General features: G+C 35.9%; 2 protein-coding genes across 5 annotated transcripts; one reads left to right on the top strand and one right to left on the bottom strand.

The window, feature by feature from the left end:
- Positions 1-13804: 13804 nt before the first annotated feature.
- LOC105152070 (protein apterous) lies at positions 13805-60269 on the bottom strand. 3 transcript variants are annotated; one of them, XM_011066119.2, is made up of 6 exons: positions 60000-60269; positions 45577-45868; positions 44890-45295; positions 22858-23384; positions 19772-19989; positions 13805-16211 (listed from the first exon to the last, which is right to left on the bottom strand). In XM_011066119.2, the coding sequence occupies exons 1-6, from the start codon at positions 60045-60047 to the stop codon at positions 15996-15998; spliced, it is 1707 nt and encodes a 568-aa protein (XP_011064421.2). In that variant the 5' UTR covers positions 60048-60269; the 3' UTR covers positions 13805-15995. The 3 variants fall into 3 exon arrangements, with proteins under 3 accessions (XP_011064421.2, XP_011064423.2, XP_011064422.2); XM_011066121.2 differs by having other exon boundaries at positions 44890-45292; XM_011066120.2 differs by having other exon boundaries at positions 45577-45865.
- Positions 60270-60277: 8 nt separating this feature from the next.
- LOC105152069 (uncharacterized) lies at positions 60278-63192 on the top strand. 2 transcript variants are annotated; one of them, XR_015547890.1, is made up of 4 exons: positions 60278-60381; positions 60620-60727; positions 60798-61067; positions 61899-63192. XR_015547890.1 is itself a non-coding variant. In XM_011066118.2 (3 exons), the coding sequence occupies exons 1-3, from the start codon at positions 60652-60654 to the stop codon at positions 61908-61910; spliced, it is 342 nt and encodes a 113-aa protein (XP_011064420.1). In that variant the 5' UTR covers positions 60620-60651; the 3' UTR covers positions 61911-63192. The 2 variants fall into 2 exon arrangements, 1 of the variants encoding a protein (XP_011064420.1); XM_011066118.2 differs by lacking the exon at positions 60278-60381 and having other exon boundaries at positions 60814-61067.
- The last annotated feature ends 8897 nt before the right edge of the window (positions 63193-72089 follow it).

The following is a 72089-nucleotide window of genomic DNA, read 5'->3' as shown; positions in this document are numbered from 1 at the left end:
TTTCCGTTTCAAGAGGAAAGTATATTCTATGCAACACGATACAGAATGGGAAATGCTTCCTACGTCTTGTAAGTCCTTGGAAGGGCGGGTATCTCATTCACGCGACTAATCACACGCAACGCATTCTCTCGAGAGGGCGTGAAGGGGTACTGGGCTACTGATGATCACCTTGGGGGCGACGCGGCGCGGCGCCGTGCTGGGTGGTCCGACACGAAAGCGCACTTCTCCGGCTTCCTGAATGGAACGCGCGGCTCGTTGTCGCGCGCGGCGTCGTTCACACATCCCCCTTCTATCCCTCTCGTCGTCGGATTTCAGATGTAGGCGCGACCAGGGAGTGATGTCGCGCAAGCACCGAGGAAGCGCGAAGGTCCGGTGACGACCTAATGAGGAACAACCGGGCGCGGTCCCGTGCCATCTGGTTACCAGCTTCCTCGGGAGACCGACTCCCTGCTCACGGGAAATTGATGTGACCCGAGAATTAATGATACTTGCTCGCTTCCAGGAAGAAGAAAACACGGGGCTTCGATCGAGGCGGGTCTAAAACCACTGTCTCTTTGTGAAGACGCAAGGTTGAGTTTCGGTATCGACGAGCACCGCCGCGTCTCATCCTCATTCATCCATAGATTTCAGGATGAAATAAATCCCCGATCACACGTGGTAGAAAAACAATTGGTAACAATTATACAAGTTTTATATGTAGAATTTATATAGTTAAATAAACTGTTTATGGTGCAATTTGTATTATGATAATAGTAACTATATAGAATAATTTACCCAACTATGTACATTAATTTTATTTACAAAATTTTTATAATTGTTATTTTTGTAGACAGATGCCACTATTTTTTTTCTCTAAGTATTTTCTATATTTTATAAATCATTTTATAGTTACACACACACACACACACACACACACACACACACACACACACACACACAATACTATAAAATAGTGCACATTAATTTTATATAAATTATTTATAAATTGTTATCTATACAGTTATTACATTCAAAGAAAAATGTTTTGTATTTGTAACTATTATTATACATTACTATATAATTATGATTATTACAGCTACAATAATACACTAAAATATATATTATATATTACTATAATTATGATTATTACTGCTATAATAGTAACTATGTACATAGTTAATGTACATAGTTGCTATAATTATAGTTATGATAATCATAAAATAGTTGAAATTACCATAAAAATGATTCAAGTGACTATAATTTTATGATTATAATTTGAGACAACCATAAAAAATTATGGTTATATAATTATATTATAGTTATTTTAGTTTGCTATGTATATAGTAACTATATACATAATTACTACATATATAGGTGACTATAATTTTATAGTTATATTTTGGGACAACCATATATTTTATGATTGTCTCAAAATATAACTGTAAAATTATAGTCACTTGAATCACTTTTATGGTAATTTCAACTATTTTGTGATTATAATAACTATAATTATAGCTATTATGGTAATTTCTCTCTCAACTATTTTATGATTATAATAACTATAATTATAGTTATTTTAGATTGTCAACTATATACATTTGTTGTTTGATATGCATAGTTACTATTATTATTATTATTATAGCAGAAATAATCATAGCAATATGTAATTATAGCAATATGTAATTATAGTTACAAATACCAAACATTTTTCTCTCAGTACTTTCTCTGTACTTATGTCTTTTTCTTATAGAGTGTCTACTATAACTATAAACTATTTTAATGTTACAATTTTTATATTTAATTAATTGCTGTACAACTATAAAATAGTTTTGAAATATGCATACACGTATATTAATTCTACCTCTGAAATTTTTATAGTGTCACATTTATAGTTACTACCGCTATATTTTTTTCTGAGTACAGAATTTGTACTTTTTCTAAAACTATAAATAATTTTACAGTTGCAAAATTACTGTAAAATAGTTTCCTCAACTGTGTGCGTGCTTTTTGTGTATATGTTAATTCTACATATAAAATTTGTGTAGTATCTTTACTTCATTTGTGTGTAATCTTTATATTATAGTATTGTAGTGTAGTCTTTGTATCTTTTTCTCTGATTTTGAGTATAGAATTTACTACTTTTTCGCACACATCCTTTGGCATATGGAAATGACATTCAAATTTCGATTATCTGGACTCCATAAATCTATACACGTCGTAAATATGTGTAATTTGAATGAGAATTTACGTAATCTGTACTCCACATTATTTCACGACACAAATAATCACAAATAATCATGTGATATAGAAACAATAATATTTATTACTAATAATATTAAACTCCAATAAGTAAAACTTTCACAGAAATTTTAATGGTATCGATAAATATTTGAAGATGAAAATGACTAGAAATTAAATCAGAAATTAAACAAATTAATAATCAAGAAGAGAAGACAAACTCGTGTTTCAACAACCATTCACAATAATTTTCTCCTCGAAGGACGTCGCGTGAGTCGATCGACTAGCAAATCGCGTTACGAACGCGCTCGTACGTATTGCATATATGCTCGCGTGTAATAAGTTTCATTATGATTTACGCACCTCGCGTCCTCGGAACTAATCTGTATTTGTTTATTCATCGGAACAACGAGGGAAGACCACGAAGCGTACCCCTTCTCTCTCTCTCGCTCTCTCTCTCTCGCTCTCTCTCTCTCTCTCTTTCTCTTTCTCGTCCTCTCTCTGGGATCGTCGTCGGTGATTTAGGGTTTCGGGTTTCGATGCACTTCGCCGGTCCGCACTGTTTACCATTTGCCTGGATTTATTGCCTCCCCGAAGGAGATAGCGGGCAAATGAGCGAGAGGGCAATCGAATTTTGCCCTCCAATCCCATAGAAATCTATTTCCTTCTCCCTCCCCCTTAGTTAAAAAATTTCCAAATTTTTCAATTCAAACATATTAATTTCCTTATATTTCGCACAGGTTTTACATCCAATATACAATGATTTTTTGGCAATATTTAAAATGAAACTGGAAAAATCATTTATTGAAAACTGTGAAATCATTTATTCTTAATTTAAGAATTTTTCATTTAAGAGTAAAATATTTTTCTTCCAACAATAAATATTATTGTTTCTATATCACTCACATTTTATAACGGATTGAAGAATAATAGCACTGTGGATGTTCTGGAAATTTTTTCTATCTGTATCTCTATATATTTCGTACTATATTTAAGAACAATTTAGCTATTTAGCTTTATCGATTATCTTTAAAGCTCGAGATTGTGATGCTCCGAAGAGCTTTATTAATAAAAATCGTAATTACTTAAATGAAACTGTGGGCAAAGATTAATTGACTCCAAAAACTTCAAAAAAAAAAAATAAATATTTGTTTCATTAATGTGTTATTGTGTGTGTGTGTGTGTGTGTGTGTGTGTGTGTGTGTGTGTGTGTGAATTAACAAAATTATTTTTAATTGAAATAAATACTGATGATACAACATCATTTTTTTTCAATGTATATTTTGTATATCCTTGTGTAAGTTTGTCAAGATGTGTTAAACCATTGGATTGGAAAGCTCCCAGTGTTATAAAGCGTCTAACAGTAAAAAGCAGGATTTATAGTAAATTAATTATCTGTATTTTATAAAGTCCTGTTTACTCGTATTTCCTGATTCCATCGTATTTCTTTCTATGATAGAAAGCTCAACAATGCACGTCTCTTATGGAATGCGTATCGTCGATTTTTCTATTAGACACAAAAAATGTCGCTCATGACGTAACTGCCCGCGACTCTTCGAGGTCGCCACCAACGTTGCGGTCATTGTTTATTCTTAACGAGGCAGCTTATTAGCTAATTATATCGAGATACGTTATTGCGACGCGCCGTCGCGGCGCCGACATTGTTCCTTCTTCCTAAGATCGCCGCGAGATTGACGGCAGATGTTCGTTAACGATGAGTAATATCAGAAAATTCCCGCCCTCTTCGTTATTAAAATTTGACTGTAAAGCCCACATATCAAACTGCATTCAAATCGCGTTGCTCATTTTCGGCACCGTATCCGACAAATCAATTAGAAACGAGAGATACGCCCGAACTCCAGCAACATTCCTCCAACAAATCCCAACAGAAAGGGATCGCCCTCAACGATCCCTACTGAACTGGGAGAGAGAAAGGGGTAAAAATTCTAATTAATTGACAGCCGATCCCGCGCAAGACTCATACGTCGTTAATTGGCAGCTTATGAACGAACTCATGGGCTCGTTAGCGTGCGCGAGCATCACACGTGGCTAGGCGTGTGCGCACGTGGTGTCTATTCATGACGTGCTGATGCGTTATTTCGGCATCAACGGAGAAAGTACAGGTACCGGAGCGCGACAAAAGCGGCGGGTAACGGCGACACAGGTGCAGCAGCCACCGCGATCGATCGCAGATGACGGCCCGTTGAACCGTCACAGCTTTAATGACATAATCCCGCCTACCCCGCCTCGTTGAACGTAACTGGTTACTCAGAGATTGATTTAATCCTCGCAAAAAATCCTCCTACGCGATGAGTATTTTGAACCGAAAATAATTAAAATTTAAGAGAATTTAACATCTTCGTTAATTTTCTTTTTCTTGGTAGCCATGTTTGTTATAACCCGATGTCACACTGTATCTACTAAAACCCAAGGTAATGAAGGGCAAAAATTATCATTATTTTTGACTGTGACAACCGTAACATTTTTTCTGTGCTGTACGCCAATACATTGGTAATGTAACATTGATAAATTCTTCACTTATACACTGAGAGAAAAATTTTTAGTATTTTTAGTTACATTTACATGTTATGATTATTATTGTTATATTGTTAGTAATAATAAGTATAATAACTGTATGTATCAACAAATTGTTAGAATTTTGTCAATAAATATATATAGTTAACAATCGAAAATAATTATGATTATAGTTATTGTTACCACAGAAATAGTTGCAGTTATTCTCAACTATAATTTAACTCAACTATAATTTAACTATTATTTACAGCTATATTTTATAATTAATAACTAGAGAATAGTTTATTAAATTATGTATATTAATTAATTCTACATATAAAAATAATATACTTGAATTACAATTATCACTTTTATAATTGCTATGTCTTTTTCTCTGAATGTACCAAAAGGTTTTAATCTAGACTATCTTGTTGCATCAGATGTCACGAAGATTTAAATTGGTGTTAAACGCAGAAAGCGTTGATCGCTGATGCTAAACTCGAGCTTGGAGTTGTAATTACCATCTCGCCGTTTGGCATAAATTCTATCAGTTTTGTCTCTCGATCTTAGGACCGCGTGGTAGAGGAGACGTCGACTGGTTCAGATAACCACGTGGGCGATCGCGATGACAAATACGCAGGGGAGTGCAACAACCATGCGTGTCTTCCCGCGGTCCCGCCTACCGACTTTGCTCGGCAACGATGCGTACTGTTACATATATCGCGAGCGACGATGGTACATCGCTATTCAAAAGTCCTTTTTGCTCACGTCGTCACGCGATTAGAACCGACGCACTTCTACGCGTCCGTTAATCACGCGCGATATTCATCGGGCGCGATCGATTGCCTGTTCGGCCATCGATTTACCAAACTATTACGTAGCCGATTTGCATGTAATGATCGATACGCCGCTTGTTTGTCAAGATACCAATTGCGCGTGTGACTTTCATGCGCATGCCAGTCGAGATCAATATCGCGATAATAGCTCGCAACTTATACTACGGAATGCGTTCACGTGTACAAACTCACTTTATAATAGTCGAAATGTGGACCGTGGTAGACAATTCTTCGTAGACTGTTTGTACTTTCCGTAATTAATGGAACGCCATTAATTTCACCTTGGTACAAACGTAGAGAATTCATCGAGTCTATCGCGAGAATTATCGCCGAAGATTTGGACGGTCTTGTCGCCGGAAAAAAAGAGTGTCCCGAACGAATTTTGTTCACGCTTGTACCAGAGTGACATCTCGCAGCTATTACGCTGACTCGTGGCGGCAGGTGCAACATTGCTCACTGTCCCCGCGCCGATATATTCAAATGCTCGGCCGCGGCGTCCGCGCCGTTCAGTTTGCCATCTTGCGACCCGATGAGGGGAAGCCTCTCGGTCTGCCATCTCTCTTCGGTCTAAGTGCCCTCCTCTTCGTCCTCACCGCTCTCTTAAGCGTGCAAACTCATAGTCTATACGTGTGACTCTCGCGCCTCGCCTTTTTTTCTTCCAACCTTCCTCTTCCTTTTCGCCCTGGTCGTCTCTCTTTTCGGCATGCTCGTGAGTCGCTAATTAGCGCGGACTTTGCGCATCGCGTGGATCCATGGAATCCGCGCGGTTATTTGTCACTCGGAGGAAGTTTCCCCCTCTCCCCCCTTCTCTCTCTCTCTCTTACCCTGCATCACCCCATCTCGTATTCCAGAATTCTCCACGCGCGGCCCTCTAAAGGCAACCCCATCCGTTCGCCGTTAGAATCGGGTAGCTGCTGCTTTCTTTTTCCTCTACGGTTCTTAGTGATGGCTCCTTCATCTTGCTTCGTCCACAGTTGTTGCTTGGCGCGGTTACCGCACGTTCTTAATGCTCTTACTTGCGTCTGTTAGCTAGATATGTTTGTGAATTTTTCTTCATATTATGTCATTTTGCTGTATATTGTAAAAAATTGCAATGTTTATATAATTCTCACTGTGTTGATGTTAATATTAACACTAGCACAATATATAGATATCCCATAATGTTAAATCCACACCGAGATTTTTTAGATCGTAACAATGTTTGTTAAAATGCAGGAATTATATTGCGAGAAAATAAGTACGATGAAATCATGTAGTATAAGGAGTGTCTTACAAATTTATGAAAATTGGTTAAAAATTAAAAAACTTTAGGATTTAGACTTTCGGAATTTTAATTTCTAATTGATCGTCTTAAAGATCTCGGAATGTTTTTTAAATTTTGAAATCTTTATGAAAGTAAATTTATCTATACTGAATTCAATTCCTTTCCAATATAGAAATCGCTTTCAATTCTGTTAGTTTAAATTTGTTATACGCGGGTTTCGTCATTTCAGATGATTAAAAATTCTAAAAAATAAAAAAAATTCACAAAAAAGGATCTTACAGATAAAGATTAACAAATGAAGTTATCAAATACCAGAGAAAAAAGCTTTTAAATAAGATATCAGTATCAAATAAATTACATCTTGGAAATCAAATAGATCCGAACAAATCAGCAGAATCAATAAAATTTAGAACTTGCCCTAAGTTTATTCGATGTTTTAGCAGATTTATCAAAGTTTTAGTAATTTTAAACACTCAGATATTATTGAACTATAGCTTTCATGATACACCCTATTCAGGTTTATCCAACGTATTTAGGGGACTACGTGCTGTGCTGTGTGCTACGGGGTATGAATAAATAGCACCGTGTTTCCATCTTTCTCTTTCTCCCCCGATGCTTCTCTTTACTCTTCCGACTCTCTTTCGCTTCGCTGTGCTCCGCTTTGACTGACTAAGGGGCAAAGAGCGAGGGAACAAGCAACGGGTGAGCACGTGGCTTTTGATACTCCGTCACGGCGATCTTCGCGGCCGCGCCTTGAAGTCTGAATTATTGGCTCAGAAGAGCGGCGCCCCTTGTCGAATGGTATCCGGGCGTGACGTCAACAGCACCCAGTGGGTGGCAGAAAAAAAACGGAACCCGCAAATATTCCACAAACTCGTGCACACGAGTGCTCTCGTTCCCTTTCTCCAAGAACGAAAAAGGAGAAAACGAGGGAGATGAACCGCAGAGAGAAGGACGTGTACAAAGATATTAAACTTTCTCGAAAGACGGTTGGATTAAATAATCACAATTTGACTGATTTGATTATCCGATGAATCTACGCTTGTGGTCTTGGAATAATGTCCATTTCGTAAGACATCAATGGATCATGTTGTACATATTTCATTAACAATAGGTTGTTTACTTTCGAATCAACAAATTGTGCTGCATATTTTAGGATAAAATTAGAGCTTCCATCAAGAAAAGCATTGTGAAAAAGTCTAACATCAGATCTCTTAAGTAATTCAATAAGATAGATCGAGGCGAATCAATTCTAGTTGATAATCGGAATTCTGGTTGATACAATATTTCTGGTAAAATCTAAAATTTTTATTTTTATCGAAATAATTACATCAATCAGAATTATAACTTTTTTAACTGGAATTCTAGTAGATTTAACCAGAAAAATCTAATTTGTCCATTTTCCATAATTACTATTTAATCCAACCAGATCATTTTGCTCAGTGCATATTTTGTTTATGTATTACTTTATTACACGAAACTCTACTTTATTACATGAAACTCTACTTTATTACATGAAAGTGAAGATTGTGAAGAATGAGAATGTAATTAAGAAATTACATTAAAACAAATTGCAACAAATTTTACATTTTAACTTCTTTATCAATAAAGAAAAATTTGCCTCGGTCTACAGCGAGAGGCAATCACGTGTTTCATTTTGGTAGTTAGGGTCATCACCCACAAAATAACATGAGATGAATAAGCATAGCATAAGACTGCTAACCCAATGAACCTCTTATGCAAATCAATATGGCGTCTTTTTGTCGGATGATCATTGGTCTAGCGGTCTTGTGCTATGCTTATGCAGTTTATGTCATTTTGTGTGTGATGGTAAGCTCAAGTCTTGGTAAAAACTCATTTTCTGCGCATACTGCAAACTCTCTGACAAGGAGTCTACTTTACAAGAAATCACACAAACGTGTCGTGTCGACGTACGTTTGGAGTCTCTCGTGATATTCAAGCACGGAAGTACTAAAAAAGGGGTTGGCGAAAGGGTGGCCGTGCGAGATGTCATCGCTCAGGAAAGGACTCGTGATAACCGAACGGGCTGCAAGTGCTATGATGAGCCTGACTGAAAGTGAAGCCGAGGCGAGGTGTATCCGCGCGTGGCGGAAGAGCTGCGAGGTATTAAAAAATCAGGAAGCGGAGTCTAATGAGAACGACCGCACCAGGAAATAATGTCACGTGGCGGAGGCGTATTAACGACACTCTTTTTTACACTTTCTCGGTTGCGGAAAGAACGGTTCGCAGAATCTCTCATCGCGATAAGGGAGCTAAAACAAGCTAAAGTGAAATGAAGATGGAAGAGGACAGATAGGAAAAGTTAAACGTGACATGCAACTGGGATGAGCAAAATGTATTTTAGATTACGGAAAGTTCTTGAAAGTATATTAATAAGTGTAAAGTGTACAAGAAGTGTAATTAAGAGTAATAAATGATGCTTTTAAAGATTTGTCGCAGCTGGTTCTAAATTCTGCAATTGGAGCACTAAAGAAGTAATCCCAAAGCGTTATCGCCAACTCACTATCTCTATTGCTTGCATAATTCCCACCGCTATTTGCGGTCATTATAATTAATTATATCGTTGGCGTCAGCAATCGGAATTATTCATTCTGAATGAAGTCTTAATTAATTCGATTGTGTTTCCACGTTTTTTAATTGTCACCAGTCCGAGCGCATAATTCAAAAAGGTATGAAAATAAAATGTATGAAAAATGCGCAAAAATAATTACTATATATATTTTTATTTATTTATTTTATTATCGGTTATTATTTATTTATTAACACTGCAGATTCAGTGGATATAAACATCTTTATAGATTTCTCATAGGATTCTATCGATTAATATCGATTCCGAGAAGTTCTCAACATCCATCCGATATTCATCCGAATATCAGTTTCACGGGCGCACGAGTCTGAGATTGAGACGGGCGCCGGAATCGTGAGCTATTTTCGATCTCCTATCAAAATCAATGGGGGAACAAACTCGCGCGTGTTCCAGTCACATTCGAAGATCGTTCATTCTAAAAACCGATGAGGCGTGACGGAGGCGGCCGATGGATTCCTAGATCTCCATGGCCGATGCCGAGAGGCTCGTTTACTGTCTTCTGTCCTCTGACCGGTTCCAGGATCGAGATACCGATAACACGGATGATCGATGCAGGACTACGCGAACAGAAAATCGTCGATGACAGTGCGACGGTGTTGAACATCGACGTCTCATTTACTTACTTCATCGAATGCAACGGACGGCCCTTCGTGGCATCAATCGTGTTCTTGTGAATTCTTCGCAGGATAAGAGACTGTCGAAGAGAACACCGTGTAGAGGAAATCTTCCTAAAGACTGCTCTTTTCGAAAAACAACGACAATAAAACAATGTACGAATACATAGTAGATTTTTTTTGACAAAATTGCAGACGTTTCTTTAATTAAAAAGACATTAAAGTTTAACGGAAGAAAATTAAGCGAATGAATGAATAAGAACACATTAATAAATAATGGATGATAAGAAAGAGTAATAAATAGTGAAAAATACGTATAATTTCTCCCTCAAAATTTCTATACGGAAAGAGCAATTTTGCTAAAGTATCTAAAAATTTAGTTAAATATGTGTAGATTCAAAAATAATTTTGTTGAAGAATCGAAATAATTTTATAGGAATATATACATATAATTTGTTTTTAAATACAAATTAGAACATTTTTTTCAAAAATATGAGGAAGTCTACATTTTCTTTAGAATTCTTTACACATTTACGGTAGCATCAAATTATTAAATTGCTTGTCAATTTAAATCACGATTACTAGAGTAATTTTAATTGCGTTTATAGTTCGAGAAAATAATTCGGCGCGTAGTTCTAAAAGACTATAATATGATATATATGCAAGTACACATATAGTGTATATTAATAATTCAAGATTGAATTATTTAAAAACAATGAAGATCCAGCTTCGACCATAATAGACATTTTTCTAGTATTGATTGTGTTTCTTACATATGCGATCTAAAGATTCTTAATATTGTATACATACTTCATATTTCTGTATTTTTAATATATAGTATATACATAAAAAGAACAATTTTGCTAGAATATCTAAAAATTTAAAAGAAATTTAGTTGAATTATCAAAATAACTATGTTTGTCTCTCAGCATAATCAGTAATGCTGTATAAAGTTTTGCATTATAGCAATCAATTTAAGCGTCTTAAGTAATTATTTTGATGGTCCAACAAAATTACCCATGTGGAAATTCTTTCTAAGCTGTAATCGGGGTCAAGTTAACTTTCTTTACATTATTTGAAGCCCAAGTTAGGATGTCCACCTTGGCTCAATTTTGGATTGTCACACTTTTTTATCTAGGCCCTACATTAGTCTTCAAACTTGGCCCAGGTTTAAAGGCCAATGTGAAGCCTACATTAAAAAGACTGACAATCCAAAATTGAGCCAAGAGTGTAAAAATTTTAACCTGGGCATATTTTATAAAACTGTAAGTAGAGCTGATATATCCGTGAGGAAACTTATACCCATCGTATTTAATATTGTAAGAAATAAGTAAGAAAAATATATCAGAGCGTTCCGGGAATCGAACATTCAGATTCGAACCGAGGCCTAGTCTTCTGTAAATTAATAGACTTCCGTCCTGCCACTGAGCTACACAGCCTTGACACTAATAGCTTTTCTAATTGTGCCTGTTTCCTCTAAATTTCTTACAATATTAGCCCTATATGGGCATTATGAGGCATTCAAAATAAAGATTTATCAAACTCAAGCCTATTTAAGGGATAGTTATAGGATATCCTATAAATTAAACTATTATCAAAGAAAATTTGAGATCAAATTGAGCCTTATATGGGTTGCAACTGGGCAAGCCTAAGTATAACACTACCTTGGAGAAAAAGTGGAATCCAAACTAGGCCCTGTTCGGGCCGTGACTAGGGAATTTAAGTTAAACTATCCTAACTATATCCTAAATGGGCATGAGTTTGACAAACTTTTACTTTGGATGCCTCAGTAATGCCCATATAGGGCCAGTATGAAAGTACGGAATTCCCGGATAAATTTCCACACGGGTACTTTTAAATTGGTATCTAGTTAAATTTTTAAATAATTCAACAAAATTGTTTCTTCCGTATATTATAATATTTAACCAAAAATAACTATAGACGAGCAGTTTTATTTTTCGAAAGTAACGGAACCTACATTAATTGCGAAGGGTGTCCGTCTCTCTCAGTCGTCGCAGATGACGCCATAGTGCCGTTCCTTTTATCTGTCGTCGTCCTTTTTTGGAATAGAAATTCAACGAATAATCGTGCGCTGAAATCGCATCGGCGCGCTCGCTATGCGTCCTGAATGCAACACGATGCATATTGCATGGCCGAAGGAAAGCTGTTCGCCGCAGTCACAATCCTGTGTGAACGCGGAGTTCTCTTAGAAATCAGAACGCGGGGCGATGTTCGTGAAACAACATTTATATAGACCTTTTTTTATAGCTCCCGACGAGTAGACAGGAAATCGTAGCTCGAACTTATACAAGTAAAATCTCCGCGTGTGGCAAATAAATAAATCACGTGCCTGATCGAGACCTTTTGTTTTCTCTCTTGACTATCAGGTTTAATGTATCATAAATTATAACTGTTATACCGTAATTGATATTAAATTTATCTATTACTTCTACCATTTATCCCTATAAAAATCATTGAAAAAGCATATACTTGCTCTTATTGTATTTTTATTTTATTGTTACCGAAGCTGACTCAGATTCTTGCTTCTTTTATATTAAATCTGTCAACTCATGTTTCTCGTGTCACAATTCTTTTGTAGAACAAAAACGAGAGATGCCATAATAGACCGGCAAGTAGGATGTTTATGATGTCCTATAACGGACGCTAGTTACCAGTCTTTACTGGAGGAAAAAAATACTATTATGGCCGTACAGAATTCCACTTCTGTGCTCGACGAGTGTAATTTATACACAGTTGCGTAATTCGGTTCGCCATAGAAGATATAATTTCAGCTTTAAGACGCATCGCATTTTCATAGCTCCACATAATCAAACCATTAAATCGTTGACATCACGGCGTAATCCAGAAGAAATCCAATGAATGCTGCATGTCGCCTGTAGTTTGAATGAACAAAGCCCGTAAATAAGACGGAAAATGTAAATAACGAGCGGGAACTCGTGAAAGTATTGAGATTCGATTTGATTTTATATTAATATGTCTGTATTTATTCCCCGATATTCTGTGAAATTGCAAGCAAATGCGACAGATTCACATTCTAAAATTGCAGTGAACAGAATAAAACAGTGTTGCAGGCTTGTGATTTAAATCCTTCTTTTCGACCAATTTAAAAACATGATATTGTTTTGGAACGACTTTATGTATATCCTTTTTTTACGCATAATTTTACGTATAAATGGAGCGTGTTAGAATATTCCGCCATTATTGCCGGTCAGTGAATCCATGCCTACCAGTTGACCAACTGGTAAGACAGGATGGACAATGTGTGCACCGGTTTTTGTTAGGTGAAATTCTGGTTCACCATCGTTGGTTTGCACGCCATCATGCGACTTTCCATTATGTCTCCTTCGTGGAAAGTTTCAGATTCTGTTGTCGAGAGCTAATTCTGTGAACTTCGCGAGTAGAAGAATAATATGCAATTTCCAGGTCCAGTTTTATATCCAAAGGGAAAACGACATTAAACAACATACAGGTTTTCTGCGCAAAAAAGTTACGCGCAGGAACTTAATGCTCTTTTAATTAATCGTTATTAATATTTCTGATAAAATTGCCATTTCGCAAAACTGCCATTTATTATTCAATAAATAGCCATTTTTTTCAACTAATATCCATATCGCAGGAACTTTGAGAACACATTAATCGAAAATGAATTTTTTAAGAAAACTTATTTGCGATGGGAAAATGGAGAGGAAGTGACGTAGGGGGAAATACAAACGCATACAGACACACGACGTATATTGTCAAAATATATTCAATGAAAAAATGATGTTGCAAAAGTTGGACAATTCTTCCGCAATTCGTTACAAGGAGGACTAATATTGTAGTAGGAGCAATAATAACAGTAGTGTTCTGCGTATCTTCATTTACTATTATTTTTACCTCTCGCCTAGAGAAGTACGACCGCTACCGAATGCAATTAATAGGGCCCTACAACCTATAACGATGCCTTAAAAAAACGCGCGAGGAACGTTCTTTATTTACAGTAATAACCAGGTCGAACCATGGAGCTTTTATGGTTGCTTCTTATGGGTTTGTCGCGGTCTGATCTTGAGCAATATTGTACAATTACAATAACGCGCGTTCGCTGCTCGTTCTTTCTTTTATAAATAATTAATATTATCCTCTCGTCAAAATTCAGCGTTTCGCTCGAGCATTCTATATGGAGTATCAATTAATTTCTAAAAGTATTCGGCTGCGTTTATTCAATTTTGATGGTACAAGTATCTGTTTTTAGAGAAAAACGTAAATCTCGATTATTTCGACAGATCAGCATACGGAACGAATAGTTTTATTAAAGTGTTTAAAATTTTTGTTGGATACACAAATCTGAAAATAATTATTCGATCATCAGAAAGTTCAAACTATAAAAAGTTTCGATATTCTAGCAATATATTCTAGCAAATTAATGCCTTACATAATTATTCTGATAGTCCAACAAATTGTTCTCAAATCTGTATCTAGATTTTTTGATCAGCAAAACCATTCTTTCTCTGTAGTAATCAATTTGATTAATCCTAATTCGTATTCGCTTCGAAATTTGCTTAATTTGTATTCACAGGTCCTACATATTTTAAATTAATGTATCTTTGCTTAAATTAAACGTAATTAAATATTTTTTATTCATTTTAAAGGTTTGAGGAATATAAGATTACATGATTTAAAATTATCCCATATAGAGTTTTATAATCAGCCTATGCTGGACTATTACTTATTGATGGCCAGTTCAAGTACTGCCCAGGTATTGGCAAATTACACAGTACTGACTAAGTACTGGACGATAACTTGGGACTAGTCATTTTAGTTAGTCATTTGCCAGTGATGGCCCAGTACTGGTTGACAAAACTTTGGCCGTCATTTGTCAGCTAGTTATTAGACTGTGATGGCTAACAGAATTTTAGCCATCATTTGACAGTGAATTATTTGCCAATAATGATCCAGTACTGGTTGACAGAACCTTAGCCGTCAGTTGACAATCATAGAATGGCTAAGCAAGGGTTTCGTTGTAACTGCTGAAGACCCTATATGGGATGTAAGGTTGTATGAAAAACATTTATTATAAACAATTTTTCGCAACATAGTTAAAAGAAATGTCCGAGTGTGGACTCACGAATATCGATTGTGATTAAAGAATTAAAAAATGAGATTCTCACACAGGAATGACAAGATACGCATACGGTGAAGTTAAAAAATATCAAATAATCAGTAATTCAATAAATCGTTTCGTCGACCAATGTAACAATTAATGTCCTTCAAACGTATAATAAATGAAAGACCGCGCGAGAGTTTCATTCGTTGTCAGATGACAGCAACCGACAACTGTTTGAGAACTCGCGAAACGCAGAATTTTCACAGCACTGGTAATGTTCGCGATTTTTAGTTAGACTTAGGCGAATAAATAAATCTCGTTTACTAATTACATTGCCCTCAACGAACGACTTTAGTGTTTCGCGGCGGAGCGCCGCAATTCGAGCTACAATAAATACAACGATTTTATCAATTAAATGGATTCATGCGTCAGCGCGTCAAATTTTACATATATCATCTTGATTCGAAGCGAGGGCCTCGAGAAGTTCATTTTCGACTTGCGGGAGGATAACAAGAAATAAACTTTTCATATGTTTCGTCCATCGAAAGAGAACTCTCAATTCGACAGAAAAAAATCAGTGCTCTAAAAAAAAAATGCACTCCTCGAGTCTTGCTCCACGAGTGGTCTTCGCTAATCCGTCCGCAAATTTTCGTTCGCGGAAAAGTTATTCCTCTTTGCTTTTTACACGCTCACCGACTATTCACAATTCATTGTTTTCACGCACTCGCCAACGATTTCACTCACGTCCGTAAGGGTGCACGTCCCAATATCGATGTCCTGTCGCAAGACGAGGATGTGCGACGCGCTAACTAGAAAGCACGAACTCGGACGTCAAGGATCACGCGCAGTCCAGGGACGCCAAAGACGCAGGACTGTGGGGACCGCCGAGCATGAAGGGCGGACTCATCGGCGGCCCGCCACTTCCGGTGCTGTTCCCGTAGAGCTCAAGGTCACCGAGATTACCGCCGTCCACTCCGCCGTCGCACTTGTCGGACTTGCCCTCCTGCTTTAGTACCATACGCCGCCATTTTGCTCGCGCATTCTGGAACCAGACCTGAGAACAAGACGGGCAGAGGATTTCGATCGTTACATACGACAGCTCGAGTTATCGCTCAAGTTCGCATATGAGCTCACAAAATTCAATTATAAGAGAGAGGAAACGCGATTAATTTAAACAATTGATTACGGACTTAACGTAAATATTTTCAGAAAACGATAAAGTGATGTTGCGTAACCTTCAACTATAATATAAAAATTATTTTAAACAAGAAATGTGGCATAAAACGCAAGCATTATTTTTAATGCACGACATTTTTAAAGGCATTAATTATTTTAAGAATTTTTATAATAAAGAAAATAAAAATCCTTGATTCTTTAATTTTAATGAAGAAAACTATCTCATTACTTTCCATCAATCAATTAAGAGTAAATCATTATAACTTTAGAAAATCATAACACAGAAAAAACTAAATAAATAAGTGCGACTGTGGTTATGAGATGAAAGACATTGATCGTTTAATATAACAGTAACATACACATTTTTGACGAAGATAGAATAAAGACAAAGAATTAAGAAAAAAAGGAGTTTTAGATAAAATATATTTTCATGAATTAAACAAGGAATGCAGTTAAGCTACTTTGTTTAATTCCGTGAAGAAGATTGGAAAAATAATTTAATATTTGTTCTAAAATATTCTTATGTTATACAATTTGAAGTGACAGCTTGAAAGCACGTTAATGTTCATCGTGACGTCTTGGGTTAATAAAAAAAAACCTATAAAAACTATACAGCTAAGTTCTAAAACGTATAACTATTTGAAGTACAAAATACTTTCACACTTTCCGATGATTGACAGAGTTAGGTGTGTTCAAAGATTTTTATCTACAATTTAAAACTTCATTTAGTACCAATCGTAAGATTATACAATCGTCTAAAAATTTTCGCTTTCGGATCCAAATGATCCGTCGTTATAATCAAGAAATAACAACGTTATTCATGTCATGCAGAAAATAATTCATGAACGTCTTATGCATCCGCAAACGCGCAGCGTTAGATAAGAGTTCCTCCTCCTATTCACGTGGACTCGCACACGGATACGCGTGCGCGCCTTCGCGAAGCTTCCTCTATATTCGTGATAAATGAAAGACGATGCGATCCGACGTCGCCATTTTCAAGACAGTCTCCTCCCCCGCGGACTTCCAACGAAAGAACTCGCGATCCGACTACTTGTGCGTGTCCCACCTCGAATGCGTGATCTCGCGCGCGCGCGTCTACCGGTGTATCTGTGCGCGCGCGGCGGGCAAGTATTCGCGCGTTTCGCGATCAATATCAAGCAAGATGGCGACCAAGAACCCTACGAATACAATAGCGGCCACCTCCAACCCTCTCCTTCGGCTCGACGAATGGGCGCAGAATCGAGGCTATGTAACAACCGGAATGATTGTTATGCGGAAGATTGGAGAAAATATGGCGATGATTTTTGAACGGCGTCATTTTTTTCAAATTGTACTTTTTAAAATTACGTTTTGCTTTACTTTAAAGAAGTGATAGTTTCGTTACAGAGATTTGTATTAAGAATTTATCATTACGTACAGATTTAAAAATTTCGAACTCAAGGGTATAGAAAAAGATAAAATAAATCGTAAGATAAAATAAACCGTATTCATTCTTCAATATATAATTACCCTTTATATTTCAAAACTTCTTCTTTCAATACCTTTATTTTAGTAATTTTTTTGGAATCAATTTTTCTATACCACTTAAAAATAACCTAAATTATGTTCTTATAATGGATTAACAGTACAGGGTAATTAAAAAATAAATTAAAAATATTAAATAAAAGTAATTAAAAAATAAAATAAAGAATAAAATAATTATTTCATTTTATCATCTTTTTATATCCGCGGGTTAGAAATTTTTAATTTTATTAAATATGTATTTATAACTATAATATAATTAGAAATAAATATAATTAAATTATATTCAATAAAAATATAAATAAAATTAATATAATTAAAACTTGACAGGTATCAGAACGATTTTTCGTATTTAAATAATGGTATAATATATTAAATTTTTTTTTTTTTATATATTTTGTACTCTATGTATTTGATCTCCAGTGGCTGAAAATTACGAATATAAAATTTCTCTGGAATCCCATTGGAATCTTGTTATGAGACTTTAAAAATTTAAAGCTTTAGGATTTCAAGAATATTCAAACTTCTCTCTGTATTTCGGAGTTCTTAATTGCGCAACTTTAAATCTCTAAGCTTTTAGTCCTGCATTTGATCTTTACAACTAAAATTTAACAGGCATTGAAATTAAATGTATATATTTATAAAAAAACCAAGAACAGAAAAAATCTCACCTGACCAAAACTTTTCATTTCCACTGCGTTTCGCCTCGCCTCATTTACCTTTAAATCGTCAGTATCTCCCCGATCGTTCTTCCTTTTCATCCGCGCGTCTATGGCATGTTTTACAAAGGAACGCGCGCGAAACTTTTGTAACAACCTAATAATTTAACGGTAGTGGGTTAACGAGAGCAAGCCGGCGCGGGTTCGACGTTACGACGTAGCTTAGCTGTCCGCCGGGGGTTTTGACTGTCTCCGGATTGACGCCGGCTCGTAATTACGGAGAAAGGCCGCAGCTTCTCGTCGACAGAAATATCGCTTCGTTCCGCGCGGTTCTTTTAACTTTGCAGCCACGCCGTACGCGCTGCACTAATTGGGAGAAGCGCGTGTGTCTACGCGTGACTCGCGTACGTGAATATTTTTATAGGGCGCACCCTCCCGAAATGTAAGAGAGGCAAAGGGGCTGAGCGAGAACCACCGGTTATCCATCTTTCGATTTTTCTTTCGCACTCTCATCTCGTTATTTTTTTCATGGTAATTTATATACACAAGGTCTAGTAAGTTAAACCTAATGAATTTTACTGAAAAAAATTTCTGGTTAAAAATGGACAAATCAGAATTTTCTGGTTAAATTTATTAAAATTCTAGTTGATGTGACCGAATTCTAGTGAGATAACCGAAATTCTGGTACAATATTTCTCGTAAAATCTACTTATAGAATTCTTATTTTTACTAGAACAATTATATCAGATTTCTATTATCTCAACCAGAATTCTAGTAGATTTAATCAGAAAATTCTGATTCGTCCGTTTTCGATCAAAATTACTATTTAATCCAACCAGACCATTTTTTTAGTCTACAAAAAATTGCAGTTGTATCGAATGCAATTTAAAGTAGATAAATTCATAATCATTCGGAATTTTAAAACTTCAATATATTTTTAGGATATATTTAAAACATTACGGAGAAATCCAACATTTCAAATGTTTAAAATTTCATCTAATTATAAGAATTCGCATAAATATTTAATTATACGTATATTTAATAAACGATTAAAGAGTACAATATGTTTTGTATCAGAATTAGATCTGATCAAAGTAGCAATTACATCAGCAAATAACTACTTTCGAAGCTAAATGCGACACGGTTAAGAACTAACGAAATCGAAATGAGGAAATTCCAGTTTCAACATCGCGTTTTAACTCGTATCAAGAGAAAACGAGGAATTGCGAATCGCATGAGTCGAACAGTCTTTATTTACCTGCAACACCCTTTTCGGCAAGCCAGTTTTCTGGGAAAGCTGCTTGAGATCCTTCGCATCGGGATTGTGATTGATCGCGAAATAGCTCTTCATCGTCCTTAACTGGTGATGCTTAAAGCTTGTTCTCATCCGCTTTGTCCTGCTGTTGGAGCCGGGCATGCCGGGGGTTCCGGGGCCTCCTCTGCCGAAGGGCATGTCTATGTAATCCGCGTTTAGGTCTGCAAAATAAATTCAGAATTTTCATCAAAAACAATCAGACTTGGATTGATCAGACTTGATGTTTATTTAGATATTTATGTAAATATAAATTGCATGTCATCGAATAACAATTATTTTTTATAAGCGTTTTAAAATGTTTCGACAAAATCAATCATCAATGACATTAAAACTGCAAAGTCTAATGTTTGGTAATTATAATTACATGTTACTATTACTATGATTATTATTATTATAATGTTAGTAATAGTAACTATAATTATATCAACAAATGTGTGTGTGTGTGTGTGTGTGTGTGTGTGTGTGTGTGTGTGTGTGTGTGTGTGTGAGTGTGTATATGGTTGACAATCGAAAATGACTATAATTTTTTTACATTATTATTATCATAAGAATTATTGCAATTATATATGCTATAATGTATATTGCTATAATATGACTATAATTTATAGTCATTTTTAAGACTATAAATTACAGTTAAATTATAACAATTGCAACTATTTTTGTGATAATAATATAAATTATAATTATACATACATAGATATTTTCTATTAGTTGTCTTTATTAATTACATTTATTTGTTGATAGAACTATACAAATATAACTATTAATAATATTATAGCAGTAAAATAGTCATAATTATAGTAATATGTAATTATAGTTACCAAAAAGTTTTCTCTTAGTGAAACGTCGATTACATGTAACATATCATATATGACAGTCAACACGTAGTTTAATCATCTAAAAGCTATTTCGTGAAAATTCCTAATTTGGAAGAAGAATCGAATTAGAAACACAAATTTGTGTTTTATCCTGCCAAGTCAATTTGCTCGAGCTTAATCGCGCAATGTCGACAGTATCATCCTTGTAGGCAGAGGTGCGATAGACCGACGTGGCTGTGAATGAGGTATCGTGCCTGTAAACTATTTGCTGCATAGAGCTGTAATTGGCCATGTATCCACGGGCCTTTCGCATACGCTGTGTGTTTCCCTTCCCCTTTCCCCGCTTTAATCCGCCTCTTTGCACTCGAGAAACTAATGAGCTGTGATACGCATCAAACAACGTTAGAACTCGCTTCCGTCGCGTTGCGACTCAGCGTGATCGCTCGTACTTGAAACCGAGTCTAGTCAATATCTCTATTCGAGAATCGCGGAAACTACGACGCATCAGAGTATTGGGACGAAAAGTGACGGAGGATATTTGATAGATTCGTGAAATAAATTAACATTTCTAAATAATTTTCAGAAAATTATTTCTTTAATTAATTTCTTTAATTAATTTCTTCCCAATTTTGATGGTTGTCTCTTCTAACTCTCTTCTCTTTCTCTCTCTCTCTCTCTCTCTCTCTCTCTTTTTCTCTCTCTTACAAGAACAAATTGCGCTTTTAGTCTAGTAACACGAAACTGCTCGCTGCTCAGTCGACCATATAGTACCGTGGCTTCGCTTATTAAATAATTAATACAAGCAATCTATATGAACGATTTGTTCGTATGCAAGACCGCACGCTGCGAACTACAACCATAATTCAAGTGTTACTAAACACACGACCATTTATCTCGCCTCGGAAGCGTGGCTCGTCGCAGCCCTTAGCAATGGCCATAAAAAATTGCCTGCATGATCCACGATAGATCAGAGGCCAACTTGTGGTACTGGACGATCACCTGCACGCCGCCACAATCTTTTTTCACGACGACACGGCGACATCGAGCGACCTCCTCCAGCGAGAATGAGCGGAAAAAAGGAGCATAGGGAAGAGGTGGCAAGTAGAAGTTTCGTCCGCAGTGGTTCTTTGGTCGAAGCCAGCTGGTATCACCAACTTGTTCCCACGATTGGTCTCGACAATCGGAAATTGAGTTCTCTCAACCTAACCGGCGTGCCGCCCACACGTCGCGTATGCGTTTCGTCGGAGGATTCGATTCGGGAATTTATGTCGCGCCGACAAATTTTATCAGGCTTCGGTGGCAAGCGTCGCGCGCCCACGCACGCCCGTAAATCACGTCAGGTCGGTCATGCGTTCTCCCAGCGTGGCGCGATAGAAGGTTGCCTTTTGGGAACAACGATGTATCTAGACTCCACGATCTGTAGACTACTCTTGTCTACCATTTTACACTCTAAATTTCTTGCAGTGAAATTTCACTCCAAGAAAGTGAAAATACAACCACCGTTCATTTCTTGAAAAAGAACGACAATTTTCATTCTTTTTAGAGTGACTTTTCATTTCAAAGGAGTGAAATCTCACTCTTCTTCTTTTAAGTGAAATTTCACTCCTTTAAAGTGAAAATTCACTTTAAAGAGAGTGAAAATTGTCACTCTTTTTCAAGAAGTGAAATATTTTCACTTGTTTTTAAGGGTGATTGTATTTTCTTGGAGTGAGATTTCACTGCAAGAAATTTAGAGTGTAAGCTCACGAATAGTCATCCAAATTGTAAAACAGCGAGATTTTCAAAATTTTAAGATTTCGAAAATTAGAAACTTTGAGATTTTACAATTTTAGTCGGTATTCACAGTCGATTTAAATAATGTCTTTTTAAGTAATGTCATAAAATGCTAAGTCCTCTAATTAGTTCATGGCATCTTAAGGACCACGGCACATAAAAAACTTAAAAAAACTTAAGTAAGGCGTAAGTAAAGAAATCAACACATTGGATTGGCTACTGTTTACATTATAGCCTTATTTTCTACTGTGATTGGTCAATTTGCTTACGTTTTACTGCTTAAGTTTTTTGGTTTGTATGATTGCTCTAAGACTATACTTAAGACGATCCTAAATATAAAATCCGACTATGAATACCGCTCTCAGATATTTCGATGTTTATTTTCATATCTTAAAGATCCCACGCTACATCAGGTACAATTATAAAATTCACACTCACCAAGACTCGCAGTCATAGCTTCAAGATCCTTAGGCTTCCTCTTCCTGGGTCTACCCTTCTGTCTGGGCGGTGGGACCACGGCGGCGGCGCCATTGAAGTAGGGCACCTTTGGGGGCGAAGAAGCATCGGGGACGGAAGGCGTGGAGGGTTGCAGTGGCACCGGACTGACGTGACTATGTGGGTGTTGGGGGTGCATCGAGTGATGAGGGTGCGATGGCGCGTGATGATGATGATGATGGAGGAACTCGGGCGAGGGGAAGGGCTGGCCGGGATAGTGTGGTCCGGGTGGATAGACCGGGACCGGCGGACTCTGGGCCGGATGCAGTTCGGCGCCCATCTCGTAGTGCAGCCGACAGAGCACGGCGCCGTCCCTCATGCCGAAATGGTCACCCTTCATCAAGAGCACGGCGCACGCCGCACATGAAAAGCACCGCACGTGAAAAACGAGCTCGCGCGCGCGCATCACCAGCTCGGACGCGAGAATTGCCGCTTGGCAACGCGCGCATCGCTTCATGCTGCCGAACATCCTGCGAACACAGAACGGAAGAGATCAATATTATATTGCAATGCATACCAAGTAGACTGCGCAGATCGTGTCGTATAAAGGTCGCGTTTCAGTATGTTGATATTGTAATAGATCTAGGATAGCAATAAATAGTCGACGATATGAAATCCTTCAGGTCAAGATACAATGTGTCCACGCTTCACACATAAATGATAAGTAGAGATATTAAAAGAATCCGGGTCTACAATGAGTCGGTAGTCAGTAATCCTAAGTTTTATCGATGAATCGGTGAAGTTGACCAACAGCCAGATACCTTTGTATGACTACCAATATAACTACGATTTTCTTAACACTAATTAAATTCAGCTAATCAAATTATTCTCTAAATTTCTATTGAAAATGGAATAATTCCGAACGGAATCTATTTCGACTTATTTCATAATAGATCGGAAAGACTCGATTGGCAGATAAAAGTTAAGAGTTAAAAATGAATTAATTAATAACGAGGGACCTTACAAATAAATTCAATCTTATCACTTAACTTTTTCGAATTGTGTGTAACATGTGGTTTAATTCGTTGTAAAATAAATTTAGAGACTGTTGTTGTAAAATAAATTTAGAGACTGTTGTTGTTCTATATATAATCTTGTTTATCCTGACACAGCCAAAGCTTACAATTTTCACATTGTGTATTCGTTTGATTTTCATACTCGTGAGTGTTGGAAAGAAATATATTCTCGAGGTGAGAAATATTACGACATGAAACGTTTGCCTCACGCGATCAAAGAGTGAAACAAATGTACAACAAATGTACGACGCGTACACTATTATTAAGGCTACACGCAGTGCTCCTCTCTATGCTTTAATAAATCTCTCATGTTCAGTTAATCGAGAGAAAAGGAGGAAAATAGTCTTTACGAAAATGAGCCTCATCGCGACTAGCAGTGTCGCGTTATTCAGTATAAACACATTTCACACGTCCGATTGCTATCGCTTCGAGATATCCCCTTGATATCAACCAATGTCCTCAATGGAGTTCCGCTAAAGAGAGGCCGCGTCGAGCGTCGAGAAAGCGAGAAAAAGATGAGAAAAAGTGAGAAAGGAAAGGAAAAAAAGAAAAAAGGAGAAGGACATACAGGTCGGCCGATATCGCGAAGACCGGCGAAGATACGTCCGGTGGCTCCGCGCAAAGGTGGGAGCGGAAGGACGGAAAGGGAGGGAAAGAAGAATATACCGATGCACCGGGCCCCGTGACATCGCTACTGCATTAGCGGCACCCTGCAGTCTCCATTACCGGAGCCAGTCGACTATCTGGCCGACAACCACGCCGCGGCTACCTACCTAACCACTTATCTCGCTCCGCGCTTACCAAATATATTACCACCCCGCGCCCCCTACTAAAGAACCTAGATAAAGACGTGGCCCGATCTTATAACGTCGATATCTCGAAGCCGGTACCCGCGTACGCACGGCCCTTTACGACCGATGTCGAGGTATTGGATCGGAAATGGACGGATTTTGGCGACGATAGAACGAACAGCGCGATATGTTTCATCGCAGAGAAAATGGACGCGATAGAAAAGCTCGCGCTCCTCAATCTTCGCTATAAATAAATCTCGTAGATCATTAAATGTCCATGTCCAAAAAATGTCTGGATTTTTTTTTTCTTTGCATGCTGAACTTCCACTTTTTTTCTACATACTTTGCTTTCGTTATTTCTATATACACATTAATTCTCCGAAGCAGTAAATATCAAAATCTGTAACACAGTTATTAAAGCTGGGTCTATAAAACCCACATAATTTATGTTGATTAAATTTATGTTAATTTTGAAGAGAATTAAAGCATCTTCTTCAAAGTCTGTACTACGTCTCTTGTTAGAGATGTGGTGATCTCTTCTGTATACATGTGTTAATACTCTAAATTTCTTGCAGTGAAATCTCACTTCAAGAAAGTAAAAATACAATCACTCTTCACTTCTTGAAAAAAAAAAGACAATTTTCATTCTTCTTTGATTTAAGAATTAAATTTTCACTTCAAAGGAGTGAAATCTTATTTTTAAAAAAGTGAGGTTTCATTCCTTTGAAATGAAAATTTAATTCTTAAATCTAAAAAGAGTGAAAATTGTTACTCTTTTTCAACAAGTGAAATATATTTTCATTTTTTTAGCCTATAATAGAGAGTGTCATATAAAGATATTCTCATTAATTTACTATTGTTTTTCGAGTGAGATGATGATCAAATCATTTGATTGACATATATTAATTATCTGATATATGTTCTAATTGTCAATGGATGTGAATCCAGATCTTTTAGCACAAAGAGACTCAATCTCTATGATCTCTACGATCTCTATGATACAAAAATGATATAAGCTGTACAAAAACGAATTAGTACTAAGTTTATTTTAACAACAATAATTTAGCGGTGACACACAAAGAGTTTTAATTGAATAGATCTAATAGCTGACCTATTAGATCTATTCAAATCTAATCGTCAGCTACGGAAACTTTATTTAGATATTTAGATTTTATGTAATAATTTCTGCAAATTATAGATTCTGGAATTTTTAAAGTGACGTTTAAGTTTCCGCATCTTCGCAAATATTTCATTCTAGATTCTTCGATCGTCAAGCTTTGAACGAATTGAAAGATACGCTCACGGTGTTGCAAGTGAAATTTCCACAGATCAGAGATATCGACGAAAATAAAATGAATGAGAACAAAGGGAGGATGTGAATACACGAAATGCCATTCGTGATAGAATCTGCATGATTGGAAAATAAAGACACGAGGAATAAGTATGCGTAAGAGAAACATCTGCTGGAACAAAATAATCTACATAAATGAAAGATTACGTAAATCGACTTTGTGTTGAAATACCGTACGGATGAGATAAACATTCTGCTAAAAGTCTATTCTAGATTTCGCAGAACGAAATTAAATTACAAGAGAAAAAGTGTATATACATATATACATATGAAAATGGAATATATATGAATTTGTATTATTAAAATTAAAAAAAAATGGAGTAATTTAAAATGACGATATTTACAAAGGAAGAAATTCTTTCTTTCGAAAGCGAAAGAAAATCATAAATTCGAAGGGCTGTTTGTGAGACCGAAATCTAATCTGGGGGAACTAACCGCAGACTAAGTATTTGCTCCTTCGAGGGTCTCTTGACTCGAGACACATTGTTATCGTTTCTGATCCTATTGACTACCCTACTCTCAATGGAACGATGGTCACGGGTGAAGCTGGTTTGTCTCCAACGGCGTGTAAGACCGCATATTTTTATCTAATCGGATCTGTCGCGCCTTGTTTGCTAATCGAGCGAGATACCGTTGGTTGAAGAAAATTGAAAGTGAAAAATACGTGATAATAATAGACAAAAACAGTTCACTCTCGAGCTAAAAAAATATTTTATCAAAATGTATCACAGTATACTGAAATATTCTAAAAGATATAAACAATATCTTTCAATCTCGAGAAAAATTAGAAGGAAATTAAATAGTATGGCGTGTGACAGACAATTTAATAACAATTTAAATACTAATACTGATAAGTATGTTAAAGATAGCGCAATCAAAATGAACTTATCGCTTTGAAAGTTTCGATTAAATAAATTTCTGCCACTAATCTACCGTCAACAAGTAGGATTAGCGTTTTCCAGAAGAACTATAATTTACATTGTTGTGAGCTACTTTGGACGGAAACATGAGACATGGCATGAAACAGCGCGAGACAGTCGCGATGTGACGCATAACGCGAATCAAAGTCCTCGGCAACCCAACCATGTTACCCTCAAAATCCCATAAAACATTCTTCCCCCTTATTTATACTTCTCTCGGTGAAACACCACACCCCGTATTTCTGCGAACGTCCGACCGACCCGGCCAACCAATGCAGGTAAAACGTTGCCGGGGCAACGTCGAACGACGAGACCGAGCGAAATCCGCAAACTTCGGCCCCCCGTCGAACGTGACCTGGAGGCGGTTTTTCAGGACCTTTCGTCACCTCTAAGGCCCCGTTGAGCCGGATGAATGAACCGGGACCCCGGGAACGACCTCATTCGGGTCTTCATCCTCGGCTTGGGACAAGACGGAGCGGCGGGAGGGAAAGGGAAAAGAGGGAGGGAGGAACGCCCGCAGAGTTTTACAAGATGCGACCATATGCGATACATTATTATACAATGCGAGAGAGAGGCACGCTCTAAGCGCGCCACAGTCACCCTCCTCCAAGGGAGAAAAGAGCGGCGGAAATCCTTTATGGAACTCGCGCCAAGCGCGGCGGACCGCTCACCGCGCGTTCGCACACTCGGACTCCACCACGTGGACTTGCCTTGCCTCTTTCTTCTTTTCCTTTCGTCTTTTCTTCTTCCGGCTCCAGAAAGAGCGAAAGAAAGAGAGCCGGCCGCTCTCTTTTCTCTCCTTCTTCCGGAACGCTCTCGCAACGAGAGACAAAGATTTCTTCTTATGCCGCGGGATCGGCTGCCAATCGCGCTCGCATTTGCGAGTCACGTGTCATGATTCTTGAACGCAGGATAATAAGTAAGTTAGGTTAGATTAGATTAGGCTAGGTTAGATTAGTAATTGGCGGTCGGAGTTCACGCGCGTATTGTTAAACAGTTTCCTTGTACCTTCGGCAACGGAGCGAGAGAAACAAGCAACATTTGCTACCGAGAGAAGCCGATTTCTCATGGCGCAGCGACCGAGGATCGCCATTTAGGTACATAACAACATTAGCATTGACGCATTCCTGATGCCAGACGAAAAGAACCGAAGTATCGATGTCATACTTAGCGTCTTTACGTCCATGCATCTGTTTCATCCACTTTTACGTCGGCTCGTGTGTCGCCGACGCATTTCTCAAACGGTGCGCGCACATTTATTTTCGCGCGCCGCGCCACAATCGGGGGGAGGGGGGGGGGGATCTGCCCGATTAGATCTGCGTCGCGGTTATCGTCAGATGCATTAATTACGAGTGCAGTCAGGGAGAATTCCGCGCTCGGCAGCACCGCCACGACGACCTTTATCGTGGAAATAATAATTTATGGCATCGGTGTCGCCAGGCAAGGCTGGAGCCGCTTAATCCCCGAACATGAGCGCAGAAAACGGGTTGCTGGTAGAAATGTATCGGAGGCTGTGGTACGATACAGGGTGTCTCCGAGATCGCATCTCGGGACACTTTTGGGCTATTTTATATAGCACTTTTTCAAAATCAATCTTTTCCGCGAAGAATTTTAACGCGGGATTAGCTGGATCGCTCCTTGTATTCACTGCTTAAGGTTATAAAAAGATTGGGACAGCAATTCAACCAAAACTTCCCCATCATTATTCATAATGCATTGCACTATCGAACATTGCATTATGGTAATGGTGAGAAGATGTTCTATGCCCGTTTCTACTAATACAGTTTAATTGTAATCTCGGTTCAACTAACTCTTCATCTTTTTCTAGTTTTAAGAATAAGAAAAAGGTGAAGAGTAAGTTGAACCGAGGATTAAAGTTAATCCACATTGGTAGAAACGGGCAATTAACCTTCCTCTATGTAATTTTACAACTGTGGTTTAAATGATGCGGCAATATATTACCGATCAAGATAACAATAATAATAAAAAAATATATAAAATACTTGATGTGATTTATTCTTGTAATATTTATGCTTATATAAAAAGTACCATATATCTTAGTAATAAGCTGACAGTTTCTATGTAAGTCAATTAGCTAAAATTTATATCGACAATTATTTATATTATCAGTAATATTTATATCGCTTTTGTATGTATTACGAATATATATGAATAGATAAAATATTAAAAATGGTAAAATTATTTGATAGCGCAATAGCCATATCATAAAGATTCTACTGCAAATGTTATATTATTAAATGCACATTTTATATTATTATTTATATATTAAATATTACAATACATTTATATATTAAATCTTTTGTTAGCAAAACTGTTCGCATTGTTTGGACACTGCGTACATAGCAACTTGCGTACATACGGTAGATATCTCCAGACCTTCGTAGCTTTTGGACATCCAGCCGTTGACTAATACTACAGAAACATGAGATACCATAAAGTGCGTACAGAATCTGTATCAAGGTCGCTGACCAATTTCTACGCGATTGCTCGCAATACGACATCCTCCGATTCGCGATGTATTTCCAAAGACTTAGTCTTAAAATAACTCTATTTTCAAACATGCGTATTTCCACATTCGTATTTTGCGTAAGTCTGTAAGAGGAGAACAAACTCAAAATCCAAGAATTTCAAGTTCCAACACATTAAAAAATATCGATGTAAATTTAATACCATGCGATATCTGAGAGAAAAATGTCGAAGCATTGCAAAATAAATGTTATTTACAATATTTTTTTTTATTAGAAAAAATCTAATTGTGATGAAACATTCCTGTAAAATATATTTCATTAATCATAAAAATTAAAATAGATGACTTGTTTTACTAGGTATATAATTTTATTTCGCCGTATTTAAATAAAGATTTATTTCAGTAGTGAAATAAATATACATATTTCTCGCAAACAAAATTGTGAGCATTTTTTTTTCAATGTATATATAATTTTCACTGTTAATAACACCAACATGATTTAGATTTTAACACCATTTAAATCCATACCATAATAATATGATTAATATTAACACCAGTACGATGAGAATTATATACATAGATGTTGCATAGTGTCAAATTCCACGGATACTTTTCGTGAAGCGTTTCAAAAAGATTCTTTCATATTATGAAGAAACTATCTTTCGTATACAAATAACAATATTATTTCGATAGTTTTATATATAATATATTAATCCAAACAACAAAAAGTTCAAAATCATGGACATAAGATGCTTAAAAACTTTTAAAAACATCTTATATCTCGTTTTTGGACATACGTGTCGTCTAGAAATAACGTAGCCACTTCTCCTCATTATGTTTGCGTTACTCGTTGTAATCAACAATTTAGAAACAAAAGTTCTCGTGACAATCGAAGATTGTGAAAATCGTTGTCAGTGAGCGACGCGGTTTTAACAGCGGACATGACAGACGCGCTCGCGTGTATGGTGTTATTAATGACACAAACGCTCGCCGGAAGTGCTCGGCAAAAGAACACCTGATGAATGATTTTCGCGTAAATCCCAAAGCGACTCGTTCGACATGGGGCGACTCAGCGCGGACTCGCGCGGAGTTCGACGCGCTCGAATTTCTTTTTCTTTCTTTCGTACTACCTGCCACGCTACCTCCTCGCACGTTTTATTTTATGAATAATGTAGCGACAGCCCGCGGACGTTCCAGACCGGGCCCAGGGACTGAGGACGCTTTGCGCGCAACCAGCAGTGGACACACGCTGTGCGTGGGACGCTCTACGTGACCGCTACCGGCAGTGCTCGCATTAATCTAGATCACGGGCGTTATATCGCCGACTACCTTCTTATTGGCATACCAATGACCCGGTCCTCTCCCTTCGGTTAATGTACACATAATGTATTGCAGAACGTTGACGCCTCCTGATTCCCGACAACATCTCGATTCTTTATATTATGCCAGAACTTTAAACCTTTGGAGCTACTCGCATTTGCAGATTCGCAAGTTAGATGTAATTTCGGCAGATTCTTTAATTGGAATTATTCGGAAAACATTTCACATTTTATGAAAAAAAGGATGCAAATAATTTAATTAGAAAATTTAAAGATATTTTTCAACTATCTATTTAATTCTTTGGGAATAGCTTTCTGACAAAACAATTTATGGAAGACTTATTTTTTAAGGCTTTTCTGGTTGCTAAATTCTATTTTCTCTCTCTCTCTCTCTCTCTCTCTCTCAGAATTCTAAAATTTAAAATAGTAAACAATATAAAAAAGAAGCATAAAACCACAACACAAGTTGTTATAAGGTATATTATTGTTTACAAATATAAACTACGTTTATTAATTTAATTAAAATAGTAAATTCAATACAAATATAATGGCGGAACGAATTTAGACAAAATAAGCTGATTATTGTGAGACTTCATTAAGAAGTTCTTGGAATTGCTGATGAAGTTAGACGTATCTGGAAATGTTAAAATTCAAAAGATTTCTAACCTTTAATACGAGAAGAACTGGTGTCACAGAACTCATCTGAACAAATCATAAAGAAGTTTCTATATCGTATAATATTTTCTATCCATTATTCAAGAAGAAGATATTAGGTGTTGGAATTAATTCGTAGCGTTTTACAAGTGATGGGAAGTACTTTCATTAATGTATTTTTTAATGCTCATGTGAAATAAATAACATTCTTTTATTAAAAAACGCTACGAATTAATTCCAACACCTAATATAAAGAGAGAAAAAAAGAGAGAAGAAAAAACTTGCGCTCATACATAACTCCTCAAATAGTGAGCAGTTTTCAAGTTTTTCGATTTTTCTTAGATTTTCACTTCATTATTGATTTCACTCGACTGAATCTTGCAACATGTAAATCACTGCAAATTTTAACCAATTCCTACCTAACTCCTCTTATAAAGAAGCCAGTGTTCCATTCCTTCTTCACCGAAGTCATCATAAAAATGTGATTCCAACTTCTCTGGCTTCCAACTTAACTTACCTGCTACATTAAATAAAAGTCAATAGCGATCTACTAGCAAGGAACGATCTCGCTGCTTATACACTGCACTACTATGCCATGCTTTACATAGAGCTAGCTAGCGGATGCGTGGATTTATGCTTCCGCGATTGGAGACAATCTTGTATCATATTTCATCGGACGTTGTAATAGATGCGGAAAATTATAAAGTTGTAATTTATCCGGAATGCGCTTCTCGCGTTCGCCATTGATGGCAACTATGTATTTCAAATATAATTTATGATTCCACCTGGTAAAAGGATAATCAAGCCTCCCTTATCCGGCGAGAACTCCACAGGACACAAAGATAATCTCGCAGATCATTTGAAGTACTTCATCTGTAGAGTGTATCACAACTCAGAAACATTTCAGATTATGTAGATTTGAACCAGATATTTTTCATCAGAGTCGATATTAATGAAACTTCAAAGTCTTGGACTTTAAAGTCTGCAAGTCGCAAAGATTCTGAGACTGAAGCTGCTACATTCCAGGGGTGAACAAAGCGCCAGACCTTTGCATTCCTCGTCTATTGCAGCGCCGCTTACGTAACGCGCGCGTTTATGGCATAAATCTCCGCCCTCGTTTACGGGGAACACCGCGACCCGTGCGATGTAACCTACACATAGGATTACGAAGTCGCGGGTCTGTAAGTCACGCGAGTAGCAATCTCTAGCTGTCCATCTTGCGCGCAGTGGCTACAACGGTAACGCGATACTTTCGCGGGTGGAGAAGAATGGTTGGGGAGGAGGGATGGTTTATGCGGTGACACTTGCGATATTCTGCCGGAGAATCCCGTCGACTCTCGGAACTCGCAGAGGGAACGCCGCACCCCCTGCCGAGATGCGCGCCGAATCCCCCGACGAATACGGCAATGACGACTAGCCGCTCGTAAAAACCACCAACGAATTCCCGCCGAGACGCGAGAACGAAGTTTATGGTCGCGAGAGCGGTTTTCTCTTCCTCGAATTATTCTGTGTTAAATTAAAGAATTCTTTAAACATCAAAATAAATGAATAAATTTAGGCTGGGTTGTCCCACGTTTCGGTAAACTTCAGTTTACTGTCTAAGATCGGAATCAGACTATGCATTGAAAATTGAAGATTGAAGATTGAAATTTAACCAATGAGGAAATGTTAGGTCCTATTGTTTTGATTGGTCAAATTTCAATCTTCAATCTTCAATCTCAATCTTCAATGATTCCGGCCTTATTCTTTTATACTCTCATGCTCTTACTCTTTCACTCTTTTGTTTATCCAATAAACATATAATTTATTCGAAAATGGAATAACCGGCCTTTAATAAAGTAAATGAAAATAAGTGAATAAATGAAAAAAATTTAATAAGACCCAGTTCTACAACTCACGATTAACGCTTAGCCGAGATTTAATTTATTCATCGTCTCTTTACAATTCTAGAATTAGAAAGAGATGAGAAACAAGTTCAACTCGGCTAAGAGTTAACCGTGAGTTGTGAAACTTGGCCTAAACCACGTAATTGAAAATATTGGAAAAAGAAATAATTTTCCTATATTAATTAAATTATATCTGTGTTTCCCTTTATAACTCGCGTTCGGGATACAATAAATTGTATAATATAAAGTTTTACTTTTGTCAAATTTTTCTTTTGTATGGAGGGCAGCGTGTACTTTTCCAACGTAATGCCGATGGTGCGGGCATTGGGTGTATTCGAGCTGAGTGTCATCGTTTCACCAAATTAATGTCGCAGGGGTGTCCGGTGGTGCGGATGGACAAACGGATGCTAGCGGGGCGCCATTGTACGTGAATCTGATAACACGAGCTGGTACATCACGAACGCAAGAACCAACGTCGTTCGTGTTCTCTTCGGCGATGCGTAAAGCGAGGCCCCCGCGCATGCAGGTGTCACCCGTACAAATACGCTCGCTATCTCACGGGATCTACTACATCGAAGTATCGCGCCGATCACTTGCGTCCTGCCATCCGTAATAAAGAGACTAGCTATGTTCCAACTGAGCGGATATAATTCACTCGTCGAGGACTTCCAGAAAGATCCCCGCGGTGTCCTTGATGTCTTAGTCAACTGAATGCTACCATTTGCACAAACTGTTTTGCACCTTTTAAAAGAATTTTCTAGTGTTTCCAGTAACGCGGGGGACGAATTAATTAATACTCGAGATTGGCAAAGATGCTTTTAGATAATTCTAAATCATGGACGTAGGCAAGATTTTGTTTAGGAAAAGAGCAATTTAAAGTTGAAACTTTTAAACCTGAAAAGAGAAGGATAGTCGAGCGGATTATTAGATTTGTTTTGTTTTACATTTTTATTTTTTATTAATTACTGACAGGTCATAAAGTTACATATTTAATTTATTTCACTTTTCTTAATAAGCGGTTTTAATTATCTTTTTTCTTTAAAATTTTTTAGTGGACATCCTATATGAGAAATGTGAAGCTTTTCACAACCGAGCTTCGAAATCTAAAGATGAAGACACCGATAAGTTGCATAATTTTAAGACCTAATTAAGATCATAATTTTAACAAATTCAAGATTTCATAACTTTGCGATCCAATATGGTCATAATATAAGACTTATTTTTCCATACCAGGACTGAACTTCTTGAGCTTCAAAATCTTTACCTTTACATGCAGCCATTTTATCCTTGTTGTTCACCGAATATAAACGCAGCTTTGCACAATTCATCTCTTGTTTCTTTCTCTCTAATGTAAAAAAAAGAATTAAAGATGAACTATGCAAGCAATTCAGTCCTGAAGTATGGAAAGAGAACAGATCTATAGTGTCACGATTAAGGAGATTTGCAATATTCAAAAGTTTCAAAGCGCCGAACTTACGAAATGTCAAAAGGAAGGAGTCACGAAGTTTCCTCAAGTGTCGAAGTTTCACAGACATAAAATGATATTGCAATTTCTCACAGTATCAAGTCCGTAACTCCGTAGAAAGGAAAGGGAAGAGTTGTCGTAAAATTTCCAAAGTTCTAAGGTTCCAAAGTTACGATGACGAAGAGAAGGTATAAAGTCACAGTGCGATTACCGCCATCCAAGAAAAGGATCGGAGAGATATCGCGACACTGGAATGGCTACCGATGATGTATGTCCTGACGATGCGTTACGATGCGCATCCGAGAGTCGCTCGGTCGGTCATTACGCGGATATTATGTTACCCTGCTCGACCCGTCGTTGCCACGACACGTGTGTGTCGGCTGACCGAGGTCGTGACTCCGTTATATTTAAAATTACCCACTGCCACGTTTCTCAATCTCTTTCGAGTTAAAGAATCTCGAAATTCTTGAGAGACAACGCGGAGATCGTAATCGATAGCTTAATCATTACCGAGATCTAATTCATCGAAGATTGTCTTCGTATCTGGAAATGTACCCTCTGAAAAAACAAAGTCTACAAAGCTTTAAGATTTTCGGGAGTTTGTTTCTCTTTGACAATAATTTCGAGACCTTTAGACTTTAAAATCCCGTATCTGCGAATTTATCTTGAAACGTTTCAATTTTTGAACGTCCGACGCTGCAAACTTGAAGTTAGTCAATGATGTTTTGAAATGCATTGATTTATTTTTTATAATAACGTAGTATTTATGAGCACAGATTACGCTTATTTTAAAGAAGATATCGCGATACCGGTCCTCGTTTTATCGGAACAGCGTGATTCTCGCGGATACAACGAAGGCGAGATGCTTTCAGTAAGTTGCCGGAGCATCTTAATTATAAGAGCTAAATTATGAGCGGATTCCCAACGCTGAAATATTTGTGTGTTTGCCGGCCGAGGGTTATGGCTCAATTACCACTCGCTATTTCCTTTGCAAGCCGTTGATTTAAGACGACCACTTCCTATAACGGAAACAGCATCCGGTGATCATCGCCGACGACAGAATTCGCGAGAAACTTGTTTCGCGTCTCTTTAACAAGATCCTCCGTTACTGATAACGATCAAACAGTTTCACTTTCGAAATCAAGGAGAATTCGAAACGTATAGAATCATAAACTTATAATACTATAATAATATTGAATGAATAATATTGAATTCCGCGATGTAACAAAATAATTATTTAAATTACTATTCATTTAAAACGATTAGATGTGTTTAAGATAAGTATTTTTAAACGTTTCAAATGAAACGTTTTGACGTTTCAGTAAAACGTTAAAACATTTAAAACATTAAAACGTTTTGACGTTTCAGTAAAACGCTAAAACATTTAAAACATTAAAACGTTTAAAAACATTTAAGAAAAGCATTTACGCTTAAACAAGAATTATTGCAATGTACAATAGAATTATAGCAATCTAGTCAGATATTTTTAAACAATAACTGGTAATTAGATATAAAAATTCTAAGTGTTCCAAATTTGACCCAAAGTATTCTCAATATTCTCAAATATTCAATGCTTAGTGACCAACCATTCAAAATTAGGAGGGATAGTTTCAAATTTTGTCCTAAATTATGGACATGATTATAAATTGTCCTTCTTTTAAGTGTAGAAGTAATAAATGTAGAATAATAAGTGAAAATAAGTTTAAAATACAATTTTTTACTAATATGTGAAAAATTTTATGATTTTTAATTTAAAAATCCAGATATTTTATTTATAAAATACATTCAGTAGAAAAGTACAATTTAAAAAAATAAAATGTAATCTTTCTAAACTTGAGATAATTTTTATTGTGCTCTTAAGCGTCATACATTAAATGTTATTAGTTATTTACGAATACAATAATATAATATTGTTTATGTTAATAATTATTTAAAAAATGATAATTTATTAAAATTTAATTATGATTATTAATATTGAATTTTTTTAATATTCCTCTTTGTCTTCTTAAGGATTTGATCATCTTAATTTAATGAAAAACAGCATAAAAGATATCAAGATTCAAATATTCAAATATATATCGAAAAATTGAAAGAATTAAAAAGGTTTTAAGACGAGGGAGCAACAGAACAAAAAATAATAAGTTAAACGAAAAATAATAATAAGTTACATGAAAAAGCCAAAAATAGCTTAAAGAATTATGACTAAAAAAGTATTCCTCAATCAAGTTCTCTCCTTTTTTTCCCACTTTTTTCGTTCTTTCCGCTTCGTTCACTAACGCAACTATAGATGAGAATGGGAATCGAAGCGTGTCTATACTGTTGATCGCTGATAAATCGCGTTAATGCGTTTAATGAATGAGCAGATACATGTTCCAGATCCGGTGGTACGTACACTTGAATTCCGTGTGCCACTCGGTGCTCTTTTTTACAGAGGGAAGTGCATCAGCCTCGTGAGTTATTTACGTTAAGTGCTGCGTGAAATTAGTAACGAATGAGTGCAAATGATTATGATAATGAACGAAGATATAAAAGTGTCGAATAACTTGCGCTGTCCATTTCAATAAAAAAAAAAGCATTGTGCTATAAATGACGTGCTATGTTCTATAAAAATTCGATTAAAGGAGCCAAATATAGAAGAGAGAGAATTTAAAGATTACTTCTTCCTGGTATCTAAGCGCACTTACTAATGAAATATTTCTTTTAAGGCGCTTTTACATTCTATTTACATTAAAACTGATTTTTTAACAATTATACAGAATGTAATGACTGTGATGTCGATACATATTATTTGAGAAAGCTTATCGAGGCTCTCGACAAATCTAGAGATAATCGCGCGAGAATGCAAGGCTGATCGGGATTCACAACGACTCATCCGGAGTTTCCTTATGACCGCCATGTGTAAAGGAGTCACACGTGATAAATTATGCGTGTCCAGCGTCCTACGTGGTGCGAGTGCGACCGATAAATAACCAGTGGCGAAGGAAAGTGCGAGGGTTGAGCGCCCTACACCGACGATCACTTCAACGGCTATCCATAACGAAAATAACCCTACTGCGAACTCTACATTTTAGCAAATCCAATGCGACGCGTCTTTCGCTATTAGGAATTGTCAACAAGTTTAACAACTTCATCCCTCTCATTTTTCGCATTGCCGGCACACGGAAGCCCGTGAATTTTCAACATATTTTCGTATATAGAAGCCTTTATATCTTTATTATTATATAAATATAAATTTTATAAATATAAATTTTTCTTATGTATATTTATAAAAATGTAGCAAAATTTTTATATGTATATATTTATGTCAATTTAATCACCTGAATTGTCGATTATTAAATACTTCCAGTCCTCTCTCGGAACTTTCGAAAGCTGCATCCTTACAAGTTTTATAGAACTTTAGATTTTGTAGAAACTCGTAACCTTAAAATTTTTTGAAACTTTATTATTTTACAATGTTGCAGTAAATTAAAATTTTCATACATATAATATATTTCATTTTTCGTATTTTGGTTCTCCAAATAATTATAGAACTCTGTACATTCCGATTTTAATGTGAACCTAAGGAAACGTGAATTTTTGCAATTTTGTGTTCTTCCATTCACGCCTCGATTAACAGCTGCAAATGTAGAACTCGCCGAGCGTCGCGGATCGAAGCACGACGAAGGCGCGCTCGAGAAAAATGTATGGTAAGAGAAAAAAAAGAAGGTGGAACGGTGGAGGAAGGGGAGGAAGAAAGGAACGAACAGTCCAGGAAGCTCTTACTTCCTCGACGTGCAACGATCTCTTTACGGGCAAGCAATTTTTACGACAAAGCCACCCGGGCGGGCCGAAGTAACACGCAAGGTGACGAGGTACTTTCGACATGTAAAGCGGCGATATTCGTATTCTTCTCTCAGAAAGTGACTCGTTAAGGCTTTAAGAGCCGTCGACACGCAGGGTCATCCTTGGCCTTGCGATCGCCTTGAGGCGATTGGAGAAACAGTGAATTGTAATAGCCATCTGTTTGAAGACTGTGCGAAATTTTAGCGTCACTTATCCTTTTAGGATTTTATAAAGATTTCGAAATAAATTTCCGAGAATTCTATAGTAAGATAACTGTTATAATCTGAAATATCAGAATAACAATGTACTTAAAGCAAATTACCAAATTTTCCACACAAAAAATCCAGCAGCGTAAGTAGGCAATAAATTCTTAAAATGAAAGATTTCAAATATATTAAAGAAAAAGAAAGTCTTTACGGTAGTAAAAATTTTAACATTGACTAAGGCAATTTCCTTGCTGCGTCCTATGTACAAGTCATATCATTGCTATCACTGTGTATGACAGATCTTTTGAAAGAGTTGATTGGCTGTAAAATTGAGGATTTCTGAAAACTTGAAACTTCGTTAGAAAATGAAAACGTTTTTAGAAAATTTGTTATATAATAAATAGGCAGCCTTTAAAAAAGCTATATGCCTTCACGTTCAAAGAGGTGTCTATTAGCGTTATTTATCATTCTATCTTTGTCTCTACATTTTTTCCAATTTCATTATTGATAAAGTTAATTAAATATTGAAATTAAAATTAATTAAAAAATTCTGTCTATATTAAAAATATTTTATATAAATATTATAAATATTAATAATATATTTATAAAACGAACACTGGATTTTGTTATTAATTTTTGCAATTACATGATGTATAGACATTATCAATACATTTCTTATGTTATATGTTATTACTTATTGAAAATTTTTATATATATAATATTTAAAAAGTTAAAACTTTGCTTTGATTTCGATTGAAATAAGATAATTATTGATTTTACAAAATTTGAAGTAATTAATTATAAATTAATTATTAAAATTATTAGTTATATACAAGTAACGACAATAATAATAATAATAATAATAATAATAATAATAATAATAATAATAACAATAAATGACCACATAACTCTTATTAAAAATTAACTATTTAGCTCATCTCTAGTATAAAACTTGTTCACATGCAAATTATCTTTGATATACCGTAGCTCGATAACTATCTATTATTGAACCTTGTATTTACATCTTTTGTTTATCACATTAATATAAGCATTATATGTGAAAACTGACTTACTTTACAAGGATCCAATTTTCCATACAATTATAACGAGATATAATAATTGTATGATAAATTGGGTCCCGTGAAATAAGTTAATTTTTCGCATATGATGTAGTTTATAATGTGAAAAAAAAGATGTAAAATTTGTGCTCATAGTACACCTGACATATTGTAGCTCAAAAATTATGAATGTGAAGACTATAACTCATTCATTTGGATTCAATTTTTCATATAATTAGTGCGATACTTTGAACCAATTCCTTGAATTAGATAATATTTTATCATCTTTACTTTTCATATAAAAATGTATTATTTTTAAATAAACAACATGTAGTTAAAAAATAACAGTATCTAATCTAACCTATTTCTGTATGTGAACTGCTTAGTTTTAAAATAAATATTGTTCATTTTAACATATGCACTTACAATTAATAAATATAAATAAATTAGATTTGAATCAAACTTAATTTTCTTGAGTTAAATTATTTAACTTCATTATTTGAATTAATGACATATTGAATGAGAAAGCGACCTATAGAAATCATTAAAAATGACTCAAATTGGATACCACTTGACATTACAAATTTAACAATCGGGGATATTCTGTGAAAATGTGAATAGTTCATCAAACGGATAATCCTGCAAAACAAGCATTTGTATAGATATTGTGGTAAAATCGATTTCATCGCACGAATGCGTAATGAAATATCAGAGTGACAATATACAATAAAATATGTTATTAAGTTTTGCAGAAAAAATTCAGTAGTGATCAGGTAATGAATTAAACAAAATTTTTTTAATTAAAATATAAAAAATATTATAAAAAAAGATTCTTGAAATGTCCATAATTGTTCAAATCTCTCTGAGATATTTTTAGATTATTTAGTATCCTATTGACAATTGAATTGTTTTACTGGAAACGGTGCTTTAAGGGACATTCTTAGGAAAGTGAATAATCCATCAAACAGATATTCACTGATTCTTGTGGAGAACAAACATTCAAATGGATGTTATGGCAAAGTCGAGCTAGTCGCATGGACGCGCGACGTTCCCGGCTAATAACAGTCGGTCGCCACAAACGCGCATGCGAAGCAATGAGATAAGACTTTGGGCTAAAATCGTGTCGTGACGGGATGTCTGTGCTATTTCATCCTCGATGCCGGGTACATAAGATGCCGCGCAGCACTTGCACGCTCGTCAACGGAACTCGCGTGCACGAATGCGCGACGTGTGAATGCAATCCGACGCGTGCACACCTCCTTCCCAGGATGTTATGTTTCCCAAACAAGAAACATACGAATTCGCGATAACAAAAAGTTTAAAGATCAGAGCACAGATCTTTGCATAACGCATAATGTACAAAACATAAGGAAATCAACTAATCAGTGTTCTTTATTTCATAGAAAGGAGAGACTTTGATTTATTTTCCTAGTGCAATGAGTTAGTTCTATATTAGTTGCACGTTAATCGCAAGCTTGCTGTGACAATCTAAAGCATCAATTTTAAATCAATTGACTCTTCATTTGACTAGAAACCCTATAACAGAATTTGGCTGCAAGCAATTTTGTCACAAAACAAGAATAAGAAAGAAGGGTATATGTATTGTCTCTTTTTATATATGTGCTATCTTATTCTAACTTTTACTATCTTACTTATACTAACTTACTGAAGTTGACAAAAACGATAAGCCAATCAAAAATTTGTCATCTTGAATAGATAGGGTGTCTTCTGTTATAAGATCTCTGTGGCCGGAATTTATAGTTCGTTCTTATTTTAAGACCATCTTAAGACTCTGATACAGCCAGAGGCCGGTATTCATAATCGGTTCTTATATTCAAGATCATTTTAAGTTCTGTCTTGAGATGTCATGAATCAATCAGAAGGTCGCATAGCGTCTTAAGACATTACTTAAAACGATCTTGAAGTAAGAAACGACTATGAATATCAGAGTCTGACTGGTTCATAACACCTCAAGATAATCTTAAATATAAGACTCGACTATGCCTATGTTTGGCAACAAGTTTGAGATTGACTTGCGACTAATGTATAGAACCAGCTTTATGTAAACGTCTGTACTAGCCTTAAGTTTCAAGCAGTAAATGGAGAGCGTCTCGAGTGCCGCGAAAAGACGCAACGAAAAGACGCTGTGTACCTGGCTTGGAAAAGCAAAATAATAAGCCTATAATCGTAGCCTTTATGATTGCCACGAAATCAAAAAGAATTGTGCAGCAAGAACATCGCACAAAGTCCCCGGAAAATCTCTATAGAATCTCTACGCGTAAAGTAAATCTTATTATATATTTATTTATACTATTATGCTATTAAGATCACATCAGGTACCTAACGAACCGAATCACCATAAGTGACGAGCGGTGGCTAATTTAGTTCCCCGAACTGCGCGCATACATGTGACTTCTCGTCTTTCTTTTTATTTTACCCGCGCTCGGAAGTCGGAGCACGCGTCCGACGGAACCAGCTGCTTATCCCGGGATCTCGGGTGCACCCTCCTAAGATCGGCTAATGCGATTTTGGTGGCACAGCGCGAGAAAGGGAGGACATGGAGAGGCAGTTCCCGAAATTGCGACAGAACCAACGGGCGAGTTATGTTCGCCCACGACGATTTTAAGACGATAAGACATTAAGGAGACACCGATGAAGCCACGTAATTGATGAGTTTGTGGCGTGACGACGCCGCAATGGCGGACGCGCCGAGATTAAATCCATGTAACGCGAAGAGACATTTGATGTAACTCGTAAATAGCAAAGAATCAACAATTTTCAATATTTCTAGAGTGATTAATTAATATCGAGTCTCAAATTAATCCATCGAATAATGTTAGCTTAATTATTCCTTCTTTTTGCAATTATCACGAAAACCAGTGACTTCTGAGGACAAATGTTGTCAAAGATGTCATTTTGACACCAAAATGACATCAGCTTACTTCCTACACTATGTTAGATCATTCGAAGTTTCATCAAGCGATTTGAAAACTTGACTATTGATGAATTGCTGGTAATTGACGTGGCTCCAGAGGTCATTCGAAAGCGGGTGAGGCTGATGCACGTGTTGTACGTCCGCCGTTCGCGAAATGTAGATCGGCAGTGATTTACTTATCAACAATCGACGCTCCACCGGAGGTAAATGGTTGAGTCGTGACCATTAGTTCGTGAATCACGGTACGTATGGGTCGGCCCCCGTACCTACGAAGCGACAACGCGCAAATCGACACCGTGTGAGGCCCGACTGGGATACCGACACGACATCAGGCTCTCCGCTACGGCCCTGCATAACAACGCGTCGCAAGTGGCCATCGATATATTACAAAAATGATTTTACCAGAATTTATTCATTAAACTCCTATACGACAAATACAAAAGTTACTTTCAAGTGGCTCTACTTTTATAAATGTAAGCTCCCCAGAAAAAAAATGTTTGGTTGAATTAATTGGAATTCTGGTGGAAACTGAACAATCTAGAATTCTAGTTAGATCTACAAGATTTCTGATTAAATCTATTAATTCTAATTGAAATAATCAACATTCAGTAGATTTAACCAGAAATCTTGTAGATCTAACCAGAATTCTAAATCGTTCATTTTCCACCAGAATTCCAATTAGTTCAACCAAACATTTTTTTTCCGTGTAGAGTTTCGTGATTTAGCCAATCATCTATTTTCTTTCCTAAAAAAGTTGCGTGCACAAATCCCAAAATCACCAGGTGTCCCTTTGAGAGCAGATTTTTTTTAATATTCTAAGCAAATAGTTTTAACATAAAAAATATCGAGATTACAACAGATTTTAAATTATTAATTAATAAAGTTCACGAATCATAGAGCTAACATTTCACGCGCTCGTGTTATGACAAATGAAAAAAGTGATATGACAAATCCATTTATCAACGTCGTTTTTATACAAATATGTAATATTTTTAAAAATTTTCAAAATTTTTTCCGCTGCTGTCGCAAGTATATGATTTATAGATTAAATTTGTATCTTAATTGTACCACAAATGTAGGTGATTTGGGACAGTATAAATAACTTGGGACAACATGTATTTGTTAAATTCAATCATGAAATTCATCTATGAGTCTCTAAAAATAAGTGTGAAAGTTATCCTTTAGAGACTCATGGATGGATTCCATAATTGAATTTAACAAAAAATACATGCTATCCCAAATTATTTGCACTGTCCTAAGTCATCTACATTTACAGTATTCCTCGTAAGAACATTTTTACGAAAATTCCCAGGAGATTTCAAAATTTCGAGAATATACCGAGAACTGCGTATTTCTCAGAGCCAAACAGTCTCGACGAAGAGCTCGCTCAAAAATTGCGCTTCACATTATCCTCCGTAATGCGGCTCTGTCAATGCAATTTGTAGATAGTTACAAGCATTCATAACGACCGAAATCACAGATGCACGCTCGCGGAGAAACGGCAGTTACGTAACAGGCGATGCGACTCTTTTTCAACGCGTTCTTCAAATCGGCCCTGGAAATCGGTAGAAATTACTTCGCGCTTGACTTGCTCGCGTGAGCGGTGCAGGCTATTCTCGGCGACTTCGTAACAAGTCGCGGTCTCGTCTCATCGAAAATAGGACGAAATCGCTCAGCAATCGCGGACATCAATAAGATCGTCCACGTTGGAGAAATCAAGATTCTCTTCTCAAGTGTCGAGCCTCTCTTGCGCGAAGGTATTCAGCGATCCTTAAGTTAAGAGGTCTTCTTTGAGCCTGAAGTGCAATTGCGAGCACGTTAAATAGCAACTTCGTATTTTCTTCTAGTATTTGAATCACTGATTCACATGTCTCTTTTTGCATCGCATTTTTATTTTAATATCAAACCGCTTTGCGCCAATCTCGCCCACAACATCGGCATTATTAAAATTTTCTTCCTTTTTTGTCATCATAGTTAAAAAAACTATAATTACGCTAAAGTAGGCTTACTTCTAGAATGTCTAGAATGTCTAGATTGTTAATGCAAATCCAAGCGTTCGCTCACCGATAATAGTCCTTTTTGCAGTAGATATTGCCGTCTCTGCTAAAGCAGGTGACCTCCCCATCGAGACCCTGACGACAGTGCGAGCACTGGAGGCACGCAGCGTGCCACCTCTTGTCGACTGCCTGGAGGTAGAACCTATCTGATATTTTGAGACCGCATCCCGCGCAAACTACATTCCCCGGGACATCTTCGGATTGCGAGGGCGGCGTAGGCGGCGGTTCCAGCTTCGGGATGGCATGCAAGTGGTCTGTCGTGGTTTGTTGGTCCTGAGCCTGCGGATGCAGATGGGGATGATGATGATGATGATGGTGGTGATGATGATGGTGATGCGCTGTTTGCGATGGCATGCTTAGATCATTGGCATTCTCGAAGTTTCCACCACTGCCCCTGTATTCTTGCCCGCCTGCTGAGAAATACAACAGAAGGATTTATCAATAATTCATACTTCCATTCATCGTTAACGTTATTAATACCTTATACTACAAAGCACTCAATAAATTAACTAATTCAGATATCTCTACGATTCAAAAGATTCAAAAGATTACTCTAAAGATTAAGTTGAAAGTTTCAAAGAATAAAACATATTTCAAAATATGGTTAATTCTATTGATCAATTCTCGAACCCAACCATCTTAATGGTTTCTGACATCCTTCGCCTGACCTTCGATAGTTATAAGATAATCGTACCTCCGGGTGAATCGTAATCCCTCGACTCATAAGGGGTAGTCGAGCCGTCGTAACAGTTGTTATTGGTGCCACAGTGGGTCTGATGCAGGGGCGTATGATGGGACCCGTGATGATGGGCAGCAGGAGGACTGCACGGTAGAGTAGTAGGTCGTGCAGCATCGCCCATCGACGCAGGAAGGCAGGGACTCAAATCCCTCGCCTGATCCACCGCACCGGGCCCCCCCGTGCTACCGGGTCCCCCCTGGCGCCCCACAGCCAAGCCGCTGCCACGCTCCTGCGAGCTGGGCGGCTGCTGGAACAAATCGATGTATCGACACTTTAGTTAGCGCATCGAATCGACGGTATCCATGTGTGTGTTTTGTCATGCAAGAGGTGAAGCCGGTAATATGAGTATGAGACATTTCTTATGTTATATTCGGAAAAAAATCCATATTAATTGTGACTTGTCATTTTTCTTGAAATTAAGAAACAATAAAAAGTCCCTCTCACATATAGTATTCCTTATCAGGAATTTGTAAATAAAAATAGTATTATTACTTTCTTATTATTACTTATTAAGCATGACTTTGAGCGATCGAAATGTATAATTCAGAAAATAGCTATTAAAGAAAATTATAATTAATAGAAAATCGTAAGATAAAAAAATTATCAATAATATAAAAAGATTGAGAAAAACAAAAAATGTCAAAATACACGAATGAAAATAAAAGAACAGAAGTCAAGAAAAGAAAAATAATAAATAGCAAGTAAGAACAAAAGAAAAGAGGACTTATAAGAATTTAACGGAAGAATTAAGACATCATAAAAATAAGGCAATTAACAGAGTAAAAATATTAAGACAGAAAGACGAAAAGGATCAACGAATTAAAGGGACCAACAAGACCAAAGAAGAAGAGGAAACTGAGTGAGGTAAAAGGATATAAAGGACAAAGAGAGGACACGGAGAGAACAAGCAGGACCGATCGGACTGAACTCGCGAATGGAATGGAGGTGAAGTGACGACGGGTTGCAACCGCCGCTGTCACCAGAGGGAAGAAACGCGCGGAAAGAAAGAGTAGCACACCAGCGATGGTAGTCGGTCGTCTGATGGATGTCGCAAGATACATAGAGCGCCCGCGCGCATGTGCGAGACCCTATAAGGCACGAAGGCGGCCAATCCGATGGCAGCCACTGTGTGTTTCAAGTGTTCGCAACATGCCCGTCTGATTGCGTAGATATAAATTGCAAACTCTCTCTCTCTCTCTCTCTCTCTCTCTCTCTCTCTTTCTGTCTCTCTTCTTCTTCTTCTTCTTCTTCTTTATAAATTCTTTATAAATATTTGATTATAACTCTGATTTTGCCTCTCTTTGACTATTGTTGCTCTTGCGGATGTTACAATTGGGAAGAATTTTTGACTATATACAAAAAATTTTGAATGCTGCGTTAATTTTATCTACTAGTAGACGACAAGAACACATCACTGTGTATTTTGACAAACTCTTTAAGATTCTCGACAATAATATTTATGGATACATAGGTTAAGTTTTTCTATTGTGCACTCTAAAAAGACCTATTGGTATTACAAAGGATTTGAATATAGAACAGCATAGGACCAAAGTCCACAACTTTTATCATTGTCTCCAATCGAATTTAAGTAATTTTTTTAAACGTCATACATTGGAATTCTCTCTGGAATTATTCTAAGGTATTCAAATTTCTATCCTATTATATATATATATATATATATATATATATATATATATATATATATATATATTTACAGGGTGAATCAGAGTCGTTGAATCAGCTTTGTATCCTATGAAAAAAATAATTGACTGCACACGTTATAATTCAATTGAGTACGGAGTCGATAATTTTCTTTAATAAAGTAAAAATTTGGTTCAACGACTCTGGTTCACCTTGTACACACACACACACACACACACACACACACACACACACACACACACACACACACACACACACCTTTCTAGAAGTTTCATGATGATTTTAGAATTTTCCAATGATCTTCCTTATTATTGTAGATCGAATAGAATCGAATAATAAAATTTTCTATCTCGCTAAGAGACTAATTTCTCAAAAATCTTTTTATTTTTAGATTAAGTAGGGTCAATTCTGATCTCGCAGAGATTTAATTAATAAATATTAAAGGCTCTGTGCAGTATAACGGGAAGCAAAAGTTCACGTAAGACGATTGTATCGCGTTAACCACCGCACGAGACGTGATCAGAATCGCTAATTCCGACGCGGCTTTATTTAACCGTTGACTTTATTTCAGCAAGCTTTCGCAGCGCGACGTAATCTTTACGTGCACGCTGTTGATCCTTACGTAATGCGGATCGACTCGGCGAAGGCATTGCAGGAATGCGCGTTCCTCCGAGTGTCTCCCGCATTGTCCTATCCCATAATGAACCATCGTCGTGTGCGGTAACAGGCTCATTAAGCCGCGCCACGAATTATTTGCAAATCGATATCATTTGTAATTTTGCGGAAATATCGATTCAGTCCGTTCCGCATGGAAACAAATTCAACTGCGGGCGTGACTCATCCCCAATTTTCACGATGCTACCGTGTGACGGAAAAGGTAACGAAAATAGAAAAAAGATAACGAAAAAAGATAACGCGTCACCTTTGCATGCGATGTTTGCAAACGTCACTCGTAACTGGAGGAAGTAATCCAAATAATCCGAACGAAGTCCAAAATCAGAACATGAGACATCCGTTTTCCTAATATGTGGTTATCTAAGAATTAAAGGTCATCAATGATATTCATTCATGAATTTCGTGGTAATCTTTAGGTAACCATCATATAGTGAAAATGGGACTTAGAGATGATCTTATAAAATATCTTTTAGACGTCTTTTATAGAACAGTTCTCGCAAAAATGTCTTTCAAACTTTTGAAGTGTCTATCTTAAATTTCGATTTTTTGTTCAAATTGTTTACTGGAAACAATTTTGAAAGATCTGATTTAATCGAAATAGTACCGATCCCGCGATTCGTCTGAGAGGTTCCGCGTCTCCCGCATGGGACAATATTACGGGAAAAGGCAGGGCCGACGTGATCGGCCAATAAATTTCTCACGAGAGCCGGCGGTCGAGCGCGATCGATCCTCTCGAGATCCTTATCCATCTCGAGAGCGGTCCGGCAACGTGTTCTCGTAGACTGCAAACAGACTTTCACCCGGCGGCAAAGCTTGCACAAGAGCAAGACGTCCACCTTCCCTCTCCTTTTCTTTTCCCCCCCTTTTTTTTAATCCTCTCCTTTTTCTACTCGCCTTATTTTCGCGAAACCGCGGAGTAAATAATACGTGCGCGCGCGGAATCCGCGGTCACGAGATGCCGGCACGGAAACGAGTAGAATGCCGTCAGAAATGTCGCTCCGGCTGCTGGTAGAAACCGCGTCCTACTGTTTCGTATACCTGATCGAATCTGTTTGTATTTTTTTTTTTTTTTTCATTTCATTATGTATACTCACAAGACCCGCGCGAGTGCCACTTCGCGACGGCGATGCGATAATTGAAAGAACGTTGAGAACACCCGTTTTATTGTTGCTGAGGATTCATAGTGACAAAAGTGAAGAATAAAGTACTGTATACCCGACGCAAATGATAAAACGATGCTACTTCAACATATTTTGAAAGTTGGATGTAAAAAAATGTTTTCACGTAATTCAATTCAATTCTCCTCAAACAAAATTACTGATCTTTTGTTACATTCTTATTTTTCACGTGAGAGATTTACGGGCCGTCTACAATGGGTAATATTGTGTAGTAAACTATAAACTGTAAGAAATTGACCAATCAAAGTCGATTATTCTTCTCACATTCGATTGTGATTAGTCGATTTCTTACGGCATACTACTTACTATACTTTCATGTGAAAATAAGCAAAATGGAGGCGTAAGCAAAATGAATAGGTCAATTACAAAGGTAAAGCAATAAGCAATAACAAATCTAAAACATTCATTTACTTACTCCTTAAGTTCTTTGTATTATAGCTTTTACATTTCAAATATTGTTAACTTTATATAAAAAGCAGAAAAATAAAGTGCAGAAATACATGTGAGATAATTATATTTTTTATTAAAGGTTAAACGTTTATTTTTTAATTTTGACATTTCGAATTTTAAGTGCCTTTCAATGATGCAAATGTAAGTTATATAATTTTGTGGAAGTTCTATCGTTGTTTTTCGAGTCATCCAGTGATTCTGGGATACCTGCAGATCTATTCTCTAACTCTTAACGCAAATTTCGTTGTCATTATAACGCCATTGCACTGCTTTTTTACCATGATGAAAGAGCGCAGCAACGTTATAATGACAACGAAATTTGCGTTAAGAGTTACAGAATAGATCTGCTGGTCAACAACGGTCGGCGAAGAGCGTTAACAAACATTGCGCAGCGACGGGACTTGAAAAATGGAACCGTCGCGCCAGTCACAGACGGTAATTTGTTTGAAAACGCGAGACTGAACGCGTTCCGACTACGGAAAAGCATGCACGATAACCTTACGTCACGACCTACCGAGATACAGCGTTATCGCAGTAAATTGTAACTCGGCTCTCTTTTTCAGTGCTCAAAGCCCGAAGAAGAAGCCCGGAACGGCTGCGGCTGAGTCAGCGAAATTTCTTTCAGCATCGACAACGACGGCGACGGGTAAAAAATTATCGGGATGGCTCGTCCTCGATATCAATGGCGCAGCAATGTCGCTGACGTCGTCAGAGTTCTTCGTCTTTAACTCGAAACTTGATTATAGTATATGACAGATCCAACTTTTTGTATCAGTGATTGAAAAAAAAACATAGCTTTTGAAAATTTTACTTTTTTGACAATAAATGAAGACTCTTCTATTTTTTTCCTTATATGGAAATACCCCTAAAAAGATACGACACAAAATTTCGGAATTCTCGAACGTTGTTTAACATAAACTTATGTTACGCTTTAATAAGTAAATAACAATTATTACACACACATACATATATATATATAAAACGCAAAAGGGAATTGTTTTGAATTGTCAATTTCATCTATAATGATAATCTTTGGGAATTCTTTATAGCGCTCCTTTTATGCTTTTAAACCACGCGCCAATTACTGTTCAGTTTTGAAACGTTTATTCGTTGATTCTTTCGATTAGTAAGAAATTTTACCTTCTAGTATTGAAGTTCAATACTACACTGTTAACGTTAAAAGGACCAAGATTTCTTATTCACTAAAAGGATCAAATGAATAAATTGTTATGAATGAATGTGTGATGAAGAATCAAATTTTCATCAAAGGCTATACAATTACTGAAAAGTCAAAGAATTTCAGAATTCTATCATTTGCACAAAAAATAAAACATTAAAAATAGAAACGATCAGTAATGATGGTTTGGTATTTTTAGTGTTAATACCCAAAGCTAGAAATATATAAAATTATTAGATTAACAATTAATTTCATATTATTAATATCAATAAGGATCATCTCACAAACCTCGAGAAATACATTTAATACAATATATTATATTATTATAAGATCACGAATAACAGTCTATTTTTCGTATTCGTGATCAAATAAACGTCTGATTGTTCTGTTGCGTCCTGTTATCTCCGACGGAGAGAAGAGATGTTTGTTTTCTCTTTTATAACATAAAAGGTCTTCTTCAAGATGCAAGAAGAAAATTTTCTTCGCTAAGCGAAATTTTTTTCGCTAGATTTTCTAGCAAAAAAGCCGGTAAGAATTCTCGAGGAAAGCGTTAAAATTGAAGTGTGTGTTACGTTTTGCTGTTCGGTAGTCTCATTCACGCGCAGAGTGGCACGTGTGCTGGTGACGCGCGTATCAGCTTCCCTTGCTCGGCAACGATAGCGATAACAATAAATAGCCTCGTCCATCGCGCCGACCGCGGTTTTCTCTCTTTCTTTCTCTCTTTCTCTTAAAATGCGTGGGCGACGCTTAACACCGCGGAGAGCCGATAAACTGCCCGACTATCTGCACTTCTCCGCTTTGCCGTTGCGGGCTACCAATCGGCCGAACTAAAGAGAGTTCGCGGGAATGCCGAATGGCCAGAAATATTGGATGGTGTGCTACCGTATTTCATATACAGGGTGTCACAAAATTACTCTCTCGATCAAAGGTATCAGAAATCAAGGGAAAAAGCTACCTGTTCTAAAAGTTACCTAAGCCTATTCTACAATCGCTTAAACTTAGTCGTAAGTGATTGTAGTGATAAAAATTCACCTATCACAGACGAATTCGAGAAGAATATTCAATTGTGATTGATCGATTCTTACACTTATGCTTAGACTTTCAGCGTGCAAATGACAAATTTCACGACGTCCGAATTTCATGCTCAAATAACAACTCTTATATAATATGTGATAAAACTTTCGACACTTATCATTCATTTCTAGCGTCTCTCCAAACTCTTATGTCACTATCCGTTAATTTACTGAAATGTTTCCGATACGCATGAATTTATTTATAAGCAATGATTAATTAGAATTGTGCCAGGTACATGATAGATAAAATAATTTCGGCGCCACTTAATGTGCCGTTGTAGGAGTCCAATTCATCCTGGATTTCGGCGAATACATGGGCTGTATACTCGCAGATGATCCTCCTTTGATGCTATTTCTTAAGTAAATTAAGCGAGAAACGTTGTCCTTCTAGAATGATGACGTATGTACGTCGCAAATTAGTCGGATCGTTAATTCGCACCACATCGTGCTCCACTTTTTAGCGTATTATTAGATCGTTCTGAAGAGTATCAATGATATAACGCGCAAGTATAGTTTTATGCATTGCTAATTTTATTCGCGAAATATTCTGAACTGAGAATCAATTAATAGCTCCGACGTATGAATAGATTGCACATTTATCAGACGGCTCATAAATTAACTTCACGTTCAAGTAACTTATCGTTGAGAGTGCGTTTTCCAATTTCCTTCTATATGTGCAATAATCGGAAATTCGTCGTTAAAAACTCATGTATACCTATTGTTAAATTCATAATGTCAAATTATACCCAATTTAAGTTATTTTTAATCATTTCTAAGTTGCCACTGTTCCTACAATAAGTCAACTAATACAATGAAATTAAACAATTTATAACTCAAGTAAATATATCAAATTTAAGTCAAATTTAGTTCATTATTTATTAAGTCCAGAATGTTTACTTTAAAAATAGCTATAAAGACGGATTAATTTACATTTTGATACAAGGAAAGGAAGTTAAAAATAACAAAATGTTATTTTTTTAACTCAAGGGATTGAGTTATTATTGCTCCTTTGGTGTAGAATTCCGATTATGTTATAGTATATACATGTTATAGTCCACATATATAATTTTATATGTGAACTTTCAATATAACAACAACGAATCGAAATTCTCGTGAGAGCAAATATGCAATTTATGCAATAATTTTCAATTATGCATCTGTTTAATCTATATCGAACTGTCATTGCTCTTTGTTTGCTCCTCATCCTCATTCGCAGACAGTAAAAATGGCTGCGAGCGCTGCATAAATCACGAACGAGAGCGATGGATACATAAATCACGGCTATATTTTCAAAGCTCACAGCGGCCAAAACATGAGGTCTGAAAAATAGTCAGTTGACCAGTCTCGCGAGGTTTAAACTCGTTCCTCTTCCTCTCTTTCCTCCCTCTCCCTCCACTCCTGATTGCCCTGATAAATGAAGTTCTGTTAACACGCTGGAGGAGCGGCGGGTGTCGCATGCCAGGGAGGCCAAGAATCGCGACCTGACCTCAAGAGATTAGCGGTCCCCCTTCGAATGGGCATCATCCTGCTTCTCGCATTCCGCGAGAATCGCCCGACAGCTAGGGATGCTTATATCAATTCAATTATTATGTTTAACGGTACCAGACGCGCGCGCGAGCGCAAGCTTTTCGGAGCTTTACTTTGCTAGCAAGTTGAACGAAAATTAAACGGGAGTTAAACAAAATAATAACATCTCCAGGCTTTGGTAATGATAATATTCAAAATTTGTTTTCAATGAATACAATCCTATAAAACATAGAAAATAGTATTTCTGCTAGATCAAGATATCACAAAAAAATGCTTGCGGTAAAGAGAAAAATGTGAGTTTGGAATTATCCTCTAGTTCTTAACTGGTGCCACTCTCATTTTGTCACGTACTTATAATTCAATTGGCAATTGTAAAAAATACTGCATGAAAATAAATATATACATATTATAACAATTGCTTTACTTAAAACATCAGACGTTAAGGCCCGATTTTTTATTTTCTTGAAGTTAGGTTCAACTTTATGTTTTATCCAATGGACTTCATCTATGATGATGTCATGGCTGATGGCTATTGGATGTAAAACATCAGGTTAAGTTTAACAAGTTAACCAGATAATGAAAAATTGAACCTAAGAAATATATCAGTAACAAACAAATGTATGTATCTTCATATTAATAAAAATTTTCTAGTACAACAAAGTAAAAGAAACCTAAAGTCACACTGAGGCCTAGTTTTTCATTACGTCGTTAACTTATGATTTAGATTTAACCTCACTTAACTTAATGATAATGTAAAAATTGTGTTTTTCTGGATAGATTCACTAAACTAATAATTTTGTAATTTAAAAGTTACTCGCTTACAAAACTATCAATTAATAATTAGTGATTAATTGTAATTTAAAAAATACAATTTTTATGTTACCATCACACGAAGAAAATTTTCTCTTAGAATTTAACATTTCTCTGAAAATATGGTAATTATGGTGCAATACAATATTTAAAAAATGTTTACCATGCACTTCAATAAAGTTAATCAAACTTATTTTATATTTTGTAGTTTTATTATTAAATAAGAGAGAATTACATAAAATTCTTCGAAATACAATGTTGTTTCATTACCATTTTAGATTAAATTCTAAGAGAAAATTCTCTCTGTGCAGCGAGATAAACCTAATCATAAGATAACCAAAAAAAGGAAAAATCGCACCTCAGAGCGATATCTAGAATCCCTTATTGTTGCACAATGTTATATCCATATATACATTTAATAAATTTGAGTTTATTTAAGTGTCTTCGTTACTAACAGCAGATTTGCGTGCGGTTCATCGACGCCATTCAATGCGCGCTTGCATGCTAAATGATTTCGACACGCGAACATCATGGCCTCGAAATTTGGCTTCTCTTTGGTCGAGGTAAATTAAATGCGTGACATGACAATCGACGAGAAAGAACCGCGCAATAATCATATTAAGTCTTTCATAGCCGCAAAAAGTTTTTAATCTTTAGAACAGTAAAAATTTCCTGATGCCATGGCTTCAAATTAAATTAAATCTTTTTTAAGATGCAATTTGAGCAAATTGATTTATTAAAAAATAAAATTATGTATTCCTTGAAACTCAACCGATCGTTAATTTTTAATATCAAACAACGACATCAAACAACTTCAATATTATCGCTTTTGGATTTTAAATCATTTATTAAAATGAAAATATTTTTTTCTGTTTTTTTATATTTTCTGCCATATTAGTAATCAATGCCAAATAACTTATATATTTTCTTCGTAGCATTGCAATGGCATCATCACACCATCATGCTTTTCGTCTCTCCTCACATTATCGAAATTGATTTCCATCGAAATCGCATCAGACAGAGAAATTCTATTCCGTCGGAAATTAAATAAACTACATAAACGTCATAAAAGTGGAATGCGCAAGATTTGGACTAATGTTATTAATAAACTGCCCGACACGGATTTTACATCTGCATGAAAAGAAGTGATCTTTTAGATCCCTCTTAGATTTTTTGTCGCTGGAAATGAACCCTTTAATAAAATTATTTTATCATATCACATTTTTTTAAATTGAATTTAAAAGTAATTTCTTCCGAAAATGGCATTTCCAGATGTTTTGAGTTAAAATAAGCTCGCGTATAGAAACAGTTATTTTTATAGACAAATCAAGAGAAAAGAAGGTTAAATCCATAAATATAACTCTTTGAAGATGATAATGGTTCATTTATGCAATTTGAATAATCACCTGCTTTAAAAGTGAAGAACAACTCTTTATAAACTAAAAGAATATCACGAAATTACATAATATTGGGAATGAAAAAAATGAGTCTGTCAGATGAGAAATGCGTCGATGATAACGTAAAGAATTGTTGACATTCGTTGAGTGCGTCGTCAAATGAAACATTTCTCTCTGCGACACTTAGTATATCCATTTCTGAAATAAATGATAACGTCAATAACAAGTGCAGCATGAAGCCGACCAGGTTGGGGTTTCGAGTGCAAAGTTAAACGTCGAGTGTTTGGCCGCGACGACGACGACTACCACGACGGTTGTGGCTCGCAGAGAGGATAGGAGGGGTAAGAAAGGGTGATGGATATAATCTCGGCGCGTATAATAAATTACACTTGTCACAAACGCGCGCGCTATCGTAGTCAGACACGTTCGCAGCAAGATGGCCTTTTATCTCATCGAAGCTACGTTGATCGTCCCCTCTCACTTTCTCTCCTACTGTCGCAAGCGGACGTCCTCGGAAAAATCGCGACGTTCGCGCTGTGAGACTAAACGACGCCAAATCGAACGATATCGCTGATAAACGATGCGCTTTCCCGGAAGAAACGGAAATTAGTTCTTCCGATCTGCGACGCTTTATTAGCGAAATGTTGAATGGACATATATGTACAAAATATGCGTATTCATTCTCTCTTTCTCTCTCTTTGAAGTTTTCTCTCTCCCTCATGAAAAACACATTTATTATTATACAAGACCAAAAAGATCTCTTAAATATCTAAAGATATCTTAAATCTTAAATACCAAGTTTAAGAAGAATCGTATTTCTACTTAAGTTACATGTATTGAACAAAAACTATATTTAAATCGAGATATAATTTATGTATAATGTAAGCACAAAACCAGCAACTTTCATATTTCGGGCTTGACTAATGAAAATGCATAAATTCATTCAACTAATTTAAATCTAAATTAGTTTTACTTATTAATATAATTTTGTTTATACAAATTTAATAGATATAAATAAATCTATTGATTTACTTGCGTAATATTATAATATGAATTTATTTATATTTTGAAAATTTTTTTTAAAAAGGATGTTATAAAAAATTTAAAACATATAATATGGAACTTTATATCGTAATTTTTTATATTAATGAATTTTTCTTAAGATGGAATTAGGCAGAAAATATTGCTGTAAATTTTTCTGACAACAAGTAATAATCTTCATTATAAACAACCTTGAGTAGACTTTAAAATTTCATTTAATTATTTCAATGGAACATTATAATATAAAGCACACACACACACACACACACACTCACACACACACACACACACACACACACACACACACACACATAATTAATAATACTTAATTTTTTTAAATGAATAATTCGTGGAGATTTTCAAGAAGAAATATAAGTATTTTTTATATAAATGTGTTTGTTTGGATATTCCTTTTATTTAATATTAATTAATGACTCATATTGAAATTTATACGAAAAAAATCTTAATTTCCTTTAGCAATGTTATTTTACGCTTCTTCCATTGGTATACGCGTGATTAACGCGTCAGTTTAATTAATCGATGACAAGGGACAATCAATTACGTTTGTTTACAAGCAGTACTCGTTACTTACGACGGCCTCGACCGGTTGATTAAGAACAAATTAATGTTACTCGAAGGTGGACCATGTTATCACACATGGTCATGTAATCTTGTTACTTCAGAATAATTATTGTCTGTCGAGTTTTCACATTAGCTCACTTAATTGTTAGCAATCATAGTTTTGTATTCAGAATGATCAAGTATGAGATATTTTTAATATTATGAAAAATTTTCAAAAGATTATTGAGTGTAGTTTGACAGAATTTAATTTAGTATTTCTGAGAACACTCCAATATAAAAATATAATACGTAATTATTTATGATTAGTCTTATTCCTCTATTTACGATTTTATTCTTTAATGTCAAAAAGCTTGATAATATTAATATTAATTAGCAAGTATCTACTGTTGATTAATCATATCAAATTTTCGCAGAAGACAAGATCAGTCAATTTGCGTATTCACATAATATGATACGCACGATGACTTTTGGATAATCTTTCCAAATGTCAATTTACGATATAATTATGCTTTAAATTCTACTTACCAACTAGAAGATATGTGCCAATTAATGATAAATCATTAAATAATTCAGTATATCAAACGTAAACCCGTTTTTGTGGTTCAAAAAGTTAATTAAAGTCGTAAAGATTTATAATCTTCTCAAAGTAACAGATTCGTTTGTATTTATTGCATTTTTCACAATTTCACATTAACATAATCGACAAAAACAAACTTTAGTTTAAATCATAACTTATTAAAAAGATTTGTAGGTATCTATTAATATAGAAGTATATCCTAACATTAATGACATATCATTTAAAATAATATTACAAACTTTGTCAAGTGTTTATGTTTAGATAGTTTCTATAGTTTAATTACAAAGTATTTATGAAATAAAGTTCAAGACATTTTATGGCTGTTTGCTTTGGAGAACGCCCGTCATACTTTTCGGAATCATATCTGTGCAAATTAAGTTCAATTTGAATCTGTTCTGTCATATTTTCTTTATGATTCTTCAACACAGCAACAGTTACAACAAAGTTCATAAAGTTTCTAGTAAACAATAGAATAAACTGTTCGGTGAGTACACATTTAAAGTAAAATTGAATACAATTTGAAACGCGTAAATTCCAAAATTAATAAAACATCGGAAGAATATAAATTTAATCCTAATTAGAAAAAAATAGAAAATCCTGCTAGCCCTTGTTTTAAATAACAGCAATGCTAAACAAGCTTTAAAAAAACGGTCCCTCAGAATAAATATTGAACCACAAGATGCTTACAACAATTTTCTATGAAAATCACGATTGTAACTAGGAGGAAGTCAAAGTCCACATAAAACTTTTTTCTAAAAGGCCAAGGTTTAGTCATCTGTATTGATAATAATAATGATGAAACCCTATAATCACGAAGTCAGAGAGATCACTTTTATGTCTGCAAAAATTCTGTATTGTCATCAAAATTTACATTCTTTAAGCTAAAATTGTATAAAATCATATATTCTCACATGGAACAAAGACTGCAGTTCGGTTTTGGCAAAGCTATCACGTAAACTGCAGATTTCATTGACTAATCATATTTTTGGACAATATTCTACATTAACAGATTTTAAACATTGACGCTATTTAAAAAATTATATAAACTTTCAATATAAACACATCATTTTGTAAAAGTGGTCATTTGACAAGTAATTTCATGTCAGTCGCACGCGCATTCTACTATGTGACAAAATAGAAAATATGCATAGACTGTGTTATAAATATAGCTGACGGGAATTATAGAAGGAAGAGAAAACTATTAATATAAGACAAGAGAGAAATTTATCACTTTTACAACGGTTGTGAGTGGCCATTACTTATACAAGTTCTAAGCATAAATTTGTATACGTAGCTCAACTAATACAGAAACTATCTAAATAATATCTATTTTAAGCTTCTGTTCTATGTAAAGACATTTTGTAACTAATTGATGAATTAAGTAAATTTATTTTCCGACATTTTCCCAAAATAAATTTATATTCTTGTTTAAAAATATAAATTTAAAATAAAGTTATTAATTCGGAAAATTAGAGATATAAACAATTTATGAAGATTAGAAAATGTATTTGGAGTCAAAATAAAAAGTTCTTTTATTGTGACAATTTTTCTCTCAATCTTTCTTCCATTGTTTATAATTGTTAGATAAAATCATAAAAAATATCCAATATATGTATATTACTTTTAATTACAAATTATATAAAAAATATATGAATGTTTTCCATAAATAAACACTACGTTATTATTTAAAGTATAATATACAATATGTATAATTTACAAAGTTTCGCGTATATTTAAAAATATTAAAAAGATAAAAAGATACATAGCAAAAAAACAGTCAATCTTACTCGGTTATTTATAGAACTCTAACAAAAAGTGCAATTAATATTGATTTTTAGATTAGACCTTCCTTATCACGTCGAAAATGTTAGCAAATAATTTAAATAAATGTTTATTCTTCTAATTTTTTATAGCATTGTAAATAAATAATTTTATTTCATGACTCCTGTTCTTACAATATTATCAAAAGTGACCCTGTGACGTTACACAAAACCTGATACTGGGATTGATTAAAATTATCAATTAAAGAGCAAATTCTTAAAAGTTCATTTCTAAGTACTTGTAAAAATGTAAGCAGTCCGAGATTCACCATCTTGAATTCGATTAGGAGAAATGTTCGCGAAGATACTATCGCAGATTCGCAATCTGAACGAGGAGCTTCCCCCGACGGGGTGTACCAGCTGGTGCAGAGCGGCCAATGGGCAACGCGGATACAGGGATGACACTCACCCAGTGCATGCCGGTGGTAGGAGGGGCGCGCTCCTCATACACTCCCATCAGTGTGGCCGCTGTCGCGGGGTAGTTCCCGCTGAGGGTGCGCGACGCCGATGTTACTCGGGGGGGAGTCCCGAGGGGTCCGCTTGCCGATAACGCGGAGATGGCGTCCGCTGTGACTCAGGTCTTCTCTTCCTTCCACCTCTACTACGCTCGTCCACCCTCGTCCTCTCCTCTCTTACGTTATATTCCCCTCGCAACACTCCCAATATCACGACACTAATGTAGGGGGTTGAATCCCTCCGTGACACCTTCGAGAATAGTCGAGGGAGGAGCCCTCACGGGTGCATCTCGCGATTCTTTAACTAAGTCGACAACAGTCCACGAACAATCATACGCAAGTAACACCCATGTCACTTCACAGATTAGCACTGAAGTCCGTTATTATTGTTGTACCGATATCATCGACAATCCAATTTGTACTTCGCGGTCCATACTCCATATCGGCGCACTACGACGAGCGACGACAAAAAAAAACACCAAATTAATCGTTCACGCACCCGCACTCAATCAATTCCCCACTGATCACACTGACGAAGGATCACCCATTCGTAATTGTTCCTTTACTCCCGCAGGAACGTCCAGTATAGAGTGATCTTCCGGGACCATGTGCTCCGTGAAGAAACGCGACGACGAACGGAGCTTGATGCGCATGAGACGAGGAACGACTCTGCTGCGCCAAGGTAAGTCCAAACGGTTCCAACGAGCCGGAGCCGCGATACGGAGTGAGGGTACCGGCAAGGTCGAGTCCAGTCTCAGTGTTTGGCAGCGCCGCCTGGCGACGAAACTGAGATCAGCGGCAACGTCGCCAAGGGGGCGGACTCTAGCTTACGTGAGGCCACTCCTACGCCACCCCACTCGTTGCGCGATACGTGGGTTCCACCCCTTTTGCGTCTCGCGCGCTGTGAATGCCGTGATGAAACGTTCACTCCCGACGAACGGATTTGCTTGAGAAGGGCAGAAGAAAGACCAAGGGAGAAAGAAGCCGGCGCCGCTGTACCTCGCATTGTCGTAACCTCTAGGGTAATCATAAATTGTGCATGTTGAAATATTACAATATTTTTTCTCCTTCAACAAAAGGAAAAATGTTTCTTTTCCTCCGCTGAAAAACGCGAAATTTCTGATTAGATGAAAGTTTCTCCTCTGGGATAAAATTTCGTCGACATTTTATAATGAATTTTTTGTATGATTATATGTAAAGTTTATTATAGAAACCACATATTTTAAAAGTGAAATGAGATCTCGAATGTATCTTTCTATTAGTAATATTTCTCTTAAATTTTTCAAAAAAATTTTTTATAACACTTTGAAATAAATAGTCATACATATTTCGAATTATTTAACATTACGTTAATTTGGATTCAGAAAAAAATGGAATCATGTATTTAGAAAATGTCTAGATATACACCCAGTCAAAAGAATTGGTATTATCATTGAAAATTTTATAACCATAATGAGCTAACTCATTTTGCAAAAAATAAACTCTAAAGATACGTTCAAAAAATAAAATGATATATTCCAAGATACTTAGTGATAATAATGCCAACCAATATTAGGACAATAGAAAGTTCTGTCATTCATCGATTTCCTTCAGTATCATGTATTCAGCTACATTATTGATTAGCTTGTTGTAGCAGTAAAATCCTCAACTGACTTCCTTTTTCTAACTTAATAATCATCATCAATATAAAAAATATTGCAGAATAGCGTCTTTTCTTAATTACACTCATTCATTATCTCAACTTTTTTTGTGACTCTCAAACAAGAAACTTTTCAAGCTTTTATAAAATCATATATACTTCTTACAGAGAGACAACATGCATAATAGAAAAGCAATTCTTTTTTCAATTCCAGCGTAATGCTTAAATCCTTCACCCCTTTGCTAAAAAAAAACAACGCAAAGGTGTGAAAGACGAACTCCGGACCAAGAGGGAGAAAAAGAAACCGTAGATATCCCGTCATAAAGAGAAACCGGTTTTGTTACAACGTAGACGGAAACCGTCGCTCTCTGATCAGAAATTCCTGATGCGATGCCACAGTGTCCCGATGATGGAATCCGCGAAAACAGCGCTTGCAGATCCCGCTTGACCCGCGCCATCATCGTTGCTCACAGTCGCCTTATTCTACGGCGCGATTAAGCAGAGTGTTTACAGAGGAAATCGACCAACGCTATGGAATGCAGAAAAACACGTCGACGAAGTGAGCTGTCGACGCCGTGGCGCTCGTGCATAGGATGCACTCCTAGATAACTCCTTGAGATCCTGTCATATCAATTGTATATTTAAATTCTATTGCAAGACGCGAATCATTGGTGTGAAAAGTCTTCTCGAGAGAGGAATGACATTCTATCCAAACTGCGTCATAGCAGCAAGTAGAAATGCGTAATGATGTGTTGAATAGCATCAACTAAGGAAGTACAATACAAAATAAAGGGTAGAAAATCATTACTAAATAATTATTATTTAATAATAATCATTAAATAATAATTATTACACTATCGCTCATTAATTTCAGTACATCCCCAGATTTGTTGAGTTCTCTGTAAAGGATGAATGTGATATATGTGTTTTGTACAGAAATGAGTCCACCTGTTGTTATAAACACTTTCAGCGCTTGCATGCACATTATATTTATTTATATAAAAATCCTGTTGAAAATTACAGTTTTGAAGAAATAAAACAGCCAGATAACATCTGATTTCTGGAAATAAACAAAATACGCACACAAGGTCACGATATTATGATATCAGATGCCAATAATGCTGTTTTGAAACTGATTCGTCAACACATACACTATATCGTTCATTAATTTTAATACACTACTCAAATCGTCGATTTTTCGAAAAGTAATGAATAAAAAAACCTCATTTGTGATAAATATAGGGATTTATATAGGCAAATAAACTTGTTTTGCACTTATTATTACATATTGTTTACAAATGTGCAAAACACACGTATCACGTTCATCCTTTTCAAAGAAATCAACGAATCTGGAGGTGTATTGAAATTAATGAGCGGTAATGTATTTAACAATCATTATTTAATATTCAACGTTCACCTCGCGATAGATTCGCATTCCAATTTCCAGAGATATATTATTTAAGCTTCTATACTGGACAACAAAATAAAAAATAAACTGGTTGTTATAACTTTTTGCATATAATTTATAATTTTTTATAAACTATGTTGTCATTTTTGCGCGTATCATATATTCACTTCAAAATATTTGTCTGCTTCCATTAATACCGAGATCATTCTTTTGTTATACGCATTTGCCACCACAAAGTAGAACGCTCGAAATATGCTTGGACATTTGAAATTCTCTCTATTATTTTCAGTATTATTCTCTTCTACAGACGAAAGTGGTTTGCAAGCGGTAAACCGTAAAGCAGCTTCCAAATTGAAAATGGTGGTCAAATTCAAGAGAGCCCCCTGGTGCTTTTCAGTTTTGTCTCTGGCTAAAATCCTTGTACTTTTGGTTGAAAGAGCTTTTGCTGAATTTACGTCGCTCTTTACGCTTTCGGCCTCGAGCATACAGACACAGAAAATCAAAAACATAAATTCATGTTGAATTGAATTCTTAAAAACTCCAAACTTAAATAAGATTGAGTAAAGTGAATAGATTATTTGTTAGATAACGAAAAGATTTAAAAAATTTTTTTAAGTATTTTAAAATTCAATAAAAAAAGTACTTATAAAAGTAAAATTACCACATAAACTCTAATATTCCAAATTAAATTTCAATTTCAATTTCTAATTAGAACAATTTAAAAACAATGACTTTAAAGTTAGATAACTAGAATTTCTAAACATCTATAAAAATTACGCACGTAAAATTTACGAATCGAGGGTTTAATAAATCAACCATCATAAACATTTCTATGTCTAACATCAATATATCGATTGACAGAGAGATCAACGTCTGCAAGCAATGCAATTCGACGCCTAAAAGGTCGCACCTTGAGATGCGGAAAGGACATCCATTTTCCGCAGTCCGGCTGGTCACTATTCTCAGGTCGCCTGTAAGCTAAATGGTCCACCCAGCGGTCATTGTCACCATTGTCTGCGACCAGCAAGCCGCGGGCACGCGCGAATTTTGTGCGTGTAGAGAAGTGGGACGCGACAATGAGCGGTCGGGCCGGTTACACGCGGGATCCACAACAAGCGTTACAATGAACGGGGCCTTATAAATGTTCGGATAGCGAACATTCGCGTTCAGAGCACAAACGAACTAAAGCATGCACATCGAATCCCCAATTTCTAAATGACGGTTGAGACATAAATCTTCATATCCCCTCCGCTCTTCCTGTATTTCCGCCTCTGATTTTAATCTTTCTGTAAGTATACATATAATGAGTATGTAATGACTTTATATAATTAAAAACAATTATTTTTTTTAATCTATTGCTATTAAATTTAATAATTACTTTATTTAAAAGTAAATTAGTGTAAATCATGTTAAAACTTGAGAATATTTATTTTTTTCATTTAAATTATATTTAAAATGTACAAGGAAGACGTATTTCTCAAATATAGTTTCCCTAAAAATATTCATCATTAAATAAAGTGTCTTTTTCATCTTCAAGTCAAATTCTTTGCTCTGAATGTGATCGAAATTTTGAAAATGATTAAATTTTGTGTGAATATCTTTAAGCAGTGATAGAATAAGAATTTCTATTCTTTTCTAATTGTGAAGGAAAAATATTTATATGTAATTATTATGATTTTTTTAAATAAATTTTTATTACAAGCAAAAGTTTAAGTGCATACTTCTACTTCCTATTGTATTCTCTCGCTTTTAACGTAGTAATATGAGATAACAGGAGTGATTGAATAAGAGCTTTAAATACGATACGGAAAATCAACATTGTTAAGAATAATAACTATATTTTTACGAGAATCAGAAATTAAATTTTTTTAGTATTGTGTTTACAGTATATAAACAATTGAACAGAATATGAATTTAAAATGTTGTAAGTCTGAAATTATTAACTAAAAAGTAAAAGTTTTGGACAAAATTGCTGGGATTCATGAATAAAAAAATTGTCATATAAAAACCATGAGTCCTTATTTTAAAGGTTCCAGTTAATTTTCATATAAAATGTTATTTTACTATAATATATACTTTTAAAGATAACGTATATTTGTACATGAATAAATTGAATATATTTATATTTATAAATTAAGTATATATAGTAGACATATTAAGGAACGCAAACTCTATACAAGCGGCGAAAGATATAAACGCGTTAATACGTAGGGGTGACAACGACATCACAATGGGCGAGGAACTGGTAAAAGTCTAGCAAGGAAACGCCGCTTGCCCATTGTGGTAACAATGAACAGAGAATGTTCCAGACAGTTGACCGATCGGAAACGCGTGCTACTGAATGGTCTTGGGGATTACACGCTCATTCAAGGCAAATGCAACACACTGTCGCTACTACCGGCACTATTGCTGTCGATCCTTACGAGCACCTCTTTTACGAATCGAGGGATCGAGGAGGAAAAGCGATTTAGTTTGAGTCTGCCGAAGGATCACTAGGGATGAATCGATTAACCCTCAACTGATATTCTGTAGTACTAGGTGAAACCCTACTGATTTTTCAGATCGGTTGCTGTACAGTTTAATCCTTGAACAACCTAAGAAAGAATCAAGTCTTATAAGTAGCATGGCATTATAAATACTTATAGCAATAATACGGAAAACTATGCAAACTACCGACAAGCATATCTAAAACTTTGGAGACCGCTTGTTCAAAATTAGGTCATAAGATGTCTTAAAGACATCTTTCTAACAATTTTTTTAGACATTTAGAAATTTTTAAGATGGCTTAATATTCTCTGTGTGTATATGAATTCTTTCTATACTTATAATTTAGAAAATATATATATACGTTTTATGTATTTTCTAAATTAAAAGTAGAGAGTAAAAACATAGAAAAGTGCAGACTAAAAAACACAAATGAGTAAAAACATAGAAAAATACAGAGATTAAAGTATAGAAGTGCAGACAAGAGAAATATCTATGATAGTGAAAGTCTTGGATTTTAGAATTTTCTGATTCAAGCTATTGTATTAGTTTAGAAACGGATCTTAATCTTATATATACACGTAATTTTTTTATTTCAGAAATTATTGCTCAACTGTTAGTTAAATAATTTAATAATTAAATTAATACTTGAAACTCTATGATCTGCATTGTAATATACATATAAACAATGCCACCTTACATTCTAAATTGCGCAAATGCAAAACTTTTATTTTGTTCTAACAAATTAATTTGCACAATACTTTTGATTGCTCATCTTGGAAATCATGAAACAATCGAAAACTTGTAAAACCGGAGAGGAATCAATTGTTCTATATGTTATTACTTGTAATAATACATCAGTCGAGCGATCTCGTCTAACGCGGTCACTTCATTGGCGGGATTTCCAGGTCGGAGCAGCAGCGCGTGCCGATCAATGAGCGCTGCATGGATTATGAGAGCTGGGTGATTCGTTGTCGGGGAGGCACGTGTTCCGCGGTAACACGTGCCTGCTCGACGAGATTTACAAGGGAGCCGGACCGACTGACGGAATGATTCTAAAGAGCCCCTTCTCTCTTTGCTAGCTCGGCGCATTCGACAGTGCTCCCTCGCTTGATTTTTATAAGCAAAAATTTTATTCATTTTTCAGTTTACAATATTTTTATATATTATCTCTTCGATTACGCGTTTCGGTACCGATATGTATATCTTTGATGAAAATTTTTCTCGAAATTTTAACTAATTGGAACACCTTTTAGAAATATTGAGAATGTCTGTTTTTTTTTTTAGAATTTTTTATATGTGTAAATTTTAAAATATTCTGAGATTTCTGAGATTTCTCATACTTTAACTTCTGAAAAACTATTTTGAACTTTTTTAAATTTTACAAGATTTCAGGAATTATAGAATGACAAATCTAATCTTAAAGTATTTCAGAAAAGGTATAGACTTCTAAAAAGTGTTTTAATTTGTATTTAAAAATCTAAGAAATTATCTAAAAAAATGTTACAAAACTATTTGGAAAACATTTCTGAAAAAATTTGGAATTTACATAAAAATTTCGAAAAATTCTATGAAAAATTCCCAGAAAAATTTTTACCTGCAATGATCGTTTAAGCAGCCTTTATCAGTTTTTTCCCAGAATAAATCGTAAAACCACATCTAATCTATTTTATAATATCTTCCCGCAATCTCTCACGCTTTGAGTCTAATTTCACTAATTAATAACCCATAAAACTTTACAATTCTATTTCAATTACACGAAACAGATACATTCATTTGTTATCATTATATTTCTTCACTTGTTGATTATATTAATATTTGGCATTTTGATCAAAAAAAATTTATTATAATATATTCATTTTTACGTTTTTTTTTTTAATACAAACCGAAGGGTTAATTTATTCATACAGTAATGGGTCAAAGTGTGATAACGTTTCGTTTTCGATATCTATATATATTCGAAAATTGGACCGTTCGATCGTTCAGCTCGATTGCCTGAAGCGTAAATCAATTCTCCAACGTGCATTATATGCATCGTTCGCAAAGAGCTCCTCGAGAATTATCGATGCGAAAGCGGCGCTTCGTCTGGCGCCGTCCCAATGCAAAATCTCGCTCGGACGAGACCGCCGCGCTGATTTCCGTCTACGAGTGTTCTCGAGAATGAACTCTGCGCGCGTCTATATTCGCAAGACTTAATGCACGCGATTCGTATGCGCCGGGTTCTGCAATCGCAATAAACTGCGCGGCGAGCTGCGGTGCTTTTGCAGGCCGTGCGTTTGCGAGGGCTTGGACAAAACGGCGCAGCAGCGAAAAAAATTGGAAATCTCGTCGGGCCACTCGGGTCGACACAAACTCGACGCGCCGACCGGCAGTTTGCGAGAAATTAGTATGCAGAATGTCTTGGACCCCTTTCTTTTTTTTTGCAAGCAGCTCTTGCTTCGACAAAAAGAATAAAAAAATCCAAGAAAAAAAGTTCGAAGGACTTGAATTGATTTCTGAGGTCTAAGGCTTCGGAAATTTATAAAAATATTTTTTTAGGATTAAGGTTAGGTTAGAGTTTTCTTTTTTTTTATTGTATGAAAGAACGTGAAAATAAAAACGTGTATCAAATTTCTTTAAAGGAATTTTACAGACATGCAATCATTTCGAAGGATGCTGAAATTATAGAAATTCATGAAAAGTCGAATATTTAAGATTTAAGCATTTCGAAGGAATTTCAAAAAGTTATGCGAGAATTTCTGTATAGTGGAAAATAAATGATCCAGAATTTTGATTAAATCTACTAAATTTCTAAGTAAAATCTATTAAAATTCTAATAGATTTAACCAGAACATTCTGAATGTTAATTATTTCAATTAGAATTCCAGTATCACCAAAATTTCAGAATTCAGTTTATTCCAGAATCCAGTTAATTCAGCCAAACATTTTTCTCCAAGTGAAAACATTTTTAAATTTACAGAAAATATATTTGAAGAGGATATAAACATGTTTCATTTTAAGTACATTTGATTTTAAAATTTTGGAACTCTAATGTCCATTCACAGTCATAGTGATCCGCGTAGTGTGTGATCCTTATTTCAGATAAACTAAGTTTGAACTAAAGTTTAAACCAATCGTATTTATTTAATCGTGGTTTGAGAAGCGTTTTTAAAATAAAAGATTAATTTTATAGCTCAAATCGGGTTCTTAGGTTAAATCATGATTAAATATGGTCCTAAAATTTGTGAAATCGGGAATTCTATTGACTTTAAATGGGCTATTAACGATTTCTATTGCTAAGAAGCTCATTTGATTATGATCGAAAAGGCACCTGAGATTCGTAGGCAATGGTGATGATTCTTCACTCCCTTACGATTTCTCCCTCTCTTTCTCCTATATTGAAAGCATCCTCTTAGGACGGTGCGGACGGATATCCTCTTACCGACACGTGGCGCGCACGTGTCCTTTTGCCGATAAACTATAGTTCCAGGAGGCTTCTTCAACGCGATCCTATAAGGCTATTAATTAAGCAAGAAGCACATCGGATTCGAAGATAGATTCGCGACTTCGAAGCATGCGTCACGTTTCCGCTGTCAGCTTTGAAATCCAGCACGATCCAATTGCCGGCTCCGATCGCCTATTATTTCAGATTTAACTGAATTCAGTCTTTAGGCTGGTATTTCATGTGTCGTACAACAAGGCTTTTTAAGCTTATTGATTGGCTGCAGAGAAGGATTCTCGAATTTCTCTGTCCTACAACCAATCAACAAATTGTGAAATCTTTGTCGTGCGACACAATGAAATATTGAGCTTATCCGAAAATCGGATGTTCTCCCTCGTTGTGTCGAATGCTCGGAACATTCGAAATCACTTCGTTTCTCAGACGAGATTAAAACATGAAAATAGTGATTAATATTTTTAATTTATTAATTATTCATCTCTTCCTTCCAAATTTTGTGCTTTTAACATCTGGGAATCATATCTGTGCCAAAAAATATAAGAATTTTGTGTCTCTTTCCTTTTGTGTTATGAGAGATAAAGCGTACAATGTAGGCGGATGGATTGTTAATGAACACTTTATTATTTAATAAATGACAACGGTGGCGTGTGTCATGCTAATTACAGAACGAACACGGATCGACAAACTGAGCATGGACTCTACCAAAAGCTCGCTCATAATTGGGATATAAAGTGCGTTTGTACATAAATGCGTTCATAAATAATAATCTTCCCTTTTTACATGAAAAAAAACAAAACTAACTTGCGGAACATATCTATTAGGAGGGTAGCGAGATCGTGTCTACATGGTATAGTTGGCGGCATAAAAAATTGATCCAGTGACGACTTTTATGGTCTAATTGTTGAGTGGAAATTGACGGTATAGCTTCCTAAATCTTTGACTGTGGATTCGGAGTCGTGGAACTTATTGCTTTACTCGAGGTGGTTTCTACTTTATCTTCATAAAAATGAACGTCGAGATGAGTTAGATTGCGCCTCCTCTCTTTGTGTTAGATTGACATCCATTGAACATTCTAATTCCTTACCGATGTATGCGTGAATTTGGTCCACATGTCACTTGAATCGATTACCTGCGTATTCTATCGCGTAATGAAGATCTTCTGACCTAGTAACGAATACTGCAAGGCGCTCTAGTATCCAATTCTACTTGTGTGTCGCAATCGTCAATTAGAATATTGAGTATTTGCTTATGCATCGGGTTGATTGCGTTAATTTTGTGGACTTTACTTAATTGATGAGTTGGTATACCATACCAACTCGTTCGGCTGGTTGATTGTGTTGTTACCTATTCGAAGTACTGTTGTGTTTTCTTCGATTGACATACTTTGATGATGTGACCTTTCTATTCGCAATTGTGGCATTCTGCTTCGCAAAATGGACTGCGCTGATGTCAACTTCCGCATCCTCTGCATGTCGTGAAGTTATTACTAAAGCACTTCCTTTTATGTTCTGCATCTTGAAATTTGCTGCCGCCTTCGATTGCGCGATTGCGATCTCGATCGCATCCTTCTTATCTTATTTCTTTTTCACTAAATCATAGTCAATTTATAATTTGTTCCGGGGATACTGACGATCCCATAGTTTTTTCCTCATCGGCTATGTAACATGTAGCCTTGAGCGTTGAACGATCTCATATGCTTCAGCGAATTTGGTTGGCATTTCGTCATACATCTCTCGCAATTTAAAATTGTATAGGAGTTATTCAATCAATAGCCTATCCAAAAAACATCGTACTCACAATGGCCAGCACCTTGTTTCAAACGTAATGTGAAATTAGCAATTGTTTCACCTTTCTGTTGTACAATGCGACGGAACTTAATACTTTCCGTGATTTGTACGATCAAAATGATTAATAAGTGTAGAGCGTATTTTGTCATACATTAGATATCTTCCGGTTGTCGCGGGCAGATTAAAAATTTTAGGGCGTTATTTATTAGTTCTGCCATGTACACGTACGTAATTAGCGTATAAATCATTTGTGATTTTACTTAATTGAAGGGTCCAATCGAAGCGCTTAAAATAGTCATTGTTCTTTCCGAAGTTTGGTATTCAGCCATCGAGAATGTTGATATCTTTGTTCAAATCAACGATGGTGCTTCCGTCGAATTCGTTGAATTACTTGCGGTTATGTTAGCTGCGGATGCTTACAATGCACTGGTGAGCATGCTCGTCATTGTCTGCAAAAGCTCTTGTAGAATATTCATCCTTATGATATGTGACTTTCGTCAGTTCGAGACCTAACCTTAATTCGCGTTACACGTGCTTCTTCGCGTGAACGTGAATATTACTTTTTGCTTCAGTTCTGACATCATTTTTGCGTCTCTTTCCTTTTGTGTTATGAGAGGTAAAGCGTGAACTATGTAGGCGGATGGATTGTTAATGAACACTTTATTATTTAGTAAATGACAACGGTGGCGTGTGTGACTCTGCTGTGTTAATCACAGAACGAACACGGATCGACAAACTGAGCACGGACTCTATCGAAAGCTCGCTGATTGGTCGGGATATAAAGTGCGTTCATACATAACAAAGAACAAACTATTAATCTTAATCTAATTGTATAAACTTTTACAAAACTTTATCCAAAATTAGTAGCGTGACACAATTTGCAAATAAAATATATATTCATAAATGTCATAAAATCTTATCAAATATCATCTTATCAAATATCATCTTATCAAAGCACGTATAAAAATCATTATTGTTTAGTGAGCGTAGTTAGATAAATAATTTTTTTGTTAATAATAAATCAAAACGAAAATTTAAATAAAAATAAAAGAGAGAGAAGGCATACAATGCTGTTTTGTGTAATGCAAGCTGCTTGATGATTAAATCCACCGTGTAAAGTAACATGATGCATTGACGAGAGCTGATCTGACGTGTAAGGGATACTCGTAAAAAAATAGGTTCTACACCCTACTACGAGCTCACGTGCACTATTATTGTGGGAAAAACGGCAATATTCCGAGCTCGATCTACCCTTGTACGATTTTTTGAGAATATAGCTATTTGTAA

This window comes from Acromyrmex echinatior, chromosome 17 (assembly GCF_024713525.1).
Source record: "Acromyrmex echinatior isolate Ae372 chromosome 17, ASM2471352v2, whole genome shotgun sequence".
Taxonomy (NCBI): Eukaryota; Metazoa; Arthropoda; class Insecta; order Hymenoptera; family Formicidae; genus Acromyrmex; species Acromyrmex echinatior.
Note: the sequence above shows the minus strand (reverse complement) of the source record. Positions and strands in the feature narration are given on the sequence as shown.

Coding starts and splice junctions, on each gene's coding strand:
- LOC105152070 (XM_011066119.2), bottom strand. CDS start 60,047: ATGGGAGTGTATGAGGAGCGCGCCCCTCCTACCACCGGCATGCACTGG. Junction 45,296..45,576: donor GGATTACGATTCACCCGGAG/GTACGATTATCT, acceptor TGTATTTCTCAG/CAGGCGGGCAAGAATACAGG. Junction 19,990..22,857: donor AGCTATGACTGCGAGTCTTG/GTGAGTGTGAAT, acceptor TTTATTTTGCAG/ACCTAAACGCGGATTACATA.
- LOC105152069 (XM_011066118.2), top strand. CDS start 60,652: ATGTGCTCCGTGAAGAAACGCGACGACGAACGGAGCTTGATGCGCATG. Junction 60,728..60,813: donor AACGACTCTGCTGCGCCAAG/GTAAGTCCAAAC, acceptor AGTGTTTGGCAG/CGCCGCCTGGCGACGAAACT.